Source organism: Erigeron canadensis, chromosome 3 (genome assembly GCF_010389155.1).
Source record: "Erigeron canadensis isolate Cc75 chromosome 3, C_canadensis_v1, whole genome shotgun sequence".
Lineage (NCBI taxonomy): Eukaryota > Viridiplantae > Streptophyta > Magnoliopsida > Asterales > Asteraceae > Erigeron > Erigeron canadensis.
The window spans coordinates 36,149,633-36,220,000 of NC_057763.1; the positions used below are offsets into that span (position 1 = coordinate 36,149,633).

The window sequence follows — 70,368 nt, forward strand, 5'->3', positions numbered from 1 at the left end:
TCATCCAGCTATATTAGTGAGTCAACTAAATATGGAACTTTACCATATTTGAGATTTACGCATGTGCTTATTGAAAAGCGGTCAAAAAATACCTGTTCAAAAATAGCTCCAAGTCGACCAACGGCTAATCTTCCATCATCTCGGGTAACAACGGCCGTTCCAACCTACAGTCATAAAAGTAATGGCTGTTAATAGATTAAATCGTTTACTTGATTCACTTCTAAGAAACCTTACTTTTGAATAAGGTTAGATGATATTTTAATTATGCAATGGACAATCAAGAACCTCATTAAAGATAGGATTTTAGTGATCTAACATAACTCTACTTTTTAAAATGTCCATTATAAGCCATTGTACAACTTCATTCTCTTCTGGGCCATTGGAACTTACATAAGTGTCCTACTTTTACCATTTCACAACCGAATTCTCGAGATATAGGTCCCAAATTTGATGATTTGTGGTCGTTCAGTTTTTTTTAGGTCCCTTGAGATGTGTAGGTCCCCTAAAACTGGTTTTGTCATTGAAAAATGTTCGTAAGACAAAAGTATGCATTGGCTTGCCCGACATAGGAGCCGGATTTTGTGAATTGTTTTTAGTGAAATGCACATTTTTCGAAAACTTGCACATATTTTAGAAGATTTACAACTCTCAGGGAGCTTGCAATAAGAAGGGGAGGAATCAACGACTACATATTAGCAAATTTGGGAGGAATATCGCAAGAATTTGGTGGTGAGATAATAAAACTGGGACATATTTCTATATAAGTTTTAATGGCTGTGAAAGAAATAAAATTGTTACAATGTTCTCTCTAAGGCATATAAAAAAAAAGTTAACGATAGATCCTAACTCATCCTCCTAATAATCTTTTTAATGCCTTAACTTCACGATAAATGTATCCATTAATTCTCTCAGATGATCTCATCATTTGATTGACCAGATGCCATAATCATATTGTTAAGAAGATTTTTAAGATATTAATTAGAATGATTAATATTTTTCTTGAAAAAATACTTTTGTTATTGTTCACCATAAGCTCTACAAATCTAAAGGCCCCACCAACCAGTCACATAGACAACATAGTAGATAACGTGGGAGAGATGAATTGTATAACCGAAGGTTTAAAGAAAATAAGGCCCGGATTAGAACTCAATATATCCAACCATACGTTGCATGTCTTCTACTGATAGGCGTAGGCCGAGACAATCAAGGACATATCAATAAACCCCTTATTGACAAATAAGCAAAATATTGGCCATAAAATCTTTACATTGATATTCAATATTTCATGATTGGCTCAAGATATCAATTCACATTTGACAAGCAACATAATATATTAATTATTTTCCTAAAACAACACAAATAGCCAAAAGTAAGGGACCCATACATTCAATCATACACTACTATAAAAAAATTTAGTAATATTTTTTGCATAAAATTTTTCAATATTTATATGAGAAAAGTGAGCGTGGAGTTGTTATACACCCAACTTGGGTGATAATCCCTCATATGACAATATTTTAATATTTTGAATAAGTGTTTGGCCCATGATTTTTATTGTTTAAAAAAAAGTATGTAACGGATTTTTCATTAGGTGCCTAACAGATATTCCCTTCCCTGTTTATATACTACTACTATATAATGTATGAATTGATTAAATAAAAATTAAATATATGTGGACCTGGCAAACCTAGGACAAATAGATCGTGTTGCCACATGAAACTCTGTATCTTTTGTCACTATCATGTACAAAGTGTCACCAAGTGTCATTCATCTATTATGCCAAAATTAAAATTTTACAGCATATAATAAAATGTCAATTTAGTACCTAAAAAAAATTTGCTAAATATGACGATCCGAAAAAGTATATTCAATCATGCAGCAGGATTATAGGCGAATTTAATTTAATTTAATTTTAATTAATAATAAATATCCGGCAACAAAATCGAAACTTAATTAAAAACAGATATTATTAATCATTATTATCACATATATTATATTATATATAAAATATATATGTATAATGAATGGAAAATGGAGAAGAATCGAAGATGATATACGGACCTTAACGACAACACGTTTAACGTTTTTGACGAAAGCTCGCGTAGGATCCATGGCGATAATAATATGTTAGGAATGCAGAGGTTATGTATATATAGATTATTGTTATTGATATTATTATATATTATTATTATTTATTATAAGATATAAAGATAGATAGATAGATAGATAGATATAGAACACTCTCACAAGTGAGTGTGTGTTTTGAGTGAGAATGTGTATGGTGCGAATGATTTATCTATGGTGATATATATATATATACAGATATAGATATATGGAGAAAGAGAAAGAAATGGTTAGGGAGAGGGAGAGGGCGTGTGGGGTTGGTGCTGCTGCGGCAGAGCTAGAACGTGAGTGTGAGACAACAATAATAAACTGTATCCAACAGATGGCACCTGCGTTGTGGCTTTAGAGGGGTTTTTAACTAATACTCGTAATAGTTAAATTCAATTTATTTAACACAGTTATTTTGTATTTTAAAATAACTCCTAAATAATGATATATTTAACTATGTTATCTTAATATGGTTTGCGTTAATTAGTCCCCCTTAAAATATATACTCGATTTAAGTCATTCGATGAAAAACTATATCATAAGAAATCTGATAACAAAAACTCACTCAGATTCATTATAAGTGAAAATTAAATATATTTATGATCATTATAAGTGAAAGTTATACGGTATAAAAAAAAAATCTATTTTTTTTATCCCTAGATCATTAATCAAAGGGTTTAGGACCTCATAATCTTTCCAAGAGGGTTCATTAAGGTTATTTTGGTTAAATTACAACTAATTTTTTTTAATTCTTTTTTAGAATAAAGGTGGAGAATTGTTACATAGTAATAAAGATGTAATTGTGTTTATGAGTGTTACTTATTGTTTGGGGTTAGATTTAACATTCAAAATCTTAACCAAGAGATCTAACGATTCTTATAAATACTTTGTTGTTATCAAAAAAGTGTTGACAGTTTACAGGATCCTGAACTAAAGATATCGATAACATCATAACGGTTATAATTCAAGATACTGAAGAAATGAAGATATTCTAACGACTAGAATTGGAAATTAAACACGTTTCAAAGGATGGTTTAGCTTTCGAAGGAAACCCAAACGTGTTACTTACTTAGTTGTCCATGGAAATTGGAACAGGAGAAATGATTCACATGTCAAAAGGGGCTCAACGTTAACTTAATCAGTCTAAGCACGTTGATGAACGATATGTGGAAGATCCAAGATATTTCGGACTATTAGTTACTAAACTTTGATTATAAATACAGTGTTTATGATAGATTTAGGCATACGATCTGCTATCACTTGTACTCTCTCTCTCTCACACACACACACACACACTTATTCACTGCTTTCGTTTTTACTTACAGTATTCACCTAGTCATTTGATCAAAACACTCTTTATTCATTGTATTGTAATCTAACCTATAATAATAAAAGAACTAAGGTATGAACGATTGTTTTCTCTCAAGGTTTTTAACTAAGATTTCATAATAGAATCAGGGGTTTTTCTCCGTCAACAAAATTCTTGTGTCGTTTATTTTCTCGCATATTCTTAATTTCGTCTTAATTCAAGATCATAGTCTTGATCTTGATTTTTTTTTATTATCTTTATCTTCATTGATTTTACTTTGTTTTCTTTAAAAAAATTTTTTTAAGATCTTTATAAAGCTTTTTCTTCCAAAATCTTTCATTAGAATAATTTTCCTATGGCATTAATCTTTACTTATTTTAAGTTCACGAACACCGGTCTTCACTTACAAATCTTTGATCATGAAATTATTTCAGATCTTTGTATAAAAAAAAATTTTAAGTAATTTTTGTTCAAAACACTCATCTCCTCTCATCATTGATCTCTTAAGTAGAAATCACAAAATAGAAAACTCTTTAACCAATGTTATCCGAGTAACCTCTAGTCTAAAATGTTCAAACTATTGTTTAATATTTAAAACAAGATTGTGATTATAATAATCTGTACTCCATATTTTCAAATATTTCAATCATAAATAAGTAACTTCAATTTAATATTCTAATCACATGCTAAAAGTATTATTGTTTTTCTTAAAACTTTGTGCAAAGAATCATAGATTTATTTAATTGATTATTGATTAGTAGTATGATAGCTACTTTGTAATATTATTCAAATCATGAAATAAGTTCAAAAGTTTAACGCACACTTTGGATCCATAAATTGTTTAAATTTTCTGTTACGTCTAATTTTAACGTAACAGAATGAGAGATTCGTGTTCCATAAATTAGTAGTAGGATAGCTACTTGTAATATTATTCAATAACCTCTCGTGTTCCACAATGAATGACAGATTCGTGTAGATTCGAGCTATGCACGACAAGGATTTAATGGTCGGACATCTCACAATATTACAGTTAGTTATATATCTAAACACATATAACTATAACTAACCACATACAACTGTTTTTGCGCTTTAGCTCAATGGTTAAAAGACCATTCCCCCTTTAAGAGGTGTTGTGTTCAAGCTTTGGGAATAACATAGGAATTAAGTCCCTTTACGAGGGCTTGACTTGGGTATTTTCAGGTTCAAATCTGAGGGGGCAGAGTTTACTTATATTAATCGTCGTGCCTTCAGGCAAATTAGTAGGGGATTTTCCCCTCTAGCACGGACCCGGTTAAAACAACGTATGCTAGACCTCTCACTGTCGAATTACGATACGAAGTTTCTAGAGAAATTCACCTTAAAAAAAAAACACATATAACTACAAAATATATCGATTTTAAAAATATTAAAGATTCAAAAACAACCAAACATTAGTTAAACCGCATACAATTTAAAGATTTGCCTTTTGTCATATAATTTCAACATATATGAATCTTACTACACACCCACAAGTAAGGATAAGTGACCGTGACGGAAGATCATTAGAATTGAAAGGGCTTTAGTTCCTCTAATATTTGGGCTATAATTAACAACTATTTATTTTTTAAAGGTAAAAAATAAAAATTTAGTGTATTTACCTCCCCAAGAAAAAATATCATATTTAGAACACACGATTAAAAATGAAAAATAAAATTGACCCCTTTTATAATGATGCTTAAGTTGCGTTGCTAATAAGTGAGTCCTACATGAGTACATGACCCTCATTAAACTCGTCCATACATCTCTTACATGGCTAATGTGAAAATGTTTGAAACTTATATGATAATCATTGAGTGTATCCACGTCATCCTTTATGTGACATGTAAAATAACCAACAATAATCCTATAATTATGATTAAAAAAATGTTCATTGTTAAATTAATAACGTTTAAAATGTGTGAAAGCCGAGATTCTAACTAAGAACATCTCCAATGATAGATTGATAAAATACTTATTTTATTCAAAATAGTTTATTGAAAAAAATTTTACCATTAAAAGCAAAGACTTATTTTATTTTCATCAATAGGTTGACATTCTTCAACGTATTGAAACAAAAACATTTTTTTGCTACGTTCACAATGTATTCTATTTGAATCTAAGTAATTAACGATACATGTTTTATTTGTAAGAAAAATAGTAATATTCGTACAATTATTTTTGATAAATCTATCACAATATACCATAATTTATGCATATTGTATAATTGTTCAATACACAATGTTGGTAAAAATATCAAAAATATGATACGAGTATCATTGCCCTACACTATGTGAAAGCAAGCAAAAACTTAAAATTTTGGTTTACGACAATGAAATCCATGTTGCAAAGCAATCAAACAAATGTCATTTTATAAATAATCAAACCATACATCGTATAAGTTTTACCTTAATTATTTATAAGTGTACAAGTTAGAGACTTTGAAACATCCTAGAGTTTGGTGGTGGGTTTGGTGGGCATGCTAAACATAACGACAATAATAGCTCAAATACGTGGCGTATTCGGCGTTCGATCCCGATTATAAGATTAGGACATTTTTCTTTTTTGAACACCAATAAGATTAGGACATTAGGTATCATATCATATCATATTTTAATATATACTCGTATTAGAGAATATGTGGAATCAATTATAGTGTGACTAAATCTACTTACTTTATTAAAGTTGCCATTAATTTCCAAAACAAATTATTATTTTCCCCGGGTCTCTATGACGTCCGTCTTAAAGTGTTGTTTCATGTACAAATTGTCTAGAGCTTACTTATCCAATTTCTCCTTTTTTATCCTGTCGAATTGAATCAAAATGACATCAATTATTGAATGAATAGGTTCACGTGAGGTTAACAAAAATAAGACGTAAATTTAAAGGTCGGATATTATAAAACAAGTTTTAAAGTAAAATAAATAGGACAAGATCTTGACCCTTATATCATGGTTAAATTGATGCACAAAGATTCACGAAACAATTGATGCACAATGATTTTCATGATGCACGGTGATTTTCAGTGAAGGGAAACTTATTGTTTTATTTCTTTTACTTTAATACTTGTTTTAGTTTAACTAAAACCCATAAATTTAACTATTTAAAGTCTTTTATATATTTGGATAAAAAAATTATTTTTCAAAAATGTCCTTATATCATGTAAATTTTTTTCTTGTACAACACAATGTAACCCCAAATCTCAGCCAATTTTTGCCCAAAAAGTAGCTTGCTACACTAGATCCACGATATCACTTTATATGGACCCGGGACCCCCAACGCTTGTATTGACAACATCTTAGCCATTATTTTTCCTTTTTGATTCAAACATACGTTGTAACCGATTCTCAATCACAGACCAAATCAAACTTTATACGAGTATTTGCGAACAACTAAATTGCGACACGCCCGACCACCATCATAGCTTACGCTGGGCTAGGCGGTAGCATCACTCCCTTTTATACATACAAATTTGACTGATTGAACTACCCTAGAGATCGTAAATACCTCTTGCCAACATATATCTTCCCTCTTTGCAATGAACAGTGTGCTCATGTGCCTTCTACGTCGCTTTTATACAAAGATAAATAAATTGTATCTATATGACGTCTTTAAATTTCACATGTTAGTTTCCTTTGGTAATTCATATTTTCATATACAACCCTAATAATGAACATTATTACTATCTACATAAATTTCTATTACGATATTACTATCTACATAAATTTAATGAACATTATATCTCCATATCTATTCAACAAGTTTACAAAGTTTGAAAACCATTTATAGCAGACATCAGCCTGACACTTGCACTATATTCCAAAAGGACTAAAGTTCTATTAGGCCCCTGCTTATAGGAGAGTCTTGGGGAGTCTTTGAAGAAGAAGACGCAAGACGCTATTGTCACCAAGCGTCCAAAATGGGAGTCTTGGGCAGAGAGTCCTCACGAGGACTATGAAGGACGCACGAGAGTGGGACCAAAATGCAACGGAGAGAGAGATAAAGAGAGAGGGAGAAAGTAAAGAAGTAGGACCAAGATGTAAAGAAGCTTGCCTTTATAGGCAGGGAGAGTCCTGAGAAAAATCTTGAGGGGAGTCCTGCTGATGTGGCAGACAAGAAGCTTGAGGACTCTAGTTATTATAAGAACCGGCCTTAGTAGCTTAGTGACATTCATAATTTATTCACAATGTTTGGTTGTTTTGATATGCTCGTATAAGCTAAAAATATTCGTATCTCAAATCAAAGCTAGTAATTCTTACATAATACATGAATTAATAATTCTTTGGTTTTCAACGTGATTCCTGGTAGGTGAGAGCTACAATTTATAGTGGATATTATATGCTAGTATATGAGAGAGCACGTGGTTTGAACTTTGAACAATGACAAAACAGTTTTGTTATAATACGAGAAAAACAAAAATAAATAAATAAACAATAATTCGTCGTTTAAAGAGGATACCCGTGCAATGGGGTGACAAATGACGACGGTAACGGTATGATTATTAATGTAAAAATAATTGATGTAAAAGAGAGTAATGTGAAAATTATTGATGTAAAAATAACTCAAACAACAACGTCCATAAATGATGATTTGCATCACTTGTTTTAACCAACAAACACAGTCAGGGTGCAGAATTACCATTTCAATAGAAAGACCCAAGAACCATCAATTTTTTCACCGAAATTTGTCTCAAAAAGTTTCAAACTGTAAATTATAACTATATGTGCCACTAGCGGCTTTTATGTACCAAAGCTTCTGTCTCCTGCATCTCCAAGTCCAGGGATAATCATCCTAAAATCACCATTCGGAAACAAGCCTTATTACTCAAAATCACATTCATTAATGATTAATGATTAATCTCAATACATAATTTAACTTACCCTTTATCAGTGAGAGTTGGATCGATGATTCCAGCATATACATGAAGCCTGGTGAAAGTATATATAACGTCAATCTTCAAAGAAAAAGATATGTGCGATCAAGAGTATGTCAGTTTTTGGATTATAGTAATACAGTACCCCGGATATTTCTCACTCAGCTTTTGAAGGGCAGGAGGGCAAGCCACAGCAGCTACCTAAATACATGCCAGATTATTGTTAAATGCAATGTAAAAGTATACAAGTAGATGAAACTTGTATGTATCCAAATATAAGAAGAACCTTGCAGACTAACATCATCAAATTATATGATGAGCCTATGGTAATGGGTAAATATGTACCTTAATGAAAAATTTTCAGTATCATTAAAGAATTATTTAGAGCAAAACTGATTTATAACAGACAACAAATACTTTCTCTACTTACAACTTTGATATGCTGGTTTTCAACCCCACGTTCTTTAATCAGGTCAATGGCTGTAACTATTGTGCCACCTAAAGATTATTTAGGACAAAATAGAAGTATTAAAATGTCAGTCAAAACAAAATAATATCAAGGGAAAAAAAAAAAAAATATAAAGGAAAACAATCTTACCAGTTGCTAGCATAGGATCCACAATGAACACTCGGGTTCCTTCAGAAAACTTCTTTGGTAACCTGCGTTAAGAACATTAAGAATTATTAAATCCTATAAAACTTAAAGAAAATGAACAAATAATGCAATATCATAAAGCTTTTGGCCAATTTCTATTGAATTGAAGAGCCGGTAAACATGATGTGGTTATGCTTAGTGATAATGTAAGACCCTGGTTAGGACTTCTTACTTGTTCAGATATACCGTTGGTTGAAGTGTCTCTTCATCTCTGCTTACACCTTAAAATTTTAATAAAAAAAATTGAGATAATAAGAAAATGAGCAATACACGCTATCTTTATGTAAAACTGTCAAAAGAAATTACTCAGTGACTAACGAATAAAATCAACATTATTAATTACCTAGGTGGTATGTATTGGTTGCCGGTAAGATGGATGACGCATGCTCTGCAAGAGCAAGACCAGCTCTCAGAATGGGAACAACCTGCAATTTAAGTGTGACTAATTAGTAATCGCTTGTATGTATTAAATGATAAATCACTTCTATTATGGTTATTGTTGAAATTCAGAGATGGAATATATTGGATGGTCCTAAAATTAAGAGGGATTTTTTATGAAAATTTCTAGCCCAATTATACACAAAAAAATCTTAGAAAATAAAACGTAATGCAAGAATATGAATACACTACCGCCACAGGTTCTCGCGGATCAATAAATTCCACCGATGCAACCCCGAGTGGGGACTGAATCTCCCCTGAAATGGTAGGCTGCAAAAAAGCATAAACTTTCGTGACTTAAACGCCCATACTAACTCAGCAAATATACAAGTTCCTTTAAAAGTTACTAACAAGGTACTGTTGTACATAAAACACAATTGAATGGGGTATACCAGCCAGTCTCTAGATGCTTCATACATAAGCAGTCTTCCCAATTCAGCCATGGCATTCCCTACAAACAAACGACAGATAAATCGGAACCCTTATAAACCACAATATTTGGATTGAAAATGATAACATTTATAATTAAACTTTACGTGCTTTCACCATACGATTAACAGCATACAAAGATGACAATATTTAACTAAAAATTGGTACATCTATATACAAATTAACTAAATGACTTCAATGCAACCCTGATGTGATAAACAAACTAGTGGCATTTACACTGTAAGAACAACTACTAACATTTCAAGCAGTACACATTACCCAAATTTCAATTTAGATATTTTTGCACCTTCTGATCAACCTGAACAGCATATATCTTTTTGACCCTTGTTCCATTACTAATCGAATATCCTTTACTATTTGACAAATTTTTTTTGATGAGACTAGTGCTATAACTACAAGTGGAGAAGCAAAGTCATGGAAGCCTACTTCTAGCAGCTATTCTAACTTTGAGTTGGTTCTACTAGAAGATAGACAAGAAGACATTGATTAAACTACATCTCATGAGAATCAGAGGTGTTGTATTGGTCTCCCAGCTGTTAAACGACTCAGACAGAGCAGCTAACCTTTCTATGGTTTAATAAAGCAAAGCTCCTAACTTAGCCGGCATAGTTTGAGAACTTCTTTGAAAAATGACTTTTAAGTAGGTGAAAATGCTAACGGTGAGATTGGTTACAGGAGCTACTTTTGAAAAGAATCAACCAACCAAGTTTGTGACCCATGCAATTTATAGGCACCCAAGAAGAATCAGTCCAGACAAATCATTCATTCATTTGACTCCTTGTAGATGCTGGCTTCTTTTCCTATCGTGAGTTCATACTGTCAAAATGAAGAGGAAATTATCCTGATTCATAAACTCGTATGTAGTCATTGAACACTGCCAGCGATTCTAGTACTTGAGATATCCGCCCGTAGCTTCCGCAGTCTGTAAGCGGCTAGTAAGACCGAATATGGATAGCCGTAGATTGATCACCTTGTACACACTTACGGACAAAGGGGAGTCGGTGTGGCGTAAAGGGGAGATTGGGGGATTGGAGAAAAGTCCCTTCTGGGGTATTCCTAGGGTGTAACTTAGGCAACAAAAAAGGGGCATGGTGCTTCAACTAGAGGAGCGCATATAGGTTCAAACACTGTCTCATCATCACACGTTCTCCACATCCAAAGGGATCCATTGCCTAAATACCAACTCCTAGCGGAATTGCATCATCAAAGCTGGGCAGTTAGTGGCTACCCACCTTCTTTAAAGAGCTTTCTCTCAAAAATCCAAAAACATCCATAGCCAAGTTCCAAAAGTTGGAAACCGGGACATGATCAATTAAAATTAACTCAGTCCGGTCTGGGAGAGGGTGCACATTCCTAATCACTGTCAAAAAGGTGCACTCATGCTGGAGCTTCTATCTAGCTGCTATTTCGATGCCAGAATCAGAAGCTAAAGGCCTAAAAATATACACTACTATTTTTTTCAACATGCTACCTTTGTTATCTAATACTAAATACACACTTTTGATAGGTAACATTTCACTTGTATAAAAAAAAAAAAAAACTCCTAAGAAAATAATCAATAAAACTAAATTCGAAACCAATACAGGATAAGCACAACTTAGACAAAATCTTGAAAAGCAAGAAAGTTTACAACAAAAATGCAGAATTACAACATTTCCTTGAAAACTTACATTTTTATTTATACAACCCAGAAAGTGAAAAAGTATGAAACTTTAATATAGTACTAAAGAAAACAAGTGAAACCCAATTGCATGGCAGTATATAAATCCAAACATATAAAAATAAAAAATACCCAGAAAGATAAAAGAACAGACTTTTTTAACATAAAATAACTTACTGAAGATTGGGCATGGTGTTTGCTCATTTCTAAGCACTGATACCCAATGCTTGATTAAAGGATGGGGTGGCACAAAAACCTGTAAAAACAAAAACAATTATTAAAAAACTACTTTAAATATTATAACATATATATATATATATATATATATATGAAAAAATGAATGGAAGTTTACCAGCATTCTGTTATCCAGAACAGGTTTCTTTTCAGTAGTAGCTTGCATTGGCATGATGCTGGCACGTCTATTAGAGTATGAAAACTATACAAAAACAAAACAATTAATAAATAATTAGGGTTTATATATAGATATAGATATTAAATAAATAAATAAATGGGGCAGGAAAAAAACAGAAATTGAAAAAAAGTAGGAGGAAAAGGGGAAAGTAAAGAGAAAAAAAGAATACATTTTGAAGATGGGAAAGCGAGAGTGCCGGCGATGAAAATGTGAAGGGAGTGTGAGTGTGGGCCGAGCACCCAAGGAAAGGTGTGTGTGAAGAAGCCATGGGTGACTGAAGATATTATTGGGTTTTAGCCTTTAGGGGATTGGCTTTTTGAAAAATTCACTCATGGAACATGTGCCCACAATGGTTTGAATAATCAATTTTTTTTATCTTTTGGCAAGTTTTTTGCTGCTGGTTTTGTGTGTAAAGTTAATGCTCATGGAACATGTGAAATTAAAAGACCTGGTTTATAACGTGACTACTTGTGCAATGCGGCGAGAAACAAGAATAAAACACTGGTTAAGTAGCGATACCGTGTTATTACATGAATGTATTATTCAACTCAAGTGTTTCTTAGTCCGGTAAAAAGTGCAAACCGCCGTTGTTGTTTTAGAGTGAGTGTAATTATGTTGATCGATTATTAAATTCAGTAACGCATGTATGTTTTTTTGGTATACTATGTGAGCAACTTCAGGGAAGGGACACGCGTAAGATTTTTTTTTTAAGGTATTTTTGGAATTTCAGAGATAAAGTTTTGATGGTAGTATAGATTAAAAGGGTAAATTAGAGATTTTAAAGGTAAAATGTTAAATTTTAAGGGGGTAGTTTGTTTACATAGATAGTAGTCGAGTTAAGGATATAGTGTAATGTTGCTAAGGACTAAGGTGTTTCACCAATCAAAATGAGGATAGTGGTGTTTTGTTATGAATAGAGATTTTATCGAGTTGAATTGATGTATCTGGGATATTGTGAGCTTGAACCCGACACCAACTCGGATGGCCCTCGATCTCAAACTTAAGTAACTAATTGACTTTCAAACTTAGTAGATTCTACTCAATAACCAATATTATTTAACTAAATTAAAGAGGTGAATTATATGGTTAATTTATTGTGATAAAAACAAAGTTAGTATTACTATTAACAGACTTGATTTTTGTTTGTCACAACATTATGTAATAATAAATTGAAGAATATCACATTTTAAAAAGAATAACAATGATAACAAGTTTTTCTGAATAAAAAATGTTTTATCAACCTACCATTGCAAATGTTACTGAATTCATATGTGTTAGCTCCACTTGAAATGTTACAAGTTGATGTTAAGCAACACCCATGAATTATCGTCTTGTTTACTTTGTGTGGATTTGAATAGAAACCTAAATTCTCATTATCATATTAGACATCATTTTTCACATTTATAATTTCACAGAATTTTACCCTAACAATAAATATTCTCATATTCTCAACAAATGTTCAGAATTCTCAAATCAAATTCTCAAGGAAAAAGCACGTGGGTCCCACATAAACCCAAATTCTCAAATCTATAAGATGATGGCTACAAGAATTTGAGGTGAGAATGATGCAATGTCAATAAGGTTCTAAGAACGTGAGGTGAAAACATCCAAAACGTGAGCAAGAATTTGATGATCACGATAAGGATTCCAAAACACGAGAATTTGGCTCCAGAATGTAGTTATTGACACTTACAATGAGATAATTTATAATAGGTTTAACAAATCAATAGGAAAAGGGATGAAAGTCCAAACGAAAAACAAACTTGCTTTTTTTATTTACGGTAAATCTATCAACATTTGGAACTTGTATAGTTGTATGTATATAAAAAAAATGTTTTAGTACAAATATTCTGTACATTTGACTTCTTTTGGTGCAAATACTTTTATATATATACAAAAAAATTGTTTCTATTAGTTATACCATAAAATTAGGATGGAGAAAAGTGCTATAAGTAGTGCATCTCTTAACCACGCTTACAAGGTGGAGACGAATACTAAATGCACAACGTTCTCGTTTACTATTGTCCCGGAACCATTGACGTGTTTTTTAAACGAGGCTCTTGCTGGAAGTCTTATCCTGGGCATTCGATTGCCTAATGGGATCGAACATCAACCATCTGCTATATGGCAATGATGTCCTGATGTTGGGGGAATGGTCGGCGCAAAACCTGTCAAACATTGTGTAGATTATCAAATAAGTGACTAGTAAGTAAATAACTGCTTAGTGTCGCCTTTCGCGGATTTTGAGCCCCAATACCTCGACGGTGTATGGGGGAGGTTAAGATGTAGGCAGACCTTACCTAGGCTGCTTCCAGTTTCTACCTAAATGGTAGAAAAGGCCCTCCAACCTTTGCATGGGATGAGGATCGAACCCATGACCTCTGTCTCCAGAGGCCCTAGTGTTTACTGTTTACAATTGATCTAACCATGATGCTTTGTGTAGATTATCAAATGCTTTGGATTAGTTTGATGGTTTAAAAATGAATGTGCAACATTCTACGTTGTTTGGGCATAGAGTTAATCACAGGGAGATGGATCAGGTCGCCAACCACATGGGCTTAACGACTCTATTTAAGTAAAAAAAACACAGAATGGAAGATGAGAAGAGATGAATTTGCTAGTAAAAATAGGAGATGAGAAATGGATGGAAGATGAACGATGTGGATGAGAGAAAGTGTTAAAGATGAAAAATGAGGAAGGAGATGATGTAATATAAACCAACAGGTGAACCATTTTGTGTTTAAATTATATTATCTATACTATCAATACTATATTATAAAGCAAATATATTTTTCAACTTTTAGCTTACATTCAACATTTTAACATTTAACAATATACACCATATCATAACCTACACTACTCGGCGCCAATGCCACCAACCGCCACTCATCACAGCCACAACCGCCATTTCCATTACACCGCCTCATTGCGCGGACATATAATCACCATCACCATAGCCACCAATCACCGCCGCAACGCGCGGGTACCTTTCTCCCGTTTACGGTAAAAAGGAAGATCACTAAGATATTACTGACTGAAAGAACTCTTAAACTCAAGTTGTACGCGCAACTATTATTTCTGCTAAAGTTAACGGAGAATGAACAAAAATGGAGTGAAAAAGTGACTCAAGACTCCTTATTGAAATGGACATAACTCAGCCTCTACCTACTGAAATTCAGGTTGAAGATGCTTCTGGTAATAACTATACTCAGCCTGTTAAAAAATATAGTCAACTTGTTTTGTTTGGCTTGGAATACTAAAACCAAGCACCATACAAAATACTACGGAGTACAAATTAAACGGTCAGTTTGGGTTGTTATGGGACTAGGTTTTATTTCTAGTCCATGTTCAAATAAAACATCAATTTCCAAACCAGCTTCAGATAGCGATTTGCTGAAGATTTCTAGAAATTTTGCCAGACTCCAAACACACTGTTCTTCTACTTTATGCCAAAGGAAATCACCACAGTCGATCTACAAAAGCATTCTCCTATCAAGTTTATTTTGAGTATGCATAACAGTCACAGTGTAGTTGAGGGTGCTGTTTGATCCTTTTATGGACTAAAAGATCCCCAACTTCTCATGAGTAGTACTAATACTGATCATTCCAGGACCTGAAGAGTTATTTAGGTTATTATTGTGGGATACAATCGATTGTTGCTGATCATTATATAAAGGGACCTTCGGTCTTGGTCTAAAAGACAAGGTCAATGTTATGACTTTACATCTCGTGTAAAGAAAGATGACCAATTTAGAATGCAGAAAAGTAGGGTTCAGTAAAGATCTCAGATCATATAACTAAAAATGATATCGAACAAGGTACGACAAGTTTCAAATTTGATCCATACACAGGTTTATGAACAAACAAATTGAAGCTAAAGTACCAGCTTCTGAGGCTTAAGATGGAATATTCAAAGGCCAGCAGACTTTACATAAGATTTACTGTTCCAAAATTCCCCCCTTCGTTACCTAATAATAAGCAAATATCTGTGTCATGCTATCAAAGATGAGCTCCAGGCAACTTACAGCCTGTTACCCACAGCGCACGTACTTTTTGAGAACTGAGCAGCTCCAAAATAGAAGGGTTATTCCGCAACAGCAGCATCAAAAAGAAGTCCATCCCCAAATACACCACAATGTCTCTTCACACCCTAAAAGAATAGATACTCTAGATATAATCACATAGGTATGGGTGCAATGACAAGCGTATATATCTGCGTAAAGCTACAAAAGCCAGAGCCAACCTCTTTGTCATTATTTAAAGGTTATTTTAGACATTTCAAGTTTTGCAAGTTTGACATGTACACCATGTCCTGATGTCCATGATTAGTGATATGATTAAGAAATGTGGAATGCCATTCCAAATCTTTGGATCTGAACCTACCATTAACGCTCAGCCGCTCACAGAAAAACACATGATCATTCACAAAATGACTTGCATAGTTACATCTTAATGATAAATACCAAGTACATTAGTCAGATTATTGATCGTTATTTATGTTACAGTTTGTAACAATTCTAGCAATTCAAATACAAGATTGCTCAGGCCACAGAGCGTTAAAACCAAAACGATCATTTTATAACACAACATAGTTAAAATTAAGTTTTCCTCTAAAATATTCCCAACAGTCGCAGCTTCATAGATCCCCACAGTTGAGCAATTAATAAACCAGAGAAGCACTTACTTTACAGGTCCCATAAATTTTGAGAACGTACAAGAGCATAGAGGTGCCAGTTGTTACGACAGGGTCAACTAGAATTATGTTTAATCTTTAACAGGTCAAATGAGTACGATAAGAAAATGATCAGACAGGTCAAACGGATTAAAATTCACAAAATCCTTCTTTTTTTTGCATACAGGATACCTACTCTATTGGGTATTAACGAAACTATATTGATATTTAAGCATACAAATTTGTAATATCTATTTAGTGTTTCGGGTCAACCCAACCCTCTGATCCGCCAACTTTGCCACCTCTAACAGAGCGTAGTTGCATATTTTGTGCACTCTGACAAAGGTGTGGGACAGTCCCAAATACAAAATGTAAAATAAACCTCAAAAAGAAGAATTAACACATAGATAGGAAATTTTCAGAACACTATATACAAAGTAGGCATAATAGAAATACATACATAATGCATCCTATTAAGGTAAGATAAAACCATAAAAGCTTATAAATTAAGTACGTACATGAATAGTGACTACAGTTCACTGTAACTGCGCCAAACTGCACGAAATTCCTCACGGAATGTATTCAGACGTGCTTTCAGGTTAGGTGTTCGAAAGCTTGCATGAGCGACAGTAGCTGTTATGAAAATTTAAGGTTACCAACCAGTAGTCCATATTTTACAAAAGTACATGTAACTCATGAAAAAGAAGGTTGTGACATACCAAGAAAACCAAAGGTAAATGCCCATAACAGAGTCAAGAGGCCACAAGAAATAAACCAAAGCATAAAACTCACTGTGAAAGGGCAAATGAGTAACATTAGGTCAGTATTTAGAAGCCTGAAAGTTCTTAACATAAAAAAGAATTGCTAGCCTTTCCATACCAGCAGAGAAGACCAAAACAAATGCCCACCGAGGTCTTCCACATATATAAATTGCCCTTTTAGAAGAAGGGCGTCCACGAAGAACAGGCCTGTGACTGATACCATAAAAGTAACATTACTATTATATTATAGTTGATAATTTCGACACATTTGTCAAAAAGGGGTCAATTTAGGTAGCTTATTTCTAGAACGGGTCAAATAGGTAAAGCTTTCAAGCTTAGCTAGAATGGAAATTGGTTGAACGGGTTGAAAGTCACCAAAACTGTTTTCAAACACATAACCTTCTTATTTCTTAAATCACTCGCATTATTGCAAAAAATAGATTATTTTAACAATACTTTTAAAATCTTATTTGATACCTTAACTACCAATAAAGTGAATAACAAAACAAGAAGTCTAGTGTAACCCAATCCTCCCATTCTGTGCCATCCACCCTTACATTATATTTAATTTTCAAAAACATAGGCAAAAAAAGCTCACGATAGAGAAGGTCTCATTTTTGCGGCTAAATGCGGTGAAAACTGCCTCACAGCTCTTGTTACTTTTTCACTAAACGTGCCTGCAAAGCTGTAAACCAGTCCATTACCATATTAGATGAATTAACAGGTCATCTCATCTGAAGAAACATTCAACACAATGCAGTTTCTATATTATTCATTGCAGCCTTTACTTAATCACCTTAATTGAGAGGCTATCAAAAAGAGCAAATTGCCTTTCGTCCAAGAAAGAGAATGCAGAATTTATGATTCCTGGTCTAAGATAGGTGTTTTCCAAATACTAAAGCAACAAGATTTTAACATTTGTATATCACCAAATGTCTTCACTTTAAATTATTATAAAATTAAGGGTACTAGCATGTTGTTACAGACAAATTACAACTCATATCAACTGTTATTTGGGTATGTATCAAGTTTGTGTTTGGTTTGAGGGTTTGTGAATGGAACCAAACTGGTAGTTGGTGTTTATTTCAAGGAAATAAGGTTTGCAAAGCAAAACCTGTGACATAAGAGTCTTTTGCGTATCACACCCCCCCCCCCCCCCCACCCCCCACCCCAAAAAAAAAAAAAACCCCAACACACACACACACTTACACTTCCTGTATATCTTCATAGCTTCTCCCACACACACAAATCCACCCTTCCCTTAGTCCCCCTACTCTGTTTGAAATCCACATATGTTTTCTCAACTATCATACTTTTCTCTTTTTTCTTTCAAACAACTACCCACTTCCAACCCCATTTATGAATGCACCCTAAACTATTGGTTTTTTCAGCCGGGGGGGGGGGGGGGGGGGGGTGGAATTGATTGAAATTATACACAACCTGCTAAACACCTTGCAGTCTCTGAACTGATCAACAAGTAAATCACAAAAAAGAGGATATAACAAGAGATGATGTGTAACAATATTATCAAAAGAAAAAAAAAACATACAAGATACTGAAGAACTAGATGCCAAGATGGCATTCACCTAGGTATCCTTAAGTACTAAGGTCTTAGCTACTTACATTATGCTTGTTAATATGTGTAATTTGTTATATGAAAATGTAACACTGGAAATATAAACTCTAATGCACCGGAGCTTATGCTTATCAAGGAACACAGACATTTTGATTAAACATAAAAAGGTATATGGTGCATTTATTTATACATCATATAAGTTGCTCAATGATCAAACATGTTAAACTACTGTTGACTTGACTCAAATATGGAAATTGAAAAAAACTAGAACCATAAAAGCAGTTATGTGATAAAAAAATAAAACCAATCCCACCTGTCTTTATAACTGAAAGTCTAAAACCTTTCTGTAGAGATTCTATTGTTTGGAATCTGGCAGGACTGAAGTATAGTCTTTAAGAGAAAAAAGGGGTTTTCTTGTTTGCAATTTAGTTTTTCAAGTACTTATAATCTTATGTCGAGTGGACAATTTCATATCCACGCTTAGGAAAACGGACCATTATAATTAAAGCCCAAACATATTTAAAATCCTACGCTGGAGAAACTGGGCTATCCAGGCTTTGGTTAGAAACAAGAGACATTTGCCTGGGTATTCATTTATTTGATGGCTTTGCTAGTATAGTATGTTCACAAAGGATAGAGCCAATACCTTTTGTGAGAATAGAAGAATATTAACACATGCCCATCATATCCTTCTAATTTTATAAAAACGGCCATTCTCTTTTGAACTTTCAAGGCTTCGGTAATAGGTATTAATACTACATATTATCCAAATATAACAAAAGTAAAATTACTTTCATCGGCATTCCCATTAAAGATATCACTATTCTACTTAAAGTTACTACACTTGAAGTTAGACAACTGTTTGCTACTTCTTTAAGGGATCAATAATGTATGCACTTGAATCAAAATTAATGTTGTAAGCTATTTCTTGATTTATAAAGAATCAATTAGATAAGTAGAAACCTCAGAAAAACAAACATAAGATAAGTCACTGTTAAATTTATATAACCATATTCAAGAATATAGGTAAAGCTGAAGTAGCCACCTTTTTTAGCAGTCCAAGACAATTGGTCTAGGAATTTGATCTTAAGTCAAACACCTGATCATGTGTAGACAATGGACATGGATTAAAGTAGTAGTGTATACCATCAAATACCACAACATAAGCTTCCCTCAAAGGCCATGATGATTCTCCAAATTTGACATATGAAGACTTGATAATAATGTTTGTGTATATCGTTAATAATTTTCAATTCCACACAGGTCAATCAACAAAGCACATCATCATAAATATCAGTATACAAAATCAAACAAGTGATGAGCAACGTACCTATCATTCAAGAAAGCTATTGTCAGAGCTGTCGACAGGGCAGCAAAAATAGCAAGTGGCCTCCGAAGAAATCCCAATCCTACAATCACAAATACATAATCAATGTCATTTGAAAGAAGTTTCAATAATAGGTCCACCAATCAAACAACTTCTTTTTCAACTAGTAGCTTACCAAGAATGAACATAACCATGAGAAAGTAGTTTGTCCGATAGCTGCAAAAACCACAAACTCTTAATACTGTTGATAAAAAGGAACCAATAAACCGGCAAAAAACCTTAGTAAATCCAAATACTGTATCAACGAAATAACATATTCATTAAAACTATCAAACCCCACCCAAATCCCTCAAAAACCATCACAACATATACAGTAATCGAGTTCATTAATCAAGAGCTTCACATTCTTTATGAAGAAACAAAAGCAAGTTTCAAGGTTTACTCTTCTGCGGTCATTTTAACTCATGAGTGAAAAACTAGAGCAGATTCCCTTACAAAAATAGTAACACAATCGCAAGAAATTCCTAACGCAAGACGATATTGAAAAAAAACTAAAACTATAAGTTGGATTTTAAAACAAAAAGGCATGGAAAACTACATTTTTGACATCATCATGTTTGATTCTCCAATAAAAAATTCTAAAAAAAAATTGTAATAATATTCAATTTTGCAAAATACAATGAAACTTATAATCCTTATTTTATTTTTATGTTCAAAACCATGTTTCAGCCCCCTAATTAGGTTTAACTCCATCTACCCTTTTTCCTAAATTTGCCGGTCGAAAAACTGAATATAGATGACAATTCAGCAGAAGACATAAACAGCTACAAAATCATTACATATGTGTGTGTGTATATACATATATTAATTCAGACGAAAAAGTTGGGGGTTTTAGAATTAAATAGAGAGATTGTAAGTAAGTATTAAAATCAGAAATCGGAAATAAAAAATATATAGATAGATAGATATAGGAAGGAGGGGAATAGAGGTGCATACTAATAGAGATTACACTTGAGGCGACTGTTCCATTTGTTAGAAGAGCGAGGGAAGGTGAATTTAGAAAAGAATTCGTTGAGAGGGCGAGGGGGAGAGGACCAATCTACTTCTCTCAGTGCTTCTATCAGATCTTCTGTTGTTACCGTTCCCCAATCCATTGTTTACTTTTCGTATCTGATTGACGACGATGATGATCGGAATATTATGTGATCTCCGGAAAACCCTTGAAGATAGATATTATATTTTTTGATCTTTCCTTCAAGCTCTCTTCCTTTTGCCTTTTTCTTAACGAAACTTACTACCTCTTTTCCTTTCTTTAATTACTTACTCCGCGTACTTTTCTTTTTTTTTTTCCTATCTTCCTTTTTCCCCTTTTTTATTGATGTTGTAAAACTGCACCAACTCGGCCGGAAACTCGGGATTGGAATTAGAATCGGAGGTTAAATGGGTTGAGTTGACTGGAATAAGGTGAAAACTCGTCTGGATCGGTCAATAATCGGTCGGATCGGGTCAAAACTCGAGTCAACTTTGGTAATTTTAAAAAAAATCCTAAATTTGTTTAAGTTTTTGTTTCTAATGAATAAAGTTTTAACTTTGAAGTATTATATTAAAGTTTCTAAACAATTATGTTTTAAGTTTGAAGTTTATTACATATAATTTCAAAAATTATAAAATTCCTATATAAAGACGTAATCCGGGTTCTCCCCGATTCGGATCTGAGTTTTTATAAACTCGTGACTCCCCCCTCGCCGATCTGATCCCGAGTCACTAGTTCCACAACCGTGCTTTTTTATTTATAAGAGGTTATATTTCTACCATAATTTTTGATTTATTTACCACAAATATGTTATTCTCTTGAAACTTACCATTATTATTTACAATCATTATAAAAAATTTACAAATTTATTTTATTATAATCTCTTGAATTTTCAAGATATGAAATGTCTAAATGTAACATCTCAATTTTTTTTCTCCATTCGTTAATTGTTTAATGCTTCCCCTTAGCCTAGTTGTGATGCTATAGTTGTAGTTTTTGATGTAGTCATTAAATAATGAAAGCGTTCACATTAAGTTATGTTACGTAGTTTGTATTCTCATTTGAGTTAGACACGTGGTTAATAAGTTTGGAGATTAACCGAGCGTTGTATTTTTAAAGTTGTATCTGCTGCAATCAAATGATTAGGTTAGCCTAATCCTCAATTTTGTGTAACATACAACCATTCATTGAACCCTACATGCCTTTTCAATTTCTAATCAATTTTTTTTTTTTTTACAATTTTGTAAGGTTGTTTGCACGCTATTGAATTCTTTGATCATTCATGAGTTTAAATGTAACATCTTAAAATTTTTAGGCTAATGAAAATTAACCTTTATTATAGTTTTGACATTAAAATAGTTTCCTAATATTTTATTTTTGGATATGGGATTGTTTTAGTTGGAACTTTAGCAGATGACGGGTAAAATACTTACTAAACTTTTGAAGAAGGCGTGACACTCATAGGAGTTGTCAGCTATTTCTCTTGTGACTCATCTATTATTTCTTTCTTCTTCCTATCACCACTTCCATTAATCATAATTCATAGTTCAATTCAACTATTTTCACCTTCCATTCAATTTACCAATTATCTAATATACAATATGAATAATAATCACTCTTTTAGAGAAGGATAATTTTGGGAGAATTGGGTGTATGTTGGTGTGTGTGTGTGTGTCGACACACATGAAGAAAGGAGGAAGGAAGAATTTGATTTCTAGTTGTTCAACTATATTACATCCTAGTAATTTACTCCATCAAGGTAATAATCCATTTAACCTAATTTTAATTCTTGCTAAATTATCATGTAAAATTAGGGTTCATGTAGCTAATTATATATTTATATTTGAGAAATTGGGGTTTTTTTCTTTATATTGAGTTAATTGCTATAATACATCTTAGGGTTCTTGGAATTTAACCAAATTAGAGGTTTCTAGTGGCTAGCATGGAAGTTAGATGAATGTTAGTGAGAAGAAAGAAATCGACAGATTCTGTCTATGATTTTGTGACGAGTAAAACACCTCTGTATCAGATTATTCACTTGTTGATTCCTAAAAAGAAAATGTAGGTATATGTGCTAAGTTGAAGTGACCACTGGAATGAGTTAAAATGTGGAGTAGAACGCGAGATACGAATTTTTGAAGTAAGTGTGGTCATTCTAAATTTTCAGCAAAAACGATTATGTGTCAGTTTTTAAAACGAGTATATCACACTTATACGGGTCAAATATTGCGTTGCTTACTGAAGATAAAATGTATCTAAATGTGTTAAGTAGAAGTGGCCACTGTAATGAGGTCAAAATATGGTGTAGAACTCAATATGATCATTTGAAGTCAGTGATGTCAAAGATGTTTTGTTAATAAGAACAACAACACTATCTGTTTTTAAAACGAACAAAAGTCACCTTTGAGGACTAATTTCACATGTTGGTCATTAAAGATAAAATGTGTATATATGTGTCTAGTAAAATTGGCCACTGGGATCAGGTAAAAAGGTTAAGTAGAACTCAAGATATGCATGTTTGAAGTCAGTTGGTCAAATCTAATTTTTAGCTGAAAAATTAGTCATGTTCATGGAGTTTTAACTCTCAATTCTTGGAAGATTCAGGACTTTTCACTTTTTGTGTAACATATTTCATATGTCTAGGAGTTAAATAATTTAATGGAATTTTTCAAAGTTTGCTTGGGCCATGAACATGTATACAACTTTCTGTTGCGCAAACAGTAAGAAATTTGAGCTATAGGGTTCAGATATTTTTCTAAAAATAGTAAACGATATCCATAAATTAAGGGAAAAGATATGGAGAAACTAGACACCTTGAATTTACAGTGCTAAAAATACCATAATCCAAATCTTTGTTCTTTGCCATGAAATAATTCATGAGAAACAGTAAAAATATGAGAATATATATGCATCTTGTTGAGTTGAAAAAAGTTATTGTGATAATAAGAATGTTGGTGGTTGTCATGGTCAAATGTGAAAATTATAATTTTTTTATGAAAGTGAGTTTGACATTATAATAAGAGATTCATGTTTTGCAAATCAAACCAAGAGCAACATGAGATTGTAAATGATGGGTTGGGTGTTGAAATGCTAGTGATTATAGCTAGATGGTCTGGTATGTGATTGATGATCTTATATGTACTTGTGAATCATTGCTAGGTTGAAGCATACATATTGTGTACTTGCGGTCTTGTTGATTGTTGATTTTGTGTTTGCGGAGGAGGTGAGTTTTCTTGCATACTTTTATATATGTCTTGGGTCAATTACCATATGATGGTGGATTCCGTGTGTGGTAATTGATTTGGCGTTGAGCCTAAGTAGTGACCATCTTTGATTACGGGCCTAAGTAGTGGCCATAATCCATGTGGGACATAGCTCAAGTGGAGCATTAATATTGTTTATTGAGATTGTAATCATTTGCTTATATGGATCCATGTAATGCGTTGGTACAAAGGTGAGTATTATAGATATGGCACGACGGTGCCACAGTCTATATGCAATAGACCTTTGTGCATTGTCTTCCTTCGTGTGTATAAACGTATGCAAGATTATCCACTAAGCTCTGCTTACTTTTTAGTTGTTTAACCTTTTTATAGGTTATTCCAGAAGCGGAAGCCAAGTTAAGCAATATAAAGTTTAAAGTTTGAAGTTGCTTTATGGATATTGATTGCTTTAGCTAAATGCGGAAAATGGTAACGTTGATAGGACCCGTAGAGACCCCTTTGAACTATTGGCTCATGATATATTGATTGTTTTAATATTATCGATTATGACAAATGTAAGAATTAAAAGTTTTGGTTATTTTTATTAAGTCATTTTATATTAGAAATGTGTTAGATTGTGATTGAAATGTATTTTTGGAGAACTCATAATCCGTAACAGGTTTTGACGACGATTTTATGAACGAGTCATGCCAAAATTTTTAATTTTTGTGCGTTGTCTTTTATAACGAGTTTTGGTAAATGTGTTTGTCAATATTATTAATTAAGTACATTCTTAAAAAAAAAATTTGTTATAAAATGGTCGAGTCGACTTTGATATTTTCATTCCTGTAGGTTCTCTTATTATCTCGTGCCATTATTAAAGATTCATATCGATTTTGGGACAAATAAGAAATCATTCTTGTGTCATTTCCTAAATATATAAAAATCATCTATATGTCACATATAGGGTTGTATGTAGCATATAGGTGGTGCTCATATAACATTAATTGCAAAAAAAAAAACCCATATACGTCACATATAGATCTATACGTGGCGTGTAATTAGGTTGTGTTTGTTAGAAAAACATAGATTAGTTGATAACTCTACTCATAATTTTATATCATGCTTTTTACTATAAAAATTCTATATATCATAAAATATTTTATTTATTTTGAATCATTAAATATTGTATTTTTTTTATTTATTATTATTTTCTATCCAAATTTCATATTCAAAACCATATCCATCGATCAATTCTTTTAAGTAACCAAATACGCCATAAATTGTTGAACTGTATAACCCACTTACACCCAATCAAATCAAATGGAATCAAAGCATAATTTTCGTAACCGAGCTTTTACAAAATTCGAAGATTTTGTTTCATGTGGTATGCACGACCCACACGCCACACAAAATATATAACTTTAACCTGCGGAGAAACCTTCCTTGAGAACCATAAAACACACTACAAAACCCTCCTCATTCTATATCTATCTTGTTCATTTTTTAAAAAAAACAAAAACAAAAAATAATGATAAATTTTAATATAAAGTCATAGATTATAGATACAGATAAATATAAAAGGTTTCTATATACTCTTTTGACCTTATCAATTGATTACTCCATCTAATCAAAATATCAAAAATCAAATCAAATCATCAAAGTTAAAAAAAACACACTAATCATTCCAGACATCATCATCATCATCATCAAAATATAAATTTAATTCAATCAATATATCTATATATATACATACATGAATTTGTAGCTATATATAATCTTAATATATATATACACTTGAACTCAAAGTTAGGGTTTGATTATGATGGCGCAATCATCATCATCATCACCACCACACAGAGTTCGATCGGTCGGAGATTACTTAGTCGGAAAACAGTTAGGATCAGGCTCGTTCTCAGTGGTGTGGCACGCCAAGCATAAAATCCATGGAACTCAAGTTGCTATCAAGGAAATTCTTCTCGGAAAAATGAATAATAAGAAGTTAGAAGAGAGTTTGATGTCTGAGATTGATATTCTGAAAAATATTAATCATCCGAATATCATCCGGCTTCTCGATATGATCAAAGTGAGTCTGACTTCATTTCTGTTTATTTTATTATTTTTTTTGTCGATTTTCGTAGTTGCTGATATAATTATGATTATTATCATATTGTTCGTTTGGATTTTTGATTTGATATGTATATATATTTATATAGGCGTTGTTTAGTTTATGAGTAGAAGCAAATGCGGAGACTTTTTGAAAGGTTTAGGATTTGATAATCATAATTTACGTGTGACACGTAGCAAACCTTTCTAATTGAATTGAAAGATAGAATTAAGTACCGTGTGAGCTCGAGGTCGTACTATTTTTTATTTTTGGCATGGTTTTGAGTCAATTTTGGCATTATTGTGTGACTTTAGGCTACGGTGTTGGCCGATGAAAATTAAATTGGTTGGTGAATGGTGATAGATGAAGATACGGAGTATTTAGTGTTAATAACGTTAAGAGTGGTGATATGATCCGCGAGTTATGGGGATTATTAGATGTTGTTAACTATTTGTAGAATGTGCGTGACTGAAAAAGAGTAATGTACTGTATTACCAGATGACCAATCATTTTGCGTTTGCGAGATATGTGGAAATGACATGTAGGATCTGCATAGGGATATCTGTAGCTTGACTGATTAACAATATGTGTGTGATGTGTGACAACACATTCCGAGTAATATTAAAACGTAGAGGTAATAAGTTCAGAGTTCCTGACGCTTTCTGTCATGGTTTTAAGATTATGTTCATTTTCGAAGTCATTAGGACAGATGGTGACTTCGGGGTTCGGAGTGCTACATGATGAAAATTTATTTGGTTGAGGATGGATGAAGATAGAAAGTGAGAAGTTTTTAATTAGTGTTATCAAGTTTATGCATGTGATGTGATCAGTTTCCATACGGGAGTTATTTGCTTGTTGATACTGTTAAGTATTTGTTGAAAGTGCATAATTGAAAACACGTGACTTAGTCTACTCCCGAATGACCTAGCACCGACCATTGTGCAAGTTGAATTTATGTAAAAATGACAACCCATATTTGCTTATAGAGCTATATACATATATTGGAACTTGACATTTTTAATCCAAGTACGTAGTACCAAGAGATGGTTTATAAATTGTTGTTTTGGACTTTTGGCTATCTTATGCTGAATTAGTACAAAAAAAGATGTAGCTTTTGATCTACTAGAAAGAAGCTAGTTTCTTTCCCCGCCTCTGTTATACTGTGTTGCTCATCCCCTTTTTTGCTCTTTTTGTCTTTTATTCAGTCCTTTGAGGTCCTCTTTTTGCCTCTGTTTACTGTGATGTGGTCATCTCTTTTCCTCCCTACTATATAGTTTGTGTTCCTAAAGTGCTTCGCCCTCATAAAGGAACATTTGTATATTAGTTACACATGTAATGATATGAGTTATCACCAGTATGCTATAAGAATTCAGTGGTTGATAGTTATCTTTTTGATAAATATTCTATGTGCACGTTTCGGATGCACTAATGAGATTCGTTCAAGTATAGGCCATGAGATTGATGTTGATGGGCAAGATGAAAGAATCAATTTCTTAGGAAGAGAGGGAGGATTAGTTCATAAAGCTTACATGTTCATTAAAGTTTCTAAGTAATTGATATTTATTTAAGTTATTCACCCAACTTTTTTTTTCTATGTCAATCACTATCATGTCTGCCGGTTTTTGTTAGTATTTCATGTGGCTCTGCTACTCCTGAAACTGGTTTTCCTTTGCATGATATATCACTTTAGTGCACTGAATTGGTTCAGGATGCGCATGGGTTGGTTGCTTTTGCCCGGTAACTTGTATGGAATTTTTTTTAGCTCGTTTTGAACTGTTTCACATTTTCATTTTGCGATTCGTATCCAATTTTACTTGTATCATCGAAGTGGACCTAAAATTGAATTTTTAGGACCATTTGATTGGAACAGTTCAGTTTTTAAAAAGATTTTTGAGTCTGTTCTTGAAGTCTCACTTTTTTGGTATTAGGAGCCTGGCAAGATATATCTGGTGCTGGAATACTGCAGAGGAGGTGATTTATCTGTGTTCATACAAAAGCGTCATGGTAGAATCCCCAAGTCAACGTCAGTGCACTTCATGCAGCAGTTAGGTATCTATCATGATTTTGTCTTAATTTGGATTACTGGTATTGGTTAGTGATTGAGTTTCTTTACTTTTTCTATGTTACAGCTGCTGGTTTGAAAGTCCTTCGTGATAATCAAATTATCCATAGAGATCTAAAACCACAGGTTGGCATTGCTTTTCTCATTTGCACCATGTTCATATAAATGTTATACTTATACGGTTTGAAACCTTACTCGCATAACTAAATTTCATGTGACACCAACACCAACGTGTGCTTGATAGTTGGCTATTCTCTGTACAATAATAGACTAGACTTATATAATCATGCTTGCGTACATGAAATTTACTTGTTATGTGAATGTAAGAAGCTATAATATTGATTGCATCTCTATCATTATCCCCATCAAAAGTTTCTGTTCACCTCCATGAATCATTACTTAAAACCCATAAGGTAGTATGCGTCTTAAGCCTTGTGTTAATTTTTACCAGGTACATTTTTTTACGTAAGTATCATCATTTTCTGAATGCAAGTGTATTGCCATCAAACTGTTTAGATTAGGCACTTGTGTACCTTTATAAAAGTCTATTTTTGGGATGGCACTCATGTAATGGGTGTTGAGTTGAAGTCATGTTATCCACAACTTCTTAGAAGTATGGAATTTTCTAGCATTTTATAACTCGGTTTACTTCTAAAATATTAATTTGTATTGTAAGTTGCACTAAAAGGGCAGGAAGTCTCTTAGTTTGTTGAAACATTGATGCTGTATATTTAGATACCTTTTTAGTAACTGTTATGGGAATTTGTATTTGTTCTTTTGAAATTAAGGGAGCCTAGTCAAGTGTTAGAGATAATGACAATCTATGAGTTTGGTTGGTGCACATCCATTTCAAACTTCACAATTTATGTTTATTTCTATTTTCTGATTTGTTGAACAGAATCTCTTACTTTTCACGAATGAGGACAATTCAACATTGAAGATTGCAGATTTTGGCTTTGCAAGGTAAAACAAGTCCACCAGTATTCTAACTGTAAGCCGTGCATTATGACTGAGAGATAAAAATATGACATCAATTGTATATATAGGTCTTTGCACCGAGGTCTTGCTGAAACTTTATGTGGTTCGCCACTTTATATGGCACCGGAGATAATGCAACTTCATAAGTATGACGCTAAGGTGCTATTTTGTTTAACAATATCTTTGATACTTTAGTTTCTCTTACTATATATTCTTTATTAACTTATAATTGAAAACACAGGCAGATTTATGGAGTGTTGGTGCTATTTTATTTCAACTTGTAACCGGGAGAACACCATTTACTGGAAACACTCAGTTTCAGGTTTCGTAAATTTTGTAATTTTAGTTTTTTAGGTTTAAGGACACTACATATTCTTCGTAATGATTTACATTAAACATCTCACCTAATATTGGTTATATATCTATTTTTATTCCACCCACTGTGCAGCTACTCCAAAACATCCTGAAATCAACTGAATTACAGTTTCCTCCTGATGCGAGGGACCTAAGCCCCGACTGCATGGATCTGTGTCGTAAATTACTGCGACAAAATCCAGGTATATGTAATTTAGACTTTAGGTGTATACAGAAATCATATGCATGCTAGAGGTGGGAAGATTGGTCTGTTGGGTAATGGCGAAAGTAAGCTCAGTTTGAAGTGGCTTTTTCTATACTATAGTTGAAATGGCTCTTCTCATAGTATTGGTTGAAGTAGGTTTTTATAGTAAAGATTGAAATAATACCCGGTTGAGGTTATTTTTATCCATTATAACAAAACCGCAAATATTTTTTACTAGTTACAATCAGCAAAACAATATAATTACCAATGATAATTAAAACAATTTAGTAGGTGGTATGCACTATGCACTAATATTATTTGAACCGTTTAATATTTTTCTAATTGTTTTGATTTCTCTGACCTGTTTAATATCACACAACCAAACATAAGCCTCCATTTAATCACTAGTGTATGTGTGCTTGGTTGCATCATTCAAACTAACACCAATGATTCATTTAATGTTTATGTTGTAACTATTATAACAAACAAAGAACAAATAGAAGGCTAGTAGCCACAATTCTTATCAAAATGAAACTAAACAATCATTATGAAGAAAATTAGTCATTATTGCCTCCGGATGCATAGCTACCAGCCTACCAATGATCCATTTAATGTTTATGTTGTAACTATTATAACAAACAAAGAACATAGAAGGCTAGCAGCCAGAATTCTTGTTAAAATGAAACGAAACAATCATTATAATGAAAATTAGTTATTATTGCCTCCGGATGCATAGCTGAGTTGGTTAAAGGGTGGAGCAATTTTGCCCTTTCCATAAAATAACGTCAGGTGTGCGGTTCTTGTGGTTGACATCACTCCATCTACTTGCCGCTCAGTCTGATCGATTTACTTCTCACGTTTTGGGCCTGGGCAGTCTAGTAAGGTTTTCAGAAATAAACCTTTTGCCGTTTCCATAAATTAGTCATTATCATTTGATATAATTTAATTTTATCATTATCACGATCGCCCTCATTCTCATGAACACTAAATATGGATTCTATTTTCGTTCATCTTAGTACTGATGAATTTGTATTTTGCTGAATTTTTTTTACCCTTGATATTTGAATTTGATCACTTTGATGCACAGTGGAAAGGCTGACTTTTGAGGAGTTCTTCACACACCCGTTTTTCAGCCAAACTAAACCTGATGAATTGCCAAGGTAACTTGAGAGTACTGCTTCTTTTGGTTATTTAGTCCTTTTATATCGTCACTTGTGGCTGCTAAGTAGCAAGTATTTGAATATGTGTTATATGGTATATGCAGAGATAGGAGGCCACGAAGAACAGATGGTTTTTCTTTTTCTAAAAGCCCAACATTTAAGAACAGAGAAGATAATAGTCAGGATGATAATTTACCATTTACTCTAGATGATGATTCCAATGTTCCTGATGAGAATACTTCTTTTGTTCGGAAAGTGCCTCTCAAATCTACATATGGGTTTTCCCTAGATACCAAAACTACTAGAAGAGACCCGTCGAAAGACATGGAGATTTCTTCCAGATATAGCAGTTTTAGACACAAACCGGATATTAATGGTTTTGCACCTGTAAATCGTAGATCATCAGAAGGAAACCTGAAAGAATCTTTGAGATCAAATGACCACAAACAAGTAGAAACGCGTTCCAGAGGTAACTTTTCTATATTTTTAATCTAACATCGCAGTCATTAGATTCTATGGATTTTAGAGTTAGAAAAATGGTTTGTCAGGTGGGTTGGGTAACATAGTAAAAAGGGCAAGTATGGTACAGGTCAAAATAAGCTGGGTCAGGTTGGGCGGAAATACTTTTGACCCATTTGATTTTCAAGCTAATATTTTGATTTCCTCTGGTTGATGCTTAGGGATAAAACATAACCCACATCAACCCTTTTACTAATAACCACTTTTTTTCTGTCTGTTAACTTCAAGTTTTATTTGATCATGCATTGGACAGTAGTGGACTCATTGGAGTTGATTGATCAGGATTATGTTATTGTATCTGGTCCACTGGGGGATACATCTTCCCTGGCTAGTGTACCTAAGGTGGGCCAGTTAGCTTCCAAATCACCTTCTAGGAATATTCACTCAACATCTAGTGCACCTTTGCCCATCATTGGTGGTGTCGCTAGTAAAGTCGGCTGCGCTGGTAGCTTTGAAAGTCAATGCTCTGCACCCTCTGGGACTTCTCATGGATCAGTTGATATAATTGATGCTTCTGAACAGCCATCAACTGACAGCATAACAAGAATCAAGTCATTGCAGGATTGTGCATCCGCCATCTCTGAGTTGGTCAATGACAAGGTATCTTGTAAACATTTTAACATTAAAAGTATAATATTCAAGCTATTAATACTTTTGTGTTTTTATTTCTTAATTTAAAAAGATTGAGGCCGGACACCGACTAGAAGCATTTTCAATTCAGCTTGTGATCCTTGCTATATGGAAGCAAGCATTGGATATATGTCATACACAAGCTGCTTCAGCCATCAAAGGAAGTCCAACCCAAGAAGTAGCAACTTTGAACACGACGACCACCAGTAGAGGACTTAACAGTCCTGATATTCAAGAATGCCTGGGAACTGCCAAGTCTCCCCAGGATGTTTGCTGTCATATTGAGAGAATATTTCTCAGTGAGGTTGAAAATGCTGAGGAACTTGCCAAAGTTATAGAACCTGGTATACTTCTTATGTGATAATACATAAACTTTAAAGATTGGAAGCATTTAATTGAGCAAAAGTATGTGTCTGTGTGTGTGTGTGTGTGTGTATATGGTTTTAACACTCTATGCTATTATTTCTCTTTTCCAGGAAATGTCGGGATGCCAGACGCAATGGAAGCAATATTTCAGGCTGCCCTCAGTCTTGGCCGACATGGAGCGGTAAGTCCTTTTTGGTATACTGTTTTCTTACTTGCCATCTTTGAATACAGTTAATGCACACTAGTAAACAAAACGACTGACCGAGCTAATAATTTATCTATGGTAAAAGGACCTTGCCTAGTAATTGTGCTGTAGTGCTTTTTTTTATGAAGATGCAAGTATTTTGCCTTAATTCTCATCATTTGGGCCTTAAACATTTTCATGTTGATATAAGGTGGGTTCTGCGCTTTTGGCAGGTCGATGAGTACATGGGTTTTACTGAAAATGCAGCAACATTTTATTCAAAAGCAGTGCGACTGCTACGTTTTCTTCTAGTGGAAGCACCTTCACTCATTCTTAATCCTCCATTCTCTATCACAAACTCAGACCGTTATAGGCTTAGAACATATATTGATGTTCTTAACAACAGACAAAGCCATTCAAGATCCCAACGGATTACACTCCTCAAGGGTGGTGGTGATTACCATTCGCCATCAACTTGAACTGTATATTTACCATGCTTTGTAAAATTCTTTGTTGTACAGCTATTCTTTATGTGCCTGGGATTTAAACTTGGTTTCTGCCCCTATGTGGGCTTGGTGGGGGGTTCATATTCAACAGGTTTAGACTGATAGCCGAAACAGGCAGGAAAGGCAGAAAAAAAAAATGAAAGAAAAGAAAATTACAAAAAGATGGAATTTGGGAGCCTGAACAATTGGTTTCGATTTGCATGTAGTCTATGTTCAAGTAGTTTCTAACTTCTAATTAACCTGTTATCATAGATATTGTATGACATTGTTTACTCAGGAGTCAAATCAATACTAGTTGTCACCAGTGCATAGATGATAGACAGAGATCAACGCCTCAATGGATGTGGGGAGGTTAACTTAACAAAGAATGCTTATCTTTGCACAACTTTGCATTTCTATATATTAGTTTACGACAACTACATAGCAAATCGTCCCAAGGATATAGCGACCTTGATGCGATGGAACATATATTTAAGACAAGTAAATCAATCGTGTATACTAATGTAACTGGTTAGTTAAACTAGAGCCTCAAATATAACGGTTCACTACTTCACCATACATATATAGATGCATGTAGCGCCATACCTTTAACTATCAAACAATATAAAATAATCTTGATATTTCGAATATGGTTAAAGTTTAGCAACTATAGTCATCCTTGATTCCTTGACATAAACTTTGGCTAATGAGTTATTAAGTAGCTATCATGGCGATAGGATTGATATTTGATAGCCCTACTTTGCTCATAGAATCTAGATTGACAAATATCATTTTGTTATGTTAATCCTTTTGTCCTGTTAGGCAAGATAAAGTCACGTGATCTTCATGTGATTACTTTTGATCTTTGTTTGCTTCCTTAATTGATTAGTAATGTGTGCCTTTCCATTTTCCATCTGTTTTATGATATATTTTTCACTTCTTCGTTTTCTAGTTACAATTAGAGGGGAATAAAAACCGGTTTCTACCCAATCCGACCCGAACCAAAACCGGTTTTTGGTCAACGGAACCAAAACCGGGTTTGATCCAACCCGACCCGGTTTGAAACCGGTTTGGGGTCAAACTTTGAACGATTATTGACCGGGTTTGACTCGGTTGTTTTGACCAAAAATCGAACCCAACCCGAACTCAACCCGGTTTCTAACCGAAAATAAAAGCCGAAAACCCAAACCGGTTTGTAACCGCCGGTTTGGGTCAAACCCGGTTGTTGACCAGCTTCGGGTTCGGGTTCGGTTTCGGATTCGGGTTCCAACCCGGTTTTTTTTTAACACCTCTAGTTACAATATCGTTAGGGTGCGAAAATGTAAGCCACCCTTGAAGAGTGACTACTAATCTACTATGGAATATGACATTTTATTCATTACTCCATGGTTTGTTTCTACATGTTGTAGCTTTCTTTCTTTTCTTTTTTTTTTTTATGTTTTCAAGAAAAGTCTTTAAAGCTTTGTACATTTTACTTTTATTACCATAGACATATTTCTACGGCCTAGTTAAATGACCAATATACTTTAACCAGGGTTGATGTTTAAGTAAAAATGCTTAGAAACTATAAAGTAAAATAAGATGCATCTTCCGTGCTGCTCAAAAAAAAAAAAAAAGAAAAAAAAAAGAAAAAAAAGATGCATCTTCCGTAGTTGAGTACTTAATTAGACAATTGGATGTATTAGTATGCAACTATAATACCTATAAGTTCCAAAAAGACAAAAAGTTAACAAACAATCCGACCACATCAAGACCTGTTCCATATGTTTACAAAGCCAATACTAAATTTCCCCTTTCACATGTTGAGACATATGACATATCAATTATTAAGTTATATTATATCTACAGAAAACAACTTTATACATGAACGGAATACGTGATCTAAAATTCGGAATTATTAGGTACGATTTTAGGGGAAAATAATATATCGTGAAGTCTCGGATTCCATAATTTTCAAGAAAAATCAAACAATAATCTAACAATAACAGAGTGGGGATCTGATATTAAAGAGGGTTAACTAGTTGAGGGACGGAGAAGTGTTGACTTAGATGAGTTGGTATATGGTGTAGCTTGAGACAAAAAAATTTTAAGTTTAAATTTTTGTGTGAATAAAATATAAAAAGATTTAGTTTCCTTTGATTAGATGTGTAAAGAGACATATTATTGAGCTGAAATTTAGCGTTTAAAGAACATATATTGGTTGATTGAGAGGGTCTCAGTGGAGAAAATCAACATGCTTCGAAATAAAATTTTCATAAAAAAAAAAAAAGTTATGTTAGTTAGAGTCTTGGAGAGCCCAAATATCCTCTAGTTTGTATATTCCAAAAACTTAGCAGTATGTAAATTGAGAACCAGCTGGCTAACATGCATGCTTCCTTTTACACAGACAGGGTATTCCTCTAGCCCTGTATTTGACTACGTGTCCTAGTTTTATCTTTTAGCTGGTGCCCTTCATACCTTATCAATTCTTCTTTGAAAAGGATCCAACTAGATTGACAAAAATAGCCCATAAAATACAAATGTTTTTTATTTCTATAAAAGTTAAAAACAAATATTTTCCAAATAATATTTTTTAAATTTGTACGGTTCCGAATAAATTAGGACCTATATTTTTAAGTCTACCAAGTTGTATGAATATACGTTACAAAGGTTGAATGTTAATTTTATATAAATTTTGTATATATAGGAAAAGAGAATATTGAGGTGTCAATGCATAACTTTTTTCAATTTAGTGATTGATATTTTAAAGAAGCTGGTAAATTAAAGACAGACTCCTTCGAAAGCAATGGCTGCTTTGTATTTTATTAATGCTCACTTTAATAAATAATAATAATAACAAAAATGTATATGGGATTTGAGAGTATCGGGAAAATAATTTGTCCCTTATATATTTCTCAAATTGTGGAAGGCATCTTCAAAATCATCTAATTAAATGGGAGTATGTGTTGAAAATGCATGTTCCATTGAGAAGAAATATTTTATTTCATTGACGTATCGAAAGAGCAAAGTGCTTTGGGAATCTTGTGGGGGAAATGATTAGTGTCAACATTCTTGCATAAAACTTTGAAATCAAGAACAATAATGTGAACCAAGTAGCATGTGTATTAATTAAAACAAGAGATAATCTAATAACTTAAAAAATTATCACCATGGGATAGGGGGTTACCAAGCCAATTATCTTTTTTTCTAAAAAAATTAACACATTTCTAAAGATCATATCACGTTTCATCTTTTCCTTTTCTGTTTCAATTTTCGGAAATTGACTATAACTGATCAAAATCAGCATCCTTTTCTTCACAAATGCCAAATACTTGGTATTGCCGTATTATTGTGAATGCATCGGGAATTGAAGCGGTGAACCTTTGATTGGGCCAACAAGAAGTTATTTGCGTATCATCTTAGCTCATACTTTGATATTTTTATGTAGATCAGACACTTCGTTCATGCTTGATTTACTTAACGAATAGTTCACAGATCCTCGTTTGTTCGTTTATACCTATCAATGAACATAAACAAATACAATTAATGAATGCAAACAACTACCAATTAACTAATATAAGCTAGAAACTTTACGAGCCAACATTAAATTGGGAAAACAGATTCAGGTTTTTCAAAAAAAAAGTTAAAAAAAATAAGTATTATATAAATATCAACGAGCGAAATTATCGAATATAAGAATACAAATAATATATTATCTCAATCAAAATTTTTTTTGTTATAACTGACGACTTAGATATCAAAATTTGATATCAGATTATATATATATATATATATATATATATATATATATATATGGGAAAAATGAATATAAGATTGTTCAACATCTAAGCTTAGATGTGGAACCCTTTACATACAAATTTTTTGATATTTCTTGATTAATGAATAAATATTTGGGCCCCCATGAATTTTATGTAGTAAATAAACAATATGTGAGTGTCCACACCTAAGCTTAGGTACCTAACAACCTTATATTCTCATCCGCATATATATATATATATATATATATATATATAAGTAAGTATGGGGCTATTATGCATCCAACTTGGGTGAAAAACCCTCACATACTAATATTTTAATAAATTAAATAAATGTTTGGCCCCCATGATTTTTATGGTTTAAAAAAAGTATGTGAGAGGTTTTTCACCCAACTTAGGTGCCTAACAACCTCATATTTCCCTTCCCCTAAATATATATATATATACAATCAAATAAGAACAGTTTTAAAATAAGAACACAATGAGAACACTTAAAAATAACATTTTAATGCATTAAAAGTCCATAAAACTAACATAGTGTATAACTAATTATTATTATTTAAGTGTTTAACAACACATTGGCTTGTCAAAATAAAAAAATCATGTTTTTTGTTTTGTGCATCCATCTTGGATGCATAAGACTCAAAATGATGCATCCATCAAAAAACGTAATTTTTTCGATTTTGATGGATCAATGTGTTGTTAAACACTTAAATAATGATAATTAGTTATGCACTATGTTAGTTTTATGGACTTTTAATGCATCAAAATGATGTTTTTAAGTGTTCTCACCGTTCTTATTTTAAAAGTGTTCTCACCGGAGTGTTACCTTATATATATATATATATATATATATATATATATATATATATATATATATATATATATAGTGAAAAGTTATTTTGAGAACCCTTTTTTTTGCGAGAACCTTTGAGAACTTTTCAAATCAAGCCCAACCTACATGAAAATTGTTTTTTGATTTTTTCTAAATAACTAATGTGTAATTTTGAAGTTTATAATTGTGTGGAGGCATGGATTATCATTCGTTATACAATTATGTGGAGATTTGGATTCTTGATCACATGTGCACGAATATTGCTACGATTACATGTATGCAAGTCGATCGCATGTATGTAAGTCGATCACATGTAATCATAGCAATATTCGTGCACATGTGATCAAGAATCCAAATCTCCACATAATTGTATAACGGATGATAAACCATGCCTCCATACAATTATAAACTTCAAAATTATACATTAGTTATTCAGAAAACAATAAAAAAAAAAATTCATGTAAAGAATAATCATCGGTTGGGCTTGATTTGAAAAGTTTTTTAAGGTTCTCGCAAAAAAAAAGGTTCTCAAAATAACTTTACCATATATATATATATAGCCTAAGGAAAAATACACCTAACATCATGATTGTAATATATTGATCCTCTCTTTTTAATTTTTATTCTTATATATTATTAAATATTATGATTAAATTGTTAGAAATATTAGACCAAAAGTCATATGATAACTTAATTAAATGATGAGATATCATTTATGTTGAGTACAAGGGTTTAATTAAATGACCCGTAACACAATTTTTTTTCCACTAACCTTGTATATGCATAAAGTAACTATAACAACTAAATTATTACAATTTATTTTTTTTTAGATTTTTGGGTATTTTTAATGTATGTTAAGAATTTTTGGCATTTTCAGTAGTTTTTTTTATTATTTAGTTATACAGATATATCTTTATAAGTTTTATTGATAAAAAAAATGTTTCAAAAGTTTAAAGTTGGTTACAAGACCAGTATCCTATATTTATTTGACCCGTAACATCAATAACAAATACATCATTTTTCAAAAAAATTTAACTACATGAATTTAGTGGACCCATAGCCCGAGCTACCCTTTAGATCAATGTAGGTCCACCCCTACAGGTATTTATCTTGAAGTTGAGGTTCAAATTATTAACATCGTTAAAAAATAATTAAATAAGTAAAATATAATCAAACTATTCAATTCACACCTCTTTTATATGTCCATATCCATAATAAATTATAAATATGTTTTGTTAAAAAGTTAAATTTTATATTGTTGAAATTACTCAAATGATATATCTTCGTGTCTACATTTTTCACTTTTTAACCTTTATCTTTTCCCACTCATTTCAATGAAATATATACGGTAATATTATATTAGATATAAAATAACGGTTACATACATTCCCGCCTATATATATACATACATACACTCCCATATCATCCATTCCCCATTAAACCCAAACTTCAAGAAATTAACCCAAATTAAATTCTCTCTCAAAAACTTCCGATCAAAAACAATGACAAAAATCGACTCCCTCCGTCGAGTTTTCCTTCCATGTTTCACCACCACAAACCACCGTACACCCACCACAGCACCCACCATCAAGAAACGCCTCAGCACCTCCCTCCGTGATGACATCATCATTATCAATAACAACAACCCACAACAACAACTTCCGGCCGATGAAAACCAAGATCAAGATTCCGACTACACATCATCGCCGTTCATCAACCCAACAACCACCGTAGCCCCACCGCGTTCTTCCAAAACAATGGTCATCGGAACCATCTTCGGCCACCGCCGTGGCCACGTGTACTTTGCCGTCCAACATGACCGTCTGAAAACAAAGCCATCTTTATTGCTACAACTTTCTATCCAAACACAAACTCTGGTCCGAGAAATGCGGTCCGGGTTGGTCCGTTTAGCACTGGAAAGTACTCATACACAAAACGGGTCGGATCTTGGATCATGCCCACTTCGATCAGTACCCGTTTGGACCATGTTTTGTAACGGAAGGAAACTAGGATTTGCTGTACGGAAAAAGGCAAGTGAGCCAATCAGGGTGATGTTGAAATCTTTGCAGTCAACTACGAATGGTGCAGGGGTAATTCCGTCATTTGGGTTTGACTTTGACTCTTCTAGCGTTGACTCTACTACAAGTTCTAATAATAATGGTAATGGAAATGGAAATAATGTGGGTGAGTTGATATATATGAGGGCTAATTATGAATGTATTGTGGGTGGGCCAGATAGTGAATCTTTTCATTTGATTAACCCTGATGGATGTTTAGGCAATAATCAAGAATTAAGCATTTTCTTGATGAGGTCCAGATGAGATGATGATCAGATTTATATACATACATACATACATGAGGTCAGAAATTAGTTGTTATGAAATGGTATATCTATAGAGATTTTGACATGTATGCATATATCCTTGATTAATTGGTTTCTTGAAATTAATTATTTTTGATGATGATATTCTTTTGATGGGAAATTAATGTAGTTTGGAATATTAGGGTCGACTTATTAGGAGGCAAATGATGGTCATGATTAGTACTTGTTTTAGAGGGTTGTAATGGGGATTAATGTTTGTAAGTTTAGATGGTAGATGATCGATCAGGATCAGTAGTTAGATGGGTGATTTTGTTGTTAATTAGCCTATTAACATGAGTTGATATAATCAATGAGTATGAGAACAATGTGATCTTGTGTTTTTGGGTTTATTCAATATCCAAAGGCTATATGTCTATTTTCTGTACATGTGTAATGTGTTCTTTGATTAGATTTGTATTTCGTTAATTTTGGATTGAATAGAATTTTTTCTTATAATATAAAGTAAGTACGTTACTTAGAGTTGTGGTAGATTTTAATGATTAGATTACATTGATAACAAGTATTCTTCATAAGTTTTATAAAAGGTAAAGCTTTTGTAACCTCTCTTTTTTTTAACTCCTCTTTATGATTGTTATTTTTTTAAAGACTTTTTTATGTCTCCACGAAGTGCAAAAGCGATCTATATGACAACTTTAGTTATCACTTTGATGTGTAAAAAATGCATGTGTTCTTTTCCAATTTTCAGTTAAAAGGCATTTTGTAAATTAAATAAAAGTACACATTAAATTTACGTTACTCAAATACTCAATCAAAGGTTTCAAATAATTACACTGCAAATAATATCGCATTTATCTACTTTTTTAGTTAGTGTATACAAATTAAAAAATTTGCCACACTTTATGTGTGTAAAAATATATAGAAATAAAATTGTGTAGAAATTTCTCTACACTAAAAAGTGTGTAAAAATAAAAGTTCACATTTTTTAGTGATGACTTTCATAATTATTTTATAACACCTCATTTGTTCACGATAACTTTTTAGTTCTACACACTTTTATTTCAACTTATTTTTATACATATAAAAGCATGACAAAATATTTAATTTGTTTACGCTAACTAAAAATATGAACAAATGCAACATTGTTTATAGTATAATAACTACTTGCTAGAAGAAATGATTTAATTACATAAAGTTACAGAAAGGGGAATGTTGTAGTTACATTTTTTTTTTTGAAAGGTTGTTGTAGTTACATATGAGTAGATGACAACTTTAATTATCATTTTGACGTGCCAAAGAATTACCACTTTGATGTGTAAAAGAAATAAAGAATCATATCTGTTTATTGTTTGTATTTTGTAAATTGAAGTAGACGTATGTACATTAACTTTACGTTACTGTTTTCAAGATGTTAATCAATTAAATTAATACACAAATTTACATAATGGGAATGTTGTAGTTATCGCAAGACATAAACCCCAATATACAAATTTTAATTAAATAAATCTAGAGGGTACCACACAATTTGATGACGACGAATTAACAGTGGTGATGGCGACGAATGATAAGTTATAATTTTTTATAAACTAAATGACACGTATGTCGTTTTTATATTATGTCACGTGTCGCTTAAACACAACTTCAATCCTCTTTTACCATATCAATAAATATACTATCTATTAAGCCATTTCACATGAATATAATATTATAATTCATGCATGCATCTGAATGAAATGGAGCATATTATTAGCATATGGTTAAGTATTTGGAAGTTTAAGTAACTTTTATATTTTTTCTATTATGTGAATGTAACTTTCATTTGGTTCATTGTAAGAAACTAACCCGTTAAATTTGAACGATTAATGTAAAATTTTAAGGTTAACCAATCAAAAACTTTTACATGGCAGCTCATATGGTGTGTCACGTATACACTTTTACATTAATCGTTCAATTTGGCGGCTTGATTACATACAATGAACCAAATGAAAATTACATTCACACAATAGAAAAAATGTAAAAATTATTTACATACCCAGATACTAAATCTTATTAGCATTCCACACCAAGGGCACCAAGTATACGTTTGCATGGTGTGAAATTTGGCACTTTTGTTGATAACAACGTGGGTCAATATTGCATATGCTGAAAAGAAGAGGTGTGTCTCTCACTACTTCTTTAAAGAAGCCACAAACTCTCTTTTTCTCAGTGAGATTGCCGTTCGTCTGCTCAAAAATAATATTATATTTGAAATCTGTTTAGATGAGGTACATGTTTGATTTGAGGTAGAAAAGAAAAGAAAACGAAAAAGTAATACATACTTTGAATAGCTTAAACTTTGAAAGAGTTATATGTTATTTAATCATACAATACAGTGATATAACATCATCTTGCTAAACGAATTGAAGGCAATCGTAAAGTGAAATAAAATGGAAGCAAAGTAGTTGGTGCTACTTTGATAAAGAAATAAAAATTTTGGAATGATGTTGGGGTTGCTTTTGTCATGACAGATATAAGATTCTTGAGGTTTGGGAAATATATGTGTAGAGGGCACATTCGGTCAAAGATTCTAATTCTTTCTTTTCTTTGCTTTTAAAGTCAAACTCTCAAGTTTTTCCTTTTCAGATTTTTTACCTTGTTCAACACCTACATATTTTTTGTCGTCATCTGTCAATGTTAGACATCTAAACAAATTTTATTCACGGATAATGATAAATCAACTTAATTGGTGTGTCTAAAAATATGCCTAATAGTAAGATGATGACATGTGGAAAAATCAGGGACAAAATTAGGAAAGAAAATTAGTGGAATCCACATGTCAAATTCTTAAGATTTTAAGTTGATTTTTGGGCATATAAGTTAGGTTGATTAATCAACCTAACTCATGTACTGAATAAGTATTATGAGTCACTATTCCATAGAGTACTATAGCCCCATGACTCCCCAAATAATGAAAGAACCCGACTCGATAAACCGAAAATACAAGATTTTTTTTTTTTTACCCCCACTGCGACTCAGTGGGGTTAGGACACCTCCCACTGCGACTCAGTGGGAAATCTCTGATCTGCGAGCGAAAAACTTCCCACAGCGACTCAGTGGGGTTAGGACACCTACCACTGCGACTCAGTGGGAAATATCTGATCTGCGAGCGAAAAACCTCCCACTGCGACTCAGTGGGGTTAGGACACCTCCCACTGCGACTTAGTGGGAACTTTCTGACCTGCATCTGATGCAAAAACCAGCAATTTGACATACCAAACAACTCCAAACTATAATATTCATTTGCCCAACTTCCACAAACTAAATTTCAAATATTCCAACAACTATAAAGACACATTTCAAACACATTTACAACATCAACGAGTACACAAATCAAGATTTCCATCAAACGGGTCATTTACTCACTTTTACACCTTTTTGACCAAAATTATGAATTCACAACTATCCAAAAACTTTACAACTGGAACATTTACAGAAATTTACCCAAAAGCATGACCCCAAACTAAAATGTACCATGAGCCAAAAAATGAGGGACAACTAAGCTTCTATACCAAAAGATCGTCATTCGCCCAGGAATGACTTAATTACCTTCAAGACGTCCAAAATCGCTTCAAACTCTAAATCAACTATTTTCAATCAAAAATCAATAGTTCCTTCCTCCAGAACTACCTATAAGAGGGTAAACATCTAAAATATAAGCAAAAGGCTTAGTGAATATACTTGCATACAATTATACATACGAAGGAGGGCAAAAACACAAAAGACTATCGCATGTAGCCAATGATACCGTCATATCATCACTTGCATACTCACTTTTGCGCTAACAAAACATACATGGATCTATATACGCTAAACAATAATCTCAAGAGGTTCTTAGGCCTTTATCTCATATCAACTATGGGGTTCTTAGGCCCCGGAGGTTCTTAGGCCTCATAAACAATGCCCCACATGGACTTAACGCCGAACCAATTACCATGCTTGGAACATTCACATCTCATGGTAATTGGCCCAACGTATACATAAAGGTATGCAAATATACTCACCTCCTCCGCAACAAGAACAATTAAGCTATAACAATAATGCTCAACAAGCTCAACCTATAATCATATCATAAAAAAAATGCATTAAGCTTACATTCACAACTTGACTAGCTCAACCTAGTCTTACTCAATCACTAGCCTTTCTAAACCCAAAACTCAACCCATTTGTCATTGAGTTACTTTCATTCTTACAATAACATTAGGTAGCTTATTCTACCCCTTTTCCTCATCATTTCAATAACTAACAAAAATCCATCTTTTCTCACAAATTGACATTATCACATGCACTTATCAACTTCATAATCAAACACATTATACAACTCAATGACAATTAGGTTAATTAAGGAATTGGGGAAAAATTACCCATAATTCATTCTCTAGTAAAAACCCCCAAATTGGTTCACTCATGAACCCTAATTTCATGAGAAATGATAAAGTTAAATTGGGAAAATTCAATACCTCAACAATGGAAGACAATTACTTAAGGTTTTCAATTCACAAATCTTTCCCCTTTTCTTCTAGATTTTCGGCCACCACCCTTCACCACTTAAACCCTAACTTTTAATTTTGCTTGATAGAAAATGATGATGATGATGATTAATATTATGATTTCTATCTCTGGATTGAAAGAATTAAACTTTGATCTTTGATGAAGGAATGAAGAAGATGCATGAAGAGGTGAAGAGCAAGTTTAGTGGAAGTGTGAGTAAAGAGAAAATGCAAGTGTCTGACACTCTATATACACATTTTACTTGAAAGATTTTTAGTAATTTTTTAGAATGTTTCACCCATCTTTTGAATGATTTTTAATGACTTTGGTTAATTGTTCAGCCACTCTTTGAATGATTATTAGTAAATTTTTTTTTGCATGTTTTTGGAATTTGGTTGGTAATGCTCTATTAATCTAGCCATGGTTGTTTAGAATATTTTTGACTTGGATAGGTGATGATCCAAACATGGTTTTATCAAAATGTTTTGGCTCATTAATGAATGGTTGTTAATCTTTCAAAATCGTACTGTGAATTTCCTAATGAACTATCTGAAAATGAGTTCTTTCTGTCAGCAATATGTTGGGGGAAAAGCAATTAATGGTGGTACTTTGAAGAAGTATCAACATCATATAGCCTTTTGAGAATGCTGATTCCTGGCATCCCTATCACTGTTTCCTCCATTGCTAAAGTTAGTTTTGGGTAAGTGACAAATTTGTTCTAAGGCCATGCCCAACTCAAGACCCTTTTCTCCCTCTTGCCATATCAGTTTTTCTCTCTCCTAAATCACCTCTTTCTCATTCACTATCAACCCTATCTCTTCATCACCTCTTCCTCAACTTTTAATAATTTATATTTCGTATTTATCTTAAAATAAATAAAAATATAAAACTAAATACCCAATTTTATCTAATTTTTATCTATATACTTTCATATATTAAAGTAAAAGGTAAAAAGAAAAAAAAAACATTTTGTATACTAAAATGAAAGTTGTAATTCTAGAAGAAAAAAAAAAAACCAAAAAGACCAAAAATTAGAAATGTGGGCGGTCGTGCTTCTTCTTCTCCACTACATATCTATACATGTATATAGGATAGAGATGCAGAGAGAAGGTTCTTAAAGAGAGAAGGGAAAGAAGATCCGTTATTTATTTATTTTTAGCTTATTTTTATAATATTTTTTCATTTTTTCATTCTTTTTTTAATTAACTCAATCCATAAAAAAAAATTTTAAAAACTAGAATTTTTTTTTTTCTAACCCGAGTTAGTAAGTTATACATGTAAGGGTACGGTACGGGCTTTGCCCTTAAGGATATTAATAAAGGGTAGCTGGTGGGAGTGATAGATCATTGAGGGTGATAGGTCATAGGGGGTGATCGGTGATCTACCTTACGGGCTTCGCCCTTAGCTATCATGGCTCCGTCATAGTTTGAGAGGCTTCGCCTATAGCTTACAGGCTACGTCCTTTGAAAAATAAATATTTTAAAAAAAATTTAAAATTTTTATATGAAATTGGTTAATTAAAGAGAGATGAAAAAAAGTGAAAAACGGAAAGAAAGTACAAAAAAAGAAGCTAAATAAAATAAAAAATGAACCTTCTCTCCTTAAGGTATTTTCTCATTTGATCTCTATCTCACATATATATATATATATGCAAATATATTCACAAACCAATATATAATATTGTGAGAAAACAAGAAGAAAAAAAACATGTGGCCCCGCTCTCTTTCCCTTTCTCCTCGTCCTCCCCCTTCCACCCAACGAACACCCGCCATCAACGAAGCCCACGAACAAGCTGCTGCCATTGGTGTCCTCGTCGACACAATTGAGGAAGGGGCTGTCGACGAGCCGTTGGCTTAGGCCTAACATCCATCAACATTTTAAGTCCAACAAGTTAGAGCATCCAATGGTGGTTTGATATCACCCCAGAAATAATTATCAAAAGATAATCATCACACCGTTGATTCCAATATTTCACGTAACCGTAACACTGAAACTTAACATCACACTGAAAATTGAACTTGACAATCTCACAAATTCTCATTACACATAATACTCCGTATCTCACAATACCTCCGCATAATACCCAACAATATATCATCACACATGACTTGCACCGTTACTACTATACTATCACCTTGAAAAAGGCGATGCTAATGTTCATAAAGAAAAAAGTGGAAAAATAATTACAAGTCTTTTTATAAAACAACTCTTGCTAACATAGAAAATGCCTTTTGAAGATAAAAAAAATATTTAACGAAATTACATGTTTCATTCACATGAATTATTACATAAAAATTAGAAATTAATTGGAAGAGTTTAAGCAGCTTCACGTTTAGGTTATCAAGTGATGCACTTTAAGTTTTGCTATTAGGCTAGCCCATTATAAAGACCTTATAGTGAGCAGGTCGAGATTATTACATAACTCTTAATTCCAATGTTACAAAAAATTCAAGCAACCTGTTGTTGAAAAAAAAAAACTGTCCATCAAACTTGTATGTAACAATTATATAATCTGTAAATGTTATTGGTCATGGTTTAGGGTCTACAACTAACAATTAGAGAAAGTATTAGAAAACATGTTACCTAAACATGTTACGAATATCAATATGAACAAAAAGATATATGAAATGAGTGTTTTCCAAAATAAATAAATCCATAATAATGTTACTTATATCAATGAAATTCATGGAAATTTGCAAGTTTTAAGGCACCACATGTCTACCATCCGAAACTGATGGTACCGGCCGGTATTCAAAACATGGGTGGGTGTTCAAAAACTGTTAGCCCACAAACTCAAACTTCCACCAGCCTAATGTATTGACCCAGTTTTTAAGTGTCCTTACTCCAAACATGTCCTTAATTACCCTCTCAAGCCATGGGCACACGGCCAATGCTTAATCGAGTCAAGATCTTAGGCCGCCGCACCATCTCCTCTGAATGAAAAAGTTTAGTCCAGTGGAAATGTTTACTTGAAGCTGAAGACACTTGGCTTGATACAGGGGAATTTTCTTACGCGTTTCCTACATTGGGCCTTAGTTATACGGCACCAACCAACAGCTAAGCCCATCTCAAAGAAAAGGCCCATACGTAATCCGAAGCCTCCATTCCATTCCATATCATGGAATTATTATATGCAAGTATTGTATGTGATGATGAAATTGGAGAGAAAGCAATCAAAAATATTAAAGATGGCAACAACAATCTATTATTATTTAAGAAGATTACGTAATTCTAGGTTGGCAACTTAAGTTATACTCGTAGTATAAAAGTCGTACCCTGTCCATCAATAACAACAAGAACAACCTCTCTGCCTAATTAACTAATTTCCTTTTCTTAAAAAAAAAAAAACTAATTCCCTTTCCCTACTTTTCTCTGGATCGAGGTTTGATCCTATGTTCTTGCATGCCTCTACTATCCATGATGGAAGTGCGTAACAGGTTACACCGTGCGTTACTGGTGCACGCCTCCTTAATCACTTCCAGTTATTTGTATGATTCATAATTTTACAACTATATACTATCTGTTAATTTTATGATATAAAAACAGTCGATATTGATTTTGTTTCTTTTTTAGATTAATAGTCACATTTGACATAAACTTTGTGAAAGTATTATATCTAGTTCTGGGCTTTGCCGGAGTTACCTCTTCGATCCGCCTATATATGTATCCATTAAACATCAACCATGTGGACATAAAGTTTTATATTGTACGCATACTTGTTGATGAAAACGGAATTCAAATTCCGGATTAATTATATTGTGTCGGTATTAGAAACCGCAAGTGTAACTTCGACACTTAAAGTAAGAGGTTGTCACGTGTAAATATTACCAAGATTGTGATGGAGACTAGAACGACTATCATCATTCTCATCTATTTTTTCTTCATCACGTACAGATCTGTAATCCTTTGGTAAAAAAAACTTTTCAGCCTTGTCAAATCTATCACGATTAACTTGAGTCATTTCAATACTGTTGTGAATCAATATATGTATTCTTTAACAAAAGCCTGCTTGCTTGATTTTTGATTTTTTTATAAAAGAATTTGAGCAATATTCACGGCAAATGTAATCTACTCGAGGATTTGTAAGAGAGGTTTAATTCGTTGTTGGGCTTTATGAATGGTGATCAAATCTCTCTTAGGAATGCAAGGCGTATTTTACGTTTGCCCCGAATCTTATTCAAACTCTTGAAAAAAACTAGAAAGTCAAGCAAGCATGTTTTTGTTAAGAAATACATTGATTCTCGCCACATTATTGTAATGATTGAAGTTGATTGTGATAGGTTTGACGAAGCTAAAAAGTTTATCGCCATGGTATTACAATTCTGTGATGAAGAAAAAGTGGATAAGAATGGTGATAGTCGTATTAGCCTTAATCACAATCGTGGTGATATTTACATGACAACCTTATGAGTATTTAATTCCGGAAGTTACACATCCGATTTTACCGTGCACTGTAGTCTGAAATTTGAATTCCGGTTCTAACATGTACTTTATGTCCACGTGGTTGATTTATAGTGAACACGTAAGTTAAAACCGGAAGTGGTTATTTACATATTTAATGTATGAGTCAAAGTCCGGAACTCAGTCATAATATATACTTTTATAAATATTTTTGTTGATGAATTACTGTACTAATTTTACAAAGTTTATGTCAAATATGAGTATATGACTATAATCCTTTTGGTGCTTTCCATTGATATCGGTGTTGGACCAAGTATTGCATATTACTTGTAGTTTTTTTTGTTTCTTTGAATGGCATTGGAGCCCTGATTCATAGAAACTCTGCTCTTGATAACTTAGAGATTATGTTTCAAATTCTTTGCAGCCCGGTGATAATATATATACTAGAAATTATAGGCCAGATAGTTCCCCTGTATATGTCGATCAGTACGTCTTGCTTCTTTAACAGCTGAGTTTTTGTAATGATTATGGGGAAGCAAACAAGGAGCTGGTGAATGGGCCCGTGTTACATCATGTGGACCGAAGGCTTACGTTGTCTCTAAAGAGGGATGCTACAAAGTCGTCAGTGGGGTGGGATTCGCTTTCATGACATACGATGCACTGAAGAAAAACCAAAGTCATTGTCTCTTTAGATTTATTCTAATTCACCTTTTTAGAATTACAGTACCAGTTTTTCATAAAGACACTAGATTAGTAATAGAAATTATGCTTTATTGTAGATTACACAGGCTGCTATGCTGTCATTGATGCCCAAAGTTTAATCACTTGTGAATAAGTTGTAGACTTGGATCTGCTTTTTCTAAATTCCGAAGCACTGTTGGATTAGACGTAGAACTGAAACCCCAAAATTTTGATCATATATGGTAAAATTGTGTTTGTTTTTCTTCTAATCCAAGAGCAGAAGTGCAAAATGCTTGAAAATCAATCTCAATATATATATTCAAGTTATACAACTTTCCATTAGTCAAACAAGCACAAACAGAATATCCATTTAAATATAGAATACTTTTAAGGTAGTTGTGAATCTAGTATTACACCAACATACAAAATCTATCTACTAAAGTGAAATTGAGAAATCTTAGCAAAGCTATATATAATAATTTGACTAAATGTTTAACATATATCCCTACTACTACTACAGGACGTACCGCAAACTTATTTATATGCATCTATGTATTAAGTTCTTTCCCCGTGGACATCATCTTGGTAGCAATCAGCCACTGCCACTGCGGCCTTTTTCTGCACATTCTTGTACGAGTATCTGCTTGCTACAAACACATACACACAAAGGTTTGCTGCAGTGATTGCAGCCAATAAGAGATAGAAATAGTCAAGACGGCTACCATTCAAATCCTTTGCAAACCAACTCTTTCCTGACACTTTTGTGGTCACATGGTCAACAATTGTGATCAAGAAACTACTTAAGAAATTTGAAGCACCGATTACACTTAGGTACAATGCTATTCCTAAGCTTCTCATTGAATCAGGAACTTGATCATAAAAGTATTCTTGAAGTCCAACCAAAGTGAACCCGTCTGCAATTCCAACTAGAATGAACTGTGGTGCTAACCAGAACACACTCATAGTGGCTGAACCATGTAATGGATCGTTTTTCACAACAGATAGACGCTTCTTTTCAACAATGGCGGCCACTATCATTGTTGTGACGGAAAACACCATTCCAATTCCTATTCTTTGGAGAATATTGATTCCTCTTTCGGTTCCTGTTATTCGTCTTAATAAAGGGACTAATATTCTATCATAGACTGCCACTGAAATAATCATCCCACAAGCGGCTAAGCCATAGATTGAGGCTGGGGGGAGGATGAACTGATGGGTGATTTTGCGGTCCATAAATATACCTTGTTTAATGAAGAACGTTGTGGATTGTGCTACACATAAACCAAATGGTAGCGTTGTTAGCCAAATTGGAACCATGTTCAGAAGTAGCTTCATTTCCTCTACTTTTGTTACAGTTGATAGTCTCCATGGATTTTGATTTTTCTGGTTGGTTAAGTCTTGTTGTTCAATAATTGCAGCTTTATCAAGAAACCTATGATTGAAAAACTCGGTATTAGAAATCAGTTACTTTGTTATATAGGAATGGGAAAACATACATGGAAGCTAAAGTTGTAGATATATTTATATATTTGTAAATAAAGGACAAGTTTAGAAGACTAATTATGTAACTAGTTAGATAATTAGTTTGCTTACTTGAAGCTTCTTGTGTGGCAAAGGAGCCTTTGTTGGACTTTTTCTGATTTGGGCACCTCATGTAACTCTTCAGGGTTAGAAGGGGAAGCTAAATTTCTCTTAGCAAATGCTGCAACACATACTTGTACCATTGGCTTTAATGGGCTTCCGGGCTTTCTGTATCGATAGAAAGGTCTGCCTATGAGGAAGATTATAACCGAGCAAGCCATGGCCACGGTGAGTATGATATCTGCTTGACCCCAACCTACGTGCTCTTGCACATAGACGATAACAGTTACACCCAGCAATAGTCCAGTGCAAAGGGCTGCGTTCCACCAGTTGAAAAACGACATTTTCTTTTTGCGTTCACCAGGGTGATCATCCTCAAACTGATCAGCTCCAAAACTTTCTAAATTGGGTTTATGGCCACCGGTTCCAATGGATATCAGATAGATTGCAATGAAGAACACGATTACGTGGATCTTCCTTGGTTCTAAACAAAGCTCATGACTTGCACATGGTTTTAAGCTTGGAAGCATACTAGACATTGTTAAGAGAATCAAACCCTGTAGTCCAAAATTGAACATTACCAAATCAATCATATCATAGTTGTGCTTTCCATTTACTGTATATAAATTTCTCATTCATTTTGTAACTTTTTTTTAAAACATAACAAAAAAAGAAGCATAACTTTACCAAATGGTCCAAATGCGCCATTATTTACTTATTTAGACTCGTATCATGATTATATTTTTGCTATTAAAGGCTAAAAATGTGAATATATATATAGAAATGCAAAAGTAGTAATGATTTGGAAAGTCATGTTCACCATTAGATAGATAATGGACGATAAAAGAACCATGGGGAAACGGCCCAAGTAACCATCGGCCAAGAAGCCTCCAACAAGCGGCATTAGGGTTGTTACACCTGTCCATTGATTTGCACTCTTTGCTGACGTCTTCACGTCTTGATGGATAACCTTGGTGAGGTATATGATCAAACTTGTTGCTATGCCAAAGTAACTTAACCTCTCTGCAAACTCGATGGCTGCAAACAAGTTTGACATTAGTACTCATCACATACCATAAATAAACGAAATGGTCACTTCATATAAGTCACACATAAAATTTTTAAATCTTTACATGTGATTTTCAGTATATGATTATAAAGAATATTTACTTATAAAAAATGAAAAATATGTCTAAAATCTTTTACTATTAATACAAAGTTTTTAGACAGGGTATAAAAATTTTGTTTGATGTGGAATCATAGAATAGAGTCAACACATCTTTTGAATTGTTATTAGCCAATCAAAATCCAACTTTACCCAACTTTACCCATTTGACTTTACTTTTAAGGTGCAATTATAGCCTTCCTTTTAATGTACTATACACTACCTTTTTTTTTACTGAATTATGATCGTAGGATATTGTTCTTTGATTTAACATCTAGTTATTTACCTTTATTGACATTAAAGCTAGTCTTTGGGCATGGAAATATTTGTACTTTTTTTCTTTGTCTAATACGTCATCGAAGACATCCCATGTTTGTTATTAGTTGTACTTCCTTTAAAGTTTAATCCATACTTTATTTTAAGTTTTAACAATTAAAATTCTTTTCGATCATGCCCAATTGTAAAAGTTTATGATTAAAAGCTTCTTTGTTTTTACAAGTTTTTGCTTCAATGCAAACAAGTTTTAAAACATCAAAAGTCTTCCAAAAGCTTTGAAAATGAGAATGACAATTTAGCTCAAAAACCGGGCTCAATCAATTGGAAAACACAAGTGCCAGGATTAGGTATTTTTGAGATTGGTGGTGTAAATTCTCTCAAGTTATCCCAACTTGATAGGTTTAATGATGAAATCCTCAACCATTTAATTAAAATAAAAACTCCAACATTTAATTTAAATTTAAAGAAGTCCCAAATTAAAGACATTTTATACTCATAGATTGAAAAAAATAGTTGATTTTTGTGAACCAAGTAATTCCATAGACGGTCTTTGCCTCCGATGATTTAAAAAAAATATATGCTTTTTAGAAAGCCTTTTAACCATGTTTCGTTAATTAACTTAAAATCATCATATACAGTATGATACAAAGCTTTTCTGACTTTTCATCTAATAAATCCACAGCTTTAATATTCATTTTTTATTTGAAAAAAAATCCATGATGAGTTAAACCTCCTCCAATGCAAAATGATTTTTAGAAAAAAGGTTTTTTAGCGATAAACATAGTTACATGAAAAACTTTTGTTAAAAAAGTTCCAAATCTTTTCTAAACTTCAAATGCTTTCTCAAGCCAATTTAAAAAGCTTTCTTTGCAATGCTATCAGTTTATATATATGACAAACTTTTTCAAGTAGTAAAAAGTTTTCTACCAAGCTTGCATTGAGATCGAAGTCCTAAATACAAATGCATACATGGATTCAATTAATATGTTATACGCGTAATTATTATTCATTATGCTACATACACTACTCCGTAAATTAATTTAATATTCTATGCTAAACTTAATATAGGCTAAGTCTTAGAAAGATGTGTCTTTTTCTGGTTTACACCTTTAGAAAGATAGTTAAACAATCTTATACTATCAAATTATAAGTTCTATTTATTTTACATACTATTGAAATATGTCTTATTGCTTTCTTTTAGAGTTTTAGTGGTGGATATGGACCCAATATTTAATATATATCAAATCAATGACCAAGATCTAAGCAACTTGATACATGCAAAGAAAACATATGGTTTTTTTTTTAAAAAGCACATATGTTTCTTTGTAAGTCAAGAACGATTCACTAACAAAAATGGTAAGCAAAACACAAAATTTCTAAGTGAATGTTCCAAATTGACTCTTAACTAACTTCCCCATGTAAAGTTTTGACATGCAAGTAAAGGCATGCCTATATTTAACCTCTCTAGTAGTTACACATGATTAATAAGCAAAAAAGAAAGAAAATGATGAGCGTTGTTACCGATAACGAACAAGGCTGCTTTCCAAGCACCGGTGGAAGCACGAAGTGGCGTTCTGCCTCTATGATCAAAGGAAGAATCGTAAACCCATTTTTGTTCATCAATTTCTAGTTCTTGACCTTTTTCAAGATGCTCCATTTATGTATCACTAGCCTAGTATGTTTTTAAGTTAGAATATTGAGAAAGAAGATGTGGTTTTTATTGAGAAGCTTTTGTGTTGTTTATATAGTGAGAGATTCTGCTTTATCTTCCCTTTTTAGTGGGCTGGTAATTCAAAGTGTTTCACAAGTGATGTGGTAAAACCAATAATGATCATGTGGAAATTTTTAGTGAAATGTACTCTTATATGAATGTAATGATCAACTTTTATTGTTTCCATACTCAATAATCTACCACTATAGTGAAGCATAATTAAAGCATTATTTAATCGACATTTGACGTGAAATTAAGTAACATACTAGTTTTCAGACCGGTCTAATAGACGGATAGTCTAAAACTATATATATTATCAAAAGTGAAATATCAAAATAATAAATAACAAAACAGGTGAAAAATAATAAAACATGTACAAAACAAATTTAAAATAATAAACCCTTTTGTAGTAGTAGAATAAGCCATAATTAAATTACAATTGACAACAAATTAAATTAAAAGAGAAGAAAAATAACAATAACATAACAATTTGATGTGCGAAATCGAGTCTTAAAATTTATAAGCATGAATCACCTAGGGACTGACTACAACACACATACAAGCAGTGAACCTGTTCGTATGCAGTATAGTTAGCTTGGTAAATCCGAGGTCGATCACAAAGACTAAAGTAAAACAAATGTTCAAATAGAGCAATTCAAGTAAAAATGGGGGGTTTTGTGACCGAATTGTCACTTTGCAATAAGTTAGATCAGTTAGTAATCCCACATGATTAATCGAAAAGAGTGTTTTTAATTGAAAACAATAATTTAAAAGGCATCCATCTTGAATCCGCTCAACAACATGTTTATTGGGAGAAATTTAAGAATATTATATATATATATTTAAAATTTAAAACGATTTGTTTTGATAGAAAAAGTTTTATGATCGAATTTTAAATATAAGTATTTATTTAATAAACAAATATAAATAAAAAAATCTAGAAAAAAGGAGAGAGTTAAAGTAATTAAGAGAGATTTAGGCTTAAAAAGGGATTTAAGGGGTGCCAATTGTACCCCCAATCTCCTTGGTTATAATATAGATAGATGCCTTACTTTTACTTTATATTAATAAATCCTATTTTCTAGATATGTTATATAATTTAAACTAATTATATTTTTATACATTAAAATTAAAAAATAGTTGCTTTAATAAATTATCGACTAATTACAACTCTTAATTTTTTTAAATTGATTTTTGAAACAAATAACATTGTTGTTAGATTTTTTCTTTCAACTTTAACTTTTTTTAATTAATTTTTTAACTTTAACTTACAACTTTTTTTATTATTTAATCACCAATTTATACTTTTTAATTAATAATTTCAATATAAAATATATTCAATAGAATAATATTAGACTTTTTGTCATAAAACTATTTGAGTTTTTTTTTACCTTTAGAATTTTTATATACACCTTTATATTTATACGGGTCAAAAATCTAATTACTTAATTATTAGACAAATATATACCTAATGACCTATCATTTGCATGATTTATTTCATTCAGTCTTCATTTTTAACTTTACAACAATATCATTTATTCCAATAATAGTTTTATCTTTAATTAAAACAATAGATATGTAATTATCACATACGATACATATAGTCAATTCGTACGAGCATTAATAATTATGCTCCTCTATTAAGTATCTGAAATGCAACCTTTTTAGCTCTATTATATATGAGAAGCGCTTTAAATTACACAAAAATATATTTTAGATGATATATAACTCTTGTTTTAGTTTGTTTATATATAGAGAGAAATTCTACTATAATAACATAATCGGTATGCATTGTGGTGACGAATTTGAAACGAAATCACAAACCAAATGAAAATATAAATCTCATTCAAGAAAAAAAAAGCGAATTTGATGAATTTTGATGGCGAATTTGAAAATCTAAATGATAAATTGAAAGAGCTTGGTTGGAAAATGCAAAAAATATCAAGAATTTTGGGTTGCTTTTGATACCATGTCAAATTAAGGAGAATTAGTGGGGTGGGGGTGGTGGTGGCGGGAATCAAACTTAAAAATTTAAGGGTGTTTAGTTGCAGATAATATTTTCTATTTTTTTAGAAAATAAAAAGAGTTTTTATTTTCTATAAAACAAATAAAAAAAAAGTTGAAAACGCGTTCTAATTAGATAACTATAAAACATGTTAAAGATGTGAGGAGAGATGATAGAAATGGAAAATGAAAATGGAAAACAAGAAAAAAATATTTTTAAGTTTTCCATAAAAAAGTGAAAAACATTGTTTTCCGTTTTTTTGGAAAACATTTTTAAAAAACTAATATTAGAACGCGTTTTTTATTTTCCATGTTTTTATGGAAAACAGAGGGTGTTTTCTGTAGCCAAACGCACCATAATCCTCTCAAATTACATATACATCTATTTACCATTCAAGAGTACACGTCTATAGGCAGTAACAAACTAACAATTAACAAGCCGTACGTGAGAAGACAACTTGTTTAGACTTTAGAGTCAAAGGACCCATAATATGAAAAATGTGGTCTGCAAATCATCCTTCTTCATGAGAAACGAAGTCAACTCTTTTTTTCTTTTCTTTTCTTTTCTTTTTTTTTTTTAATTTTAAATTTATGAGGTCTTAAAATGACCGTCCATTACATGTAAATTGTCATTATCTGGAAAATGTTTACCACCATTTGGTTTGTGAAGGATATAACTAGCTTTAATTTATATAGCAATATAATGGCAACGATTGTGATATGAAGCTAATTAATTAGCCTACAAATTCATTTTGATCACATACGAAACAACATCGATCAGGCATGCATGATGATCCATTCATAGTGGGAGTGTTTTCAACGTATAATTAAACTTGGGCAACTTTCATTATAGTGATACCGGCCAACTTCACATTCTTTTAACAAAAATCATAAATATATAAGATTGATTTCTCAACTACAATCAATTATATATCCTGGTCAATCAATCACGTGACACTCATTCGACAAGACAAGTGAAGTGACGATCGATGATCACTTCCATCTTCTCAACTCAATACTATCGGCACTTCTCAAATATTGTTCCGAGAAATTAGACAACACTCTATGCATTCTTACTAGTTTTTTTTAACTGCTAAATTTGAGCTTAACGCATGTCAGTCTCAATTTTCATATACTCAACTTTAATTCTATAGGAAACTCATTTTTATGAAAACCTCTATTTCTTGTGAGTTTTAATTTTTGCTTACTTCAAGATTTGAACCAAAAATTTTAAAGTTTCAAGTCCCTCCAAATATAAATTCATCTATTGAGGGTTAATTGGTATGCGTTTTTACTCATATACTTTGAATTTATAGTGTTCATAGATTAAGGGGGATCGATTGTTAAATTGGAATTAACAAAAATCATGTTGATTTAACTTTCAAAATTTAAATATATATATATATATATATATATATATATAAGAAGTTGTGTTGGTTGGAGCCATCCTACTAGCCCCACTTCTATTTAAAAGCCCATCACTTCATGTTTTGTGTTTGTGATTTTAATCACCTTCTATACGGTTTAAATGAGATCGACGATTTTAGATGAAACAAACAAAAGGCCACATATTATATTTATTATGTATTCAATTCCTTCACAAATCGTGCCCTTGTAACTGTAAATTCTCAAACTTCCACATTACACTTATCTGGAAAACATGTACATTTTAATAATTGTGATAAATAAGAGGTAAGTATAAAGAAGGAAAAAAGAACAAATGGGCTCGTACGTGTTCATGACTGATCGAGTTGTCATTATTGTTGGTCCCTTGGCAAGGAATAGTTAAAAGACCATGTTACAATGATGGATACATAGAGTAAAACACTACTGCATGTAAGATAACTATATATTCCTGCTGCCAGAATATATTCCAAAGGTTTTGTTAATGACAGCCTTTAGGGTTGTCAGTAAAAACTAATTGGGTGCATTAAAATTTGTACTTTGCTGTTAGAAAAATCAGGGGACGGTTTTTAATTTATAATGTACAAGTTTTTAAACATGTAATATGTTGTTAGTGACAACCCTTAGGGCTGTCATTATCATTTTACCATATTCAATTATGTGTGCTCAAATTGTAAAAGTCTACGCTGTCCATTTCATGATGTTACAACAATTAGTTAATGGATGGATATGGAATGCAAAATATACCGAATATGAAATCAATTTTAAAAATATTGTCATACCTAAGTTACTTTTGTAAAGTTATTTAAAGAATATCAACATTAAGACGTACGTACATTGAGATTTCTAGCTAGTAGGTTAACTAATTCTTTTAGTCGACAAGTTGTTCTTCTATATCCGAAACCACTCTAATACATTAATGAAGTTAATATTTGATTACAACCATATTAAAACATCTAAATAAGGAAAATAATAGCTAAAGCACTAGGTACTGTCATTAACGATTTTTTTTTTTGTGTGTGTGTGTTTCCGTATCAAAAACTTTCTCTGTAAATTTTATGATTAGAATTATTAATGTACATAAATTAATAGAAATTCTTTAGATGATAAGTTGTTGGACTTAACCATAAAGACGTGGATTTTTGAGAAAATATAGATGATATTACAGAGCTTATTTTTATTAAATATTTACATATATTAATTAATGTCCAAATATCTGCTAAAATGGTGTAATGTCTTTCCAAATCACAAAAATGTAACTTTATATATATTCACGAATTCCTGTTTTAAAATAATAAAAAGAGTTAGGTTTAATTAAGATTGAAAAATATTATGAACTTAGCTGGTTGCAAAAGAGTATTTTTGCATGTGTTCATGTCATTGTCATGTATAATGATATATCTATACTATACGTATAACACTCACTTACATGTCTTAGTTAGTTTCCGTGAGTTACAGACGGTTAACTACAATAAGTTATGTCGCATATGAACATATAAGTCCTTGATAATTACCTAGTTGTTTTCCTTAAGTGGAATTACTGATTAATGAATTCGCTGAATAAAGTCGGGAAGAAATTCACACCCAGTGAAATGTGCATTTTTTTGATTGAAGTTAATTTCAGCAAAAGTATCTCGAGGATAAATTAATACGGAGTACATAACAATCGTATTATAGAACTTAATTAATTTATCATTGTTATGTATTAAAATCAAGTTTAAGATTGAATGATCATTTTTAAATTTTAACTTTTGATTGTTATTTAATTGTCAAAATCTTTTTAAATTTATCCTTCAAATTGGATAACTTGATGAGATTTTCATTCCGATTATTATTACCCTTTTCAAAAGCTCTGTAGTTTATGTGGTTTTTGCAATAGGAAGGATCTATATATAATTAGACCTTCGAAATGGGTTTTTCCCTTTGATCCTCAGTCACATCATACGTGGCTTCTAACTAGTTTACAAGTCAAAGAATATTTTTTTAATTTCCATCTAATTAAATAACTATCATTAACTATCATGCATATCTTCTTTGTCTTCTAAAATCAACATATATATTTTCTAGATTTATATCGTTCGTAATAATATTTGTCATATAATACATAAAACTTAAGTTAAAACTAACACAGTACCCACGTAATGCAACGACTGATGATGATAACAATAACGATTAATTGTGGTGACAGAGTTGAGTGATATAAGTTAATATAAGTGTAATTTATGTAAAGGTCGCACTAGAGATAATTTTAAATGATTAATGTGTAAGGTGTAAATTGATAACATAAAATTTAGCGTGAAAATTGATTCATTAAGGCAAAATGATCATTTTCAGTTATGACATTTTAAAATGAATAGATAATTTTTTTTTAGATAATAAATTAAACAAAATTTTGTATTCGATGCCAAGGCTTGGGATTCGATAGGGAAGCAATAATTACTGGAATTATTCTATGATTGCGAATATGGTTTGAAAGTAACAAAAACCAAAGTCCATGGACCACTTTGGTCATTCTTCCATTATTTTAATATCTAACATGCTTGAGGCAAAAATGAAAATAAAAGAAAAAATAGAAAATGTTCTTCACGTGGTCTAAAAAAGATTCACTATTTATTTTCTCACCAAGATAACTTGGATGCCACTCTTGTGAGTTGTGAAACTCTGTCTATGATCTCCATTCAGTAACAGGTTTTCTAGAAAGACCCAAAACCACAAATGTTTACATTTACATGTTTTAAATACCGGTATATAACGGTCATTATTACCGGTATTGGAGAGTATTCTGGTATTTTAAGCCCGGAATTTTTTTGGTATTTTCACTATTTGATATCGGATTATCGGCTGGTATTTCGGGTATTCCCAGTATTTTCAAAAAAAAAAAAAGAATTCTGTAAAAAAAATTTCTATGATATTTTAATATTATTTTTTTGTTATTTGTGACTTTAAAACTTATATATTTTTTATGAAATGGTTATTTTGTATTATTTTTAAGTGGATTATAAATGTATTTTGACTATTTTCGTAAAATTGTAACAAGTTTTTTATTATTGCTATATAAAAAAAATTAAAATAGTCGTACCGGACGGTATTTCCGATAATACCGTAATAACGGAAATTTTTTTCACACCAGTATAACTAAAATACCGGTTTTTTAAAACATTGATTTTATTTTATTTTATTCTACTTTTGGTTACAATATTGTAACGAATTAAAATACTCATATATAATGATTATTAGCTAAAAATTTTTTTGATAGTCTGAGACTCAAATTAACTGTGCTAACTACTAGACACTTTCACCAAATCACCGGACATAATAGTGCAACTCTATTAGACGGTGAATGGTGATTGGCCTAGAATGAGCAAGTAAGTGTTCTCTTTTTTAATGTTTGTATGATCGATTGAATTGATAATTGAAAGTTGTGTGTCCTTCATGGTGTTTTATCCCTGTGTATGTTTTAAATTTCTTAGCAGCTTGTTTTTGTTTCAAATTGACTAATAGTTTCTTTTATTATCACAAAATTAGAAAATTATCATTTCTTTTTTATACCGTTGATCGTCATTTTGAAAAACTGCCCACTAATTAACAAATTTTTTTTATCAAGGTCGTAGACTCGTAGCATACACAGATTTATGCGTTGATTCATTCATCGGGAAGATCTCAACAATAAAATCGATGCACCAATTGCAATAAATTAATACAAGCACTAGTATATTAGGATAAATATGAAGGTCGTGGATCTTCTTGGGTGAAAGGCTAATGATCTGTATGCTTAAAGAACTTATGATGGCTTTGACTTGCAACATTTTCAGAATTAAAATATGCCAAATTGGGATCACCATTATGCTAACCATAACCGTTAATATTTTATGGAAAATGATAAATCTCCATAACTAAATAGCCTAATAATCTTCCTAATATATTAAGAAACTGACATGTGGTATCCATTAATTCTCTTTCTTAATCTCGCCCCCAATTTTTCCGCATGTCATCACCTCATATTTAATTAGAAGAATTATTAGGGTATTTAATTGGTTAAAAAGATTAATCATTTCCCATATTTTATTGATTGTCAAAACATATCATCATTGTCTTCATTTCAAGTTGATTGCATCAGGACTTCATTGTATTCCATCAAACGAATATTTTGCATATATTTGTTTCATATTTTTCATGTGCAAATAATGCAATTTCAAGACTTGATGATTATTTTGCTTGTAGCTAGTTTTGTTGAGAATTTCAAAGCATGTTGTCAATATAGGTTTTATAATAATTTGGTTTTACATTTTGAAAATGAAATTGTAATACAAAAGAGGGTATTACCTTCTATATTAAAGAAAAAGGAAAAAAATGTAATAAACTTTCAAGTTTTCCAAATTTCACTCCTAAAAACTTTCAAAAATTTTATGTTGCTCCTACAACAAATTTTTTTAATATTAAAGCAAGCTTACATCTTTGTTTGTTTTTGATTATTTTTTCAATATATATATATATATATATATATATATATATATATGTATATGATACTACAAATTTTTTAAACATGGTTATGGTATTGCTGTCAAATATATTTGATGTAAAAGTTTTTCCCAAATATTATAGTGTAACCGCATTAATAACTTAACGTAATCTTAATAGTTGAAAACACACGTAAGATGCAAGCGGAACCTAATGTGGTGTTACCCTTAAATAAATATATATTAACGAGATGAGTTTCCGTACAATGCAGAGGCGGTGGCGGCAACGGGTGGTGTTAGTAGCGGTGGTGATAACAATGTGGTTATTAATCTAAAAGTAATTGACGTAAATAGTAGTATAGTTATTTTATATTTAACAGATGTATATCTTTTATAAATAATTTTATTAAAAATATTATAGAAAGTGGAAATACATAAATTAATTAATAAAGGAGATAGATAATTAATTAATAAAAGAAATAGATAGTTTGGATAAATATGAGTGTAAAATAATTTAAAGATTTATTGGGTAGATTTAGTGTTTGAGTTAGGATTGTGTTAAAAATTAAGGGTATTTTGGATATTTTAAAGGTAAGGAATTGAAAAGAGGAGATGCTAGTTTGTTTATTAATATAATATAGATTTACATTACATACTTTTGAGCAATCATACACATAACAAACTAGTGTTCAATCAAGCGGTTATCTATTCAACGCATATACATTAGGATAACGCTCGAAACCATATTAACATAGTAATTAAGATCCCGCATCACTGGCCTATACCCCTAGTTAAATTACTAATGTTATAGTTGTTTGAAACATATAAAAATAAATTAGCACAGTACCCGTGCAATGCGACGGCGATGATGGCGACAGATGGTGATAGTGGTGACAACGTCAAATGGTGTAATTAATTGATGTAATGATGTTTGATTTAAGGGTGTAGTTGAAATATTTTATAATATAAATGACTAATGGTGTAATTTAATATCAAATGTTGGTGGTGATTTAACTCATTAAGAGTAATTTAGTAAATTCACATGTCTCATTTTTCTTAACTGTCAACATGAGACTATAACTTTTATATAATATACGAGTAGTATAGATTGTTCTTAGTTTATGGGTTCAACAAATGATTTGCATTTAGAACCTTCGTCTCAATTTAACCATATATGTTTGTTCTTGTATATGATTATGACTTTGTGACTACAAAAGATTAATTAGTGGAAATACCAATATCTTCATGGTGCTTTGGGTGGATAACATATAATATTATTGTTTTAAGAAAAGATAGCAAATATTCAAAAAGTTGTATAAAAAAAAACATATAGTTACCTGGATTTTATAATGGGAAAAGCTAAAGATATTCTATTTTTTATAGAAAGAAAATGGTATCATTAATGATTGTAACTTTGTAAGTTAAATTAAAATATTCAACATCTTATAAAATCGTATTGAATAAAATACCCAATTCCTCATTAGCTTACTTCAAATAATGTTGAAACACTTAAAGTATTTTGACAAATAATTAGATTAATTATCAAAATAAATAAAATAAAATAAAGCCATAAGTTATAGTTGCTTGTCTTGGCTTCACCTAATTCAAACAAACAGATCTATACCCGGCATCCTTATAAAAATTATTAGAATCCCGTATAAAATCAAGTATTTATGTATTTTGTGTTTATCTGTTGAACGTAACTATCAACTCCCTTTGCTATCTAAAAATGCACAATATCAATATACAAGACTACAAGTACATTATCTAACATTATTAAAAAGATCTGAAACAGATGCCCCCATCGTAATCTTTGCTGAAAATATAAACGTGACTAATTAATACAAAAAAAGGCCGGGTCGCATGTCAATATTAATTACATGTTAAAGAAGGACGTTCGAACTTTTGTTGGCATTCGTCGGTGCTTGTCAGTTCACCTTTTATTCCTTTTATATAACAAGGGGAAAGGCAAGGGCAAAAAAAAAAAAAGCAAATGATTTGGTGTTTCAATTTGCGCATTCGCTGTCATCTTCCGCTGTCCCCATTTAATTGGAAAGCGGAAACGTTTTGCATTTTTATAAATACGTACATTATATACTAGTAGTATCTACACAAAATGAAATACGATCGAAACGAATCTTTCCTAATTTGGTAGAGCATTTGATTCACAAAGAAAAAGTTTCAAGTTTTTCAAAATAGAAAATATATCTTTCTGTTATTTTTCTATATAAAAAAAATACACAGCTGTCAACTTGAAATCTGTTTACTTAACCATCGCAGAAGAAAAATTGATTTCATTGATGTTGAAAATGGCAGATTAAGAAGGCGAATACGTTGGCTCCTGCTGCTTTTCTTTTTTATATTTTTGTCACAAAGAAAAATGTTCCCATATTTACTGGGCTGGGCCAATTGTTTTCTTTTAAAGCCGGCTCAATTGTGTTAAAAAAAAAAAAAAAGAAAGTAAACATGTAAATCACTGATGAGAAATAAATATTTTAATGGTCCTAATTTTTTTAAAAATATGTTTTTATATAATAAAGTTACTATAGTATATAATTTCTTTTTTGTATTTGGATAACTTGCTAACATATATACTTTTATTGATTTCATATTGTATTTTCTACTTTATTTATTTTTTTATATTTTTATTTAATTTAATGAAATCCTATTTTTAATTATATATATTTATATATTATAAAATTATTCAATCCCTTTGTTCGGTCCAAATTTGAAGGGTTCATTTCTAACTTCACGAAATTACTTTTTTCATCTTTGACTTTCGACCCTTCGTTCACACTTTGGGTACAAAGTCAACACTTTGGACTAAAAGCGTGGACATAGGTATAAAATCAAGGATGAAAAACGCAATTTTGTAAAATTAAGGATGAAATCTGTAATATTAGATGGATGGAATTTATATTTTATCCAAAAAAATGTACTAGTAGCTGTTCATTTCAATATTATATTATTAAATATTAAAATGTAAATTATAAATCACAAATATTGTTCAAAAATATGTCAATTGGAAATTTTAAGATGCCAACAGAAAAAAGGACTTGCAAAACATGAATATGATCACTTGATTTAAAATAAGGCGTTTACTACCATGCGAGTGATGTATGTTGGTATGTGGTATGTGCTAGTAAGAACATATGCAAATATGAGTCTTGTTATACAATCTTCATTATTCAAGGACCATAGTAAGAATGATTCCCCAAACACAGAAGGACTTGTTGCTTTCTCTCCATCAATCTATTCAAATTCAATTTAATTGTTCGATATTGCATCTCTAAGCAAATATGTTAATTACAACTTCGACTAACATATGACTTTTAAGTTATTTAATACATCTTAACTTACTATTTTGACAAATCATTTTATCAATCTAATCTAATATATATCATAAACATCTGACGATATACGAACTGGTTATATATTTTATGGTTGATTTTTCAAACGAGGATAAAGTATATTTAGATGATGGGGTCTTTCTTGGTGGTGGTTTTTTTTTTTTTAATAATTACAATTTGATTTTTGGTCATCAGTTTATTTTATTGAAGTCAACTTATGTGTCTCTTGTAATTTTATTCTAGTTAAATCAAGCATATCAATCGATCTTTTTCATCATAAGAATAAACTGGTGAGAACAAGATATAGCGAAACATAAACGTTTTATCCAGTATATTTTTCTTTAACATAACATTTATGTTTATGCTTCAAAAAGAACCCGTCTTGGTGACTTTATACGTTTGTATGTATTCCATACATTGCTATTATACACCAACTGTCATATTCCTCAAAAAACTTTGTGACAAAATTCCTAAAGCAAGGGACCTTTATTTATATATCTTCAATATGTTTCGGAATGTGTTTCATATGTTTCAGTTAAAGAAATCGAGACGCTGCTAGAAGTCTTTACTTTTGCAAAGTTAGACTTGGACATGAGACGATAAGATGGCGATCTCAATTAATTGAACATTGTGATTATTTGTGTCCCCAAAAGGACTAATCGGGCCTTGTTTAACATAAAAGATCGGCTAGAGATAAGCAATATATCAATTATTAAAAAGTTAACACCTGAGAAATGAGTAGAACTCGTCAACAAATCTTTATACAAATTTTATAACTTTTGTTTAACATTTTATGTTTAAGATTATCTTTAAGGATTTTAAAATAAAAAGTTTGCTTAAATGGAAATTTAGAACAAAAAGATTGTTTAGAGGTAACTCGATCGAGATGAAGAGCAAGTAGTCAATGGTAGAATTTCATACCTCGTAAGTCGTAATTACTTACATTTTATTTAAAAAAATAATAATTTCGATTTGGAAGCAATTTTAACCATCAATTGATGGACCTCCAATCCCCTCCATGAGAAACCTGAGACCTAAGATAAAAACTTACCCCGGGACCCACATTCTGGGTTTAAAAGATACCCCTAACCATTAGACTATTACGCAGGGCCCACATAGTCGTAATTACTTACTGATATAATCAAAAGCCAATATATCCATATCAAATATCATAATATTCGGGCAATTGGGCTATATTCTTAGCAGATTTTGAGAGGGCCCTAATGGGCTGTTACCGCCCAGGACAAAAAAGAATTGTGGTTCTGAAACAAGAAATGTTTTTTCCGTCATATGAGTAAAGAAACTCGCCTCATAAGCCGAACATGCCTCTTAAGTTGATACCCAAATGTGTGTTTCTGTCAGTCAACTTCACTAATCTATACGTAAACTTGTACAATGTCTCGAGTCTAATGATACATGCTCATCCAAGTCTTACCAATTATTTTCACTTATATATGCTATTGAGTAGCACTATTGAGGTTTTGCTCGAGTAGTCAGGGTGTTTTCTCCTAATGGGTTATGGGTTCAAATCATGCCAAAAACATTTGGAGAGGGGGTCTTTGTAATGCTATACTCAGACAAGAGAGAACAAACCATTTAGGGCATTTACGGGATTCAAACTCGGGATGGACAAACCAATTTAGGGTGCCTGCCTTTTAGAAAAATAAATCTTGTCATTGAGTAGAACGCAAATAAAGAACATTTTTCGAATAAGCAGAAAAAAGCATGTATAAACTTAGCTGTTGATATTTGAAATTTATCTACGAGTGAAAAGAACAAAAATTTCGGTATCAAACTGAAAAACGTCTCCCGAATAAGCAGAAAAGCAATCCAACTTTTTTTTTTTTTACTAAATAAATGTTTGGCAGATAATGAAACGTAGCAGGAATGTTGAGAAACGGAATAGATGTTCAATCTTATTCCGCCTTAATTTATGTTATAGAGTAGTTTACTAGCAAACGGTAATCATAACAAATTCTTACCTTTGAGCTTTAACTATTGTGGTATGTATGATAACTTATCAACCTATCAGTTGTGCATTCAAGTCTCGTCGTAGACTCTGTAAATATGTGTGAATCGATTAGTTGCCTTTCTTCAAAAGAATTTTTTTTCTAAATTTTTAGCCAAGCACGTGCACACACTGTAATGAAGACACATAACCAGTAGATTTTTTGGATGAGTCAATTGGGTTGGATTGACCGCTTACTTTTTCTTTTTTGCCGTTTTTTTTTTTTTCCGCTTACTAGTTTGTCACTTTGTGTACAATTTTTTTTGTTGGGAGTTTGTATAGAGGGAAATGATACAATCAATAAATCTACCATAGGGTATAAGTATTTCTGTATACAATACAAGTCAATATTACTTATGTGTGGTAGATATATTGATTGTGGTGGTATAATTATCGGAACCCTTTGTATAAAGGTCATCATGAAAACCATTTATATAAGATATTCTTATTTATTAATAAAGCAGATTTTCTCCATTGATGAAAAAAAACAATTTCTACCTCTATCGCTCTAAATCTAAATCGATATAACACGGTTCCCTTTTTAACGCTTAATCTACTTCTAAAATTTTGCTTTAGGGCTTAGGTCAGTATAAGATCTTTATAAGCCCATAAACTTCCTCAGCATATAGCCCTTAAAAAAACCAGGCCCATATTTGGCTATTCAGCGGTTCAGCACCGAGCCACGGACTACAACAAATATATGAATTTTTATCTTAGTTTACCACACTTTATAAACTCTTAAACGAAAAAAAATTATTAGTTCATTCACATTTTAGAATTTGTATAAAAGATTTACATCTGCATACAATAAATCAATAATGTGAAGAATGAATATTGTTGTATTAATAACATCCCCAGGACCCCAATACCATCAAATGTCCTTGGATACCATTACCATTACGCCATTTACCCCAACGGGTTAAGAGAACAAAGAAATCAGATTTGTATTTTGACGTTAATTGTTAAAATAGCTTTTGTTGTATACTCAAAATTCAAATATAAAAACTACTAGTGATCGATAAAAAAAAAAAAAAAAAAAAAAAAAAACAATAGTTAAGGAATTTAATGAATATATATTTCATATATTTACTTCTTGATCGAATAGATAGATTACATATCAACAATATGAATCAACCAAAATATAACTTTAAATTTGAATCCCTATGGTGAAGCACTACTTCTGGCAGTGGTGGGCGTTGGTGGTTCAACCAAACTCTTTCTTCTGGTGGCCCGAATGTAACAAACTATCGATACAACAAACGCCATGACTAACCCTCCAAGAATCACTCCACCACCAGCCATTGACTTATTGACTGAACCCGACTCATGATTATGGTGTTGATGCTTTTCTAAATACATTCCACTTTCCTCTCCCATACCCGAAGAACCTGATGCAGCATTCTCTTCATCATGATCACTTGATGGCCCGTATGCCGGTGATTCTGATGATTTGATCACGTGATGATGATGCTTCCCCATTCTGCGACTGCTTGTAGGTGCTTCGGCTTTATGAATAATGTGCATGTTGTTTAATGGGCTAAAAGCCGGTGGTTGGACAACGTTACTAGACTTGACTATTTTTAAAGATGTTGTTGACATGGTTAGAAATGTGTGTGTTAAGATCAAGAAAAGGAGAACAAATTGATGAGCCATTTTATTTGGTGATGTTTTTAATTTGTAATTATATGCTTGGACTAAGAAGTGAATTGAGGTGTATATATATATAGTTGTGTTTATATATATGGGTTGTATATATTGTAGGGTGGTTTCTTCACATGATAACAGCTGTGACTGTGAGGGAAGTTTCATCTGGTTTCATTAGACGATGTCAACGGTATGAAAATTCCTTTTTGCTTGTTTTTATTCGTAACAAAAAAAAAAAAAAAAGAAAAAAAAGTTTGATATATACTTTAAATATGTTTTGATAACTCGATCAATAAGCTTCAAAAATGTGAACGTTTTAATTTTTAGATCAATATTTTGATACGTAAGACAATGAACTCTTTACTGGATATACAAACCCAAAAATGTTTCATGAGAAACTTTAAAGCGTTTGAAACTTGTAACCAATAATTCTATATCGAAATACAGGGCCTTTTACCTAATGATAATGAATAAATTACATTTTCATATTTTTGTACCCTCTATGTTTCATAATAGTTTGACTTTTGAATTCCTTTTCTTTCAACTTTAATCGTAAATATTTTTAAATTCTCATAAACTAGCTTCGACTAAGGGTTCCTGGGCTATATTTTAATATAATATTACAAACAAAAAATTTACGATCAAAATTGAATGAAAAAAAGACTTAGACATTTAAAAAGTCTCATGAAATGTCAATATGTTT

At 32.1% G+C, this 70,368-nt stretch overlaps 6 protein-coding genes across 7 annotated transcripts in view; 2 read left to right on the top strand and 4 right to left on the bottom strand.

Moving 5' to 3' along the window:
• LOC122591091 (delta-1-pyrroline-5-carboxylate synthase-like) overlaps positions 1–2,124 on the bottom strand; it is an 8,102-nt gene extending 5,978 nt beyond the window's left edge. Inside the window, exons 1-2 of the mRNA XM_043763290.1 lie at positions 2,062–2,124; positions 93–164 (exon numbers count right to left, since the gene is read on the bottom strand). Coding sequence (XP_043619225.1) covers positions 93–164; positions 2,062–2,112 — 123 coding nt within the window. The 5' untranslated portion in view covers positions 2,113–2,124. The remainder of the gene's footprint in view (positions 1–92; positions 165–2,061) is intronic.
• A 5,828-nt stretch (positions 2,125–7,952) lies between these two features.
• LOC122592839 (uracil phosphoribosyltransferase) lies at positions 7,953–12,232 on the bottom strand. The gene is made up of 12 exons (XM_043765157.1): positions 12,094–12,232; positions 11,865–11,948; positions 11,690–11,768; positions 9,795–9,853; positions 9,595–9,672; positions 9,308–9,389; positions 9,137–9,185; positions 8,908–8,969; positions 8,740–8,807; positions 8,455–8,510; positions 8,317–8,364; positions 7,953–8,227 (listed from the first exon to the last, which is right to left on the bottom strand). The coding sequence occupies exons 1-12, from the start codon at positions 12,190–12,192 to the stop codon at positions 8,176–8,178; spliced, it is 816 nt and encodes a 271-aa protein (XP_043621092.1). The 5' UTR covers positions 12,193–12,232; the 3' UTR covers positions 7,953–8,175.
• Positions 12,233–15,695: 3,463 nt separating this feature from the next.
• On the bottom strand, positions 15,696–21,554 carry LOC122592580 (PRA1 family protein A1-like). The gene is made up of 8 exons (XM_043764842.1): positions 21,257–21,554; positions 20,436–20,476; positions 20,264–20,342; positions 17,956–18,042; positions 17,476–17,570; positions 17,316–17,387; positions 17,115–17,229; positions 15,696–16,074 (listed from the first exon to the last, which is right to left on the bottom strand). Exons 1-7 carry the CDS (start codon positions 21,412–21,414, stop codon positions 17,126–17,128), a joined length of 636 nt encoding a protein of 211 aa, XP_043620777.1. The 5' UTR covers positions 21,415–21,554; the 3' UTR covers positions 15,696–16,074; positions 17,115–17,125.
• A 4,689-nt stretch (positions 21,555–26,243) lies between these two features.
• Positions 26,244–33,818, top strand: LOC122593189 (serine/threonine-protein kinase ATG1c-like). 2 transcript variants are annotated; one of them, XM_043765561.1, is made up of 13 exons: positions 26,244–26,582; positions 28,532–28,652; positions 28,733–28,791; positions 29,564–29,628; positions 29,712–29,802; positions 29,885–29,965; positions 30,092–30,200; positions 31,290–31,362; positions 31,467–31,831; positions 32,138–32,481; positions 32,564–32,855; positions 32,988–33,058; positions 33,295–33,818. In XM_043765561.1, the coding sequence occupies exons 1-13, from the start codon at positions 26,319–26,321 to the stop codon at positions 33,538–33,540; spliced, it is 2,181 nt and encodes a 726-aa protein (XP_043621496.1). In that variant the 5' UTR covers positions 26,244–26,318; the 3' UTR covers positions 33,541–33,818. The 2 variants fall into 2 exon arrangements, with proteins under 2 accessions (XP_043621496.1, XP_043621495.1); XM_043765560.1 differs by having other exon boundaries at positions 26,245–26,582; positions 32,135–32,481.
• Positions 33,819–39,638: 5,820 nt separating this feature from the next.
• LOC122592038 (protein MIZU-KUSSEI 1) lies at positions 39,639–40,457 on the top strand. Its single transcript, XM_043764251.1, has 2 exons — positions 39,639–40,234; positions 40,283–40,457. The coding sequence occupies exons 1-2, from the start codon at positions 39,639–39,641 to the stop codon at positions 40,455–40,457; spliced, it is 771 nt and encodes a 256-aa protein (XP_043620186.1).
• Positions 40,458–50,428: 9,971 nt separating this feature from the next.
• On the bottom strand, positions 50,429–54,802 carry LOC122592519 (protein NRT1/ PTR FAMILY 5.6-like). Its single transcript, XM_043764767.1, has 4 exons — positions 54,609–54,802; positions 52,467–52,684; positions 51,659–52,203; positions 50,429–51,497 (listed from the first exon to the last, which is right to left on the bottom strand). The coding sequence occupies exons 1-4, from the start codon at positions 54,742–54,744 to the stop codon at positions 50,621–50,623; spliced, it is 1,776 nt and encodes a 591-aa protein (XP_043620702.1). The 5' UTR covers positions 54,745–54,802; the 3' UTR covers positions 50,429–50,620.
• Between the last annotated feature and the right edge of the window lie 15,566 nt (positions 54,803–70,368).

What these genes read in the sequence shown, in the direction of transcription:
- LOC122592519 (XM_043764767.1), bottom strand. Translation starts at nt 54,744, where the DNA reads ATGGAGCATCTTGAAAAAGGTCAAGAACTAGAAATTGATGAACAAAAA. An exon ending in AGCAGCCTTGTTCGTTATCG is followed by an intron (nt 52,685 to 54,608) that starts GTAACAACGCTC and finishes ACTTGTTTGCAG; the next exon opens with CCATCGAGTTTGCAGAGAGG. An exon ending in TGCCACACAAGAAGCTTCAA is followed by an intron (nt 51,498 to 51,658) that starts GTAAGCAAACTA and finishes TTTCAATCATAG; the next exon opens with GTTTCTTGATAAAGCTGCAA.
- LOC122592580 (XM_043764842.1), bottom strand. Translation starts at nt 21,414, where the DNA reads ATGGATTGGGGAACGGTAACAACAGAAGATCTGATAGAAGCACTGAGA. An exon ending in CATGGTTATGTTCATTCTTG is followed by an intron (nt 20,343 to 20,435) that starts GTAAGCTACTAG and finishes TTGTGATTGTAG; the next exon opens with GATTGGGATTTCTTCGGAGG. An exon ending in TGTTTTGGTCTTCTCTGCTG is followed by an intron (nt 17,388 to 17,475) that starts GTATGGAAAGGC and finishes GCCCTTTCACAG; the next exon opens with TGAGTTTTATGCTTTGGTTT.
- LOC122592839 (XM_043765157.1), bottom strand. Translation starts at nt 12,192, where the DNA reads ATGGCTTCTTCACACACACCTTTCCTTGGGTGCTCGGCCCACACTCAC. An exon ending in AAGCATCTAGAGACTGGCTG is followed by an intron (nt 9,673 to 9,794) that starts GTATACCCCATT and finishes GCTTTTTTGCAG; the next exon opens with CCTACCATTTCAGGGGAGAT. An exon ending in AAAACCAGCATATCAAAGTT is followed by an intron (nt 8,511 to 8,739) that starts GTAAGTAGAGAA and finishes GCATGTATTTAG; the next exon opens with GTAGCTGCTGTGGCTTGCCC.
- LOC122592038 (XM_043764251.1), top strand. Translation starts at nt 39,639, where the DNA reads ATGACAAAAATCGACTCCCTCCGTCGAGTTTTCCTTCCATGTTTCACC. An exon ending in AATGGTGCAGGGGTAATTCC is followed by an intron (nt 40,235 to 40,282) that starts GTCATTTGGGTT and finishes CTCTACTACAAG; the next exon opens with TTCTAATAATAATGGTAATG.
- LOC122593189 (XM_043765560.1), top strand. Translation starts at nt 26,319, where the DNA reads ATGATGGCGCAATCATCATCATCATCACCACCACACAGAGTTCGATCG. An exon ending in GGCTTCTCGATATGATCAAA is followed by an intron (nt 26,583 to 28,531) that starts GTGAGTCTGACT and finishes TTTTGGTATTAG; the next exon opens with GAGCCTGGCAAGATATATCT. An exon ending in TTCATAAGTATGACGCTAAG is followed by an intron (nt 29,803 to 29,884) that starts GTGCTATTTTGT and finishes TTGAAAACACAG; the next exon opens with GCAGATTTATGGAGTGTTGG.